Source organism: Mixophyes fleayi, chromosome 2 (assembly GCF_038048845.1).
Source record: "Mixophyes fleayi isolate aMixFle1 chromosome 2, aMixFle1.hap1, whole genome shotgun sequence".
In the NCBI taxonomy this organism is placed as follows: domain Eukaryota; kingdom Metazoa; phylum Chordata; class Amphibia; order Anura; family Limnodynastidae; genus Mixophyes; species Mixophyes fleayi.
Window position 1 is genome coordinate 2,450,598 of NC_134403.1, and position 72,089 is coordinate 2,522,686.

A 72,089-nucleotide genomic window follows, 5' to 3' on the forward strand; every position below is an offset into this window, starting at 1 on the left:
TCTCCTTCCATATTTTAGTGAACTGAAGTAAAGTATTATCAGCAGCAGGTACAATGACAGAACGAACGGGCTGGAACTCAGGTATTCTAGGATGAAGACCATATACCATGAAAAGGGTGTAGACCCAGAGGAGGTGTGGTACTAATCATTGTAGGAGAATTCTGCACAGGGTAAAAGTTTGTTCCAGTTGTCTTGTGAAGATGAGACAAACAAGCAAAGAAAACTTTCTAAGTCCTGATTCACCCTTTGGTTTGTTTGGGGGTGATACACAGACAAGAACTTAAGCTTAGTTTGGAGAACTAAACACAAACACCTCCAGAATTTGGCCATGAACTGAATCCTCCAATCGGAGATTATTTCTGAAGGCAAGTCATGGAGTCTGAAAATCTCCAGAATAAGCAATTGAGCCAGTTTTGGAGCAGAGTGTAGACCAGTGAGCGGAATAAAATGGGCCATCTTGGGGAATCTGTCAATGCAACCAAGATGATGTTGAACCCTTTAGAAACTGGTAGATCAGTAATGAAGTCAATAGATAGATGAACCCAAGGATGGTGAGGAATAGACAATGGTTGAAGTCGGTCGGCAGGTGTCTGAGGAGATATTTTATGCTGGGTACACTTGGAACAGGAAACTATGAATTCTTGGATGACCTGCTTGAGAGTAGGCCACCAATTGGATATTTAAACAAATTTTCAACTCCAGTATGTCTGGAGAATCGGGAAGCTCCCATTGAAGTAATTTCTTGTGAATTGCTGGGGCTTAAAAAAAATTTCCATGGAAAAGGAGTAGGATCAATATTGGTGTTAGAAAAGGACAGAGGATGAATGATCAGACTTTTTTTAGCGAGGCAAAGATCCTCATCATGAACAATAGAACAAGAAAAGGGAATCAACCTTAGAATTCTGTGATCCTGGCTGGTAGGTTACCTTGAAGTCAAGCCTGGAAAATAACAAGGCCCATCTAGCTTGCCTTGGATTGAGACACTGAGTTGACTTTAGATACAGAAGGTATTTATGACTTGTGATGACAGAGATGGGATGTTTGGCGCCTTCCAACAAATGTCTGCATACCTCCAAAGCCAACTTAATAGCTAATAATTCTTGATCCCCTATAGAGTCGTTTTTCTCTGCCTGCAGAAATTTGCGAGAAAATTAGCCACAGGGATGAAGATATCCATCTTCAAAATTCTGAGATAAAACAGCACTTACACATACTGCAGAGGCATAAACTTCCAAGATAAAAGGTCGGGACATATCAGACTGGTGCAGAACTGGAGCAGAAATAAAAAGGTGTTTGATGAAATAGAATCCTGCTTTTTTGGACCAATTGAAGGAATAAGAGCCCTTCTTGGTAAGGGCTGTGAAGGGAGTCACATGAGGGGAAAAATTTGTAATGAATTTCCTGTCATTGTTTGCAAAGCCCAGAAAGCACTGAAACACCTTGAGATTGGTTGGAAGAGGCCAGTTGAGAATCGCCTTGAGCTTCTCAGGGTCCATTTAAAAGCCAGTAGAATATGAAATTATGGGAATGATGAGAAATTCTAGCAATTCTGAGGGCAGAGCCTCCACACTAATTATGAAAGGGTCAGCCTGGTGGGTGATAATACTATCGGAGTTGTGACTTCCATCTGCTGCCAGGTTGTAGAGCGGTCAGGGTAATGGCTTCATGGGTAGCCACAAATCTTGAACCTCTGTGGCAGTAATGAAGTTTCCAGCGGCACCAGAATCAAGAAGAGCTGATAAGTTTTTAGTTCTCTGAGCATATTCAAGAGTGATTGGAAGAACATGATCAATTTTTTGTGGAGAGGTATGAACTACTTCTAATCTGGCTTCTCCTTTACAGATTAGAATCCAGTATTTTTGATACTGAATGAGGTATTGGCCCATGGGACAAGAATTTTGACGAAGGAGTAGAATTTCTAAGGATGCTAAATTAGTTCTGCTACCTCAACGAAGATCTGACAGAAAGCCCCTTATATTATAAATAGAGCTTGCAGCTCTGTTATTCTCATTTGCGTCATGTTCCTTGTGTTATACACAAGCATAGTAACGTCATCTGTATACTGGGTTTATTTTTTTACTCAAGCAAGTTCCAGATGGATCTACAAAATAGAGTATTTTTGACCAGAAGAACAGAAGACATTTTCAAGCATGGACTTTGTTGAATTACAACTTATTTTTGGACATCTTCATAGACCTTATTTGGAATTACAATTTATTTGGACATGGGTTACAAGACGATTTGGATTGCAAGCAGTAGAAACAAGAACAGCTCAAAATTACATGAATGTATCCATTGTTCACAATTTTGATTAAATCCAGATCCAAAACCAAAACACATGAAGAATTTTGATGAGACCAAAACATGAAGATGGTTTTAGAACCAAAACCAAAACATGGGGGTCTGCGCACAACTCTAGTGTAAATGAAGCTAGATATTCAACTATACACACAGGTTTGCAGACATTTGGCACATGGGGGTTCGGATGGCCAAAACGTCCCATTGCCTGGCACAAATTTTTGCATCTCCTGCGCCATCTTGGACAGAAAACTCATGTGCTTTGGTGAAAAATTAGCTGCACTTGCATAAATCGAGACATCTGATGCCACAAAAGAGAATTTAGACACCAGTCTGCATGTAATAAATGACCTTCAATATCAATGAGGCTTCAAATACCTGATATAATAATTAAAAAGGTTATTAGACAAAATGGCATCTCTGCAACTGGTGAGGAGAAACATATTAAGCAAAAAGAAAATAAAATAAAAAACATAAATAAACTCAAACATTTAAATACATATTTTAGTTGGTCTACACATTTATATACCAAACTTGTTTTAAGACACACGTACATGGCATGTCTATGCTTTTTAAAAACTGCTAAATAATTTAAACTGTAATTTTAGTGGATAAAACCAATGCCAGATGCACCAAGGCAGGTACAACACATACAATGCAGGAAACAGTAAGAAAAGTGCCAGTCCCAACACCAGCAACAACAAAATATGCAATAATGCAGGAATTAAACTAAATTAAATTCCTATGATTGCTGGATTTTAATCACATACATCCATTCAAATTAGCTTTTTTTAATTTGGGATGGGGGCTGACACTCAATAACTCCTTAATAATATTTTTTATACTTTAATATTTCCTATCACTCACGATAAGTCCAACATTTCTTTCTTTGATATCACCCTACAAGTATATGATGGTCAAATAAGGACTGAAACATTCTGTAACGTCCTCCATCACAGAAGTAACCATAACCGTGCTTGGGTTAATATCATTCAAGAAGACCGATTATACAGACTTAGGAGAAACTGTTCTGTAAAATAAATGATTGCTAGACAAGCTAAATCTCTCAGATGCACTCAAGGAAAGAGAATATCTGGAGTAAAGACTTAATTTCACCTACATAGAATCCGAGCAACAAGAGAGAGAAGAATTACTCAAAAAGTGTCTGCAATGTGACACCAGCCGTTATATAAACCTATAGAACTGAAGTTCCAGCCTTCACCTATAGCAGCCTCTATTTTCCATAGATATGTTCACTGTTTCTCAGTTGCCCCTTGTCTTATGCAATAGAAGGAAATAGAGAAAACTAAACCCAGATAATATCAAGCAGTAGACTAGAAACTGTAATACAGTATCGGCAGGAAGAGCTGTAGCGATCTGAAGTCACAGCAAGTGCCATCATTTCTGTAACAAGCTGAATTCAGTGATAATAACATGCAAGAATAACTTTAACAATCTGAAATCAGTGCAAATGGCAAACCAGAAAACAAACTAAAGTCAGTGAGAACAACAGGTAAGAATAACACAGCCAATTAGTCTTGATCTCACATAGTAATAAATGTCCAGTCGGTGGGTGTCAAGGAAACAGTCTACCACTGTTCCTGCTGCACTTTCTGTCCACAATCCTGTCAGCAACGATAAACTGGAAGGAAATTTAATGGAGAGAAATCTCATTTATCTAAAAATATTTCAGTTCCTCACATAAGACCAAACAACTAATTAAGAAAACATATTAGATACTAATGTTAGACCCATTATTGAAACAGATGATTACTAATCAACTTTTTATTATTTTTAGGAAATCAATAAACTTTCAGAATTTACAGCCAATCTCAAGCAAAATCAGTTAGTGAGTGCTTGGGAAACCCTGAACAATCATCTAGAATATCAGGACGCTTAGTTACAATTTCACTAAAGTTGTGTATAAAATGAGGTCATTGATTAATTGGTAAATTATGTAAGAGATGATGGCACAGACATGGGAAGGACAGAAAGGCTGGCACAGATGGGGGGAAGGGCAGAGACAATGGCACAGACATGGGAAGGACAGAAAGGCTGGCACAGATGGGGGGAAGTGCAGAGACAATGGCATAGACATGGGAAGGACAGAAAGGCTGGCACAGATGGGGGAAGGGCAGAGACGATGGCACAGACATGGCAAGGACAGAAAGGCTGGCACAGATGGGGGGAAGGGCAGAGACAATAGCACACACATGGGAAGGACAGAAAGGCTGGCACAGATAGGGGGAAGGGCAGAGACAATGGCACAGACATGGGAAGGACAGAAAGGCTGGCACAGATGGGGGGAAGGGCAGAGACAATGGCACAGACATGGGAAGGGCAGAAAGGCTGGCACAGACGGGGGAAGGGCAGAGACAATGGCACAGACATGGGAAGGGCAGAAAGGCTGGCACAGACGGGGGAAGGGCAGAGACAATGGCACAGATATGGGAAGGGCAGAAAGGCTGGCACAGATGGGGGGAAGGGCAGAGATGAGGGCACAGACATGGGAAGGACAGAAAGACTGGTACAAACAGGGGAAGGGCAGAGATGATGGCACAGACATGGGGAGGGCAGAGAGGCTGATATAGACAGGGGAAGGCAGAAAGTCTGGCACAAAGATTGGAAGGGCAGGATGGTTGGCACAGACATGGGATGGACAGAGAGGCTGTCACAGACAGGGGAAGGGCAGAATTAATGGCATAGACAGGAGAAAAGGTAACAAAGATTGAAGATACAGGAGAGTATGATATTCAATAGAAAAGTGAAATATGTGTTTATCTAGACATCTTTTTGTTTCTTTTTTATTTTATACTTGAGCCATCATTGGGTATGGGCCCTGGGCCCTCAGGGAGGGGGGCCCACATGGGATTTCCCCGGGATCCTGGTAGACAAGGCCGGCCCTTAATGTCACTTCAGATTTAATTTTGTAAGAGTTTATTTTAAAAATTATAAGGGTGATCTATCTCATTTATGTGTGGTGTAAATATTAATAGCCATTATAACACCTTTTCCACCATACAATATCTTGATCAGTGGAGGGGTGTTTGCCACATTTAAAATATTGCCATGTATATTTATATATCATATTTAGCTTCTTTTAGCTTAAGAAAATTTAACCAGGAAAAAACTATAAAAGAGGGTTAAAGACATATATAATTAAAGCCCCCACACAAAATGTTAAATAAAATACAGAAGTTTTCTTACCTGAATAATTCTATTCTAGAGACTCTACATGTCCTTCTGAATGTTCCAAAGGATCCAGCAATTGGTATCTCTCTGATACTAAGATGCGGGGTACAAAAATCTTTACTAAGGGTTGTAGTTGAAATGGCGAGATTCAGAATGACACACTCAGCATTTGTTTTTTTGTTGTTTCTTTCCAAGTATGGATTGTTGGATGTCGGGTTACAGACGAAGACCCTGGATATAACTAAGAAGTCAATAGGGTGAATAAGGGATATTTTATGAAAGTAAAGTAATCTTTACGTGTCTGTGTGTGTTTTATTTACATTTTGTCTTGGTGCACTACAGGTACCAGCGGGCCATGGGTGTCAGAGCATGCTGGAACTTGTGGTTCCCCAAGTGCCAGCATGCCCTGGTAGCTATGGGTATGCTGGTGCTTGTAGTCAGGGCCGCCAAGAGGGGGGGGGGGGCGGGTACTAATTACCTGAGCCCGGGCCCTCATTCTGGATTTTTATTTTTTTTTTTACTTTTTTTTTTCTAATGTGTTCCCCCCCCCCCCCCCGAAAGTGGGAGGAGGGAGCACATCATGTGTGTATAGAAATATTCACATGATCGCGGCGCCGGCGTCCCACTTCCCTGTTTGCAATGAATGTCGGGAGTGATGTCATCACGCCACGCCCGACATTCAGTGAAGATCCGAGCACAGAAGAAGACAGAAGACAGAAGAGAGAGGAAAAGAAAAGAAAATGAAGATGAAAGAAAGCAATACAGAGGTAAGTGAAAGAGGAGAAATGCAGAGAGGCACAGGGGGTTAAAGAAAGGGGGACAAAGGCAGCATAGCACAGGGGGTTAAAGAAAAGAGGGACAAAGTCAGCATGGCACAGGGGGTTAAAGAAAGGGGGACAAATGCAGCATAGCACAGGGGGTTAAAGAAAAGAGGGACAAAGTCATCATGGCACAGGGGGTTAAAGAAAAGAGGGACAAAGTCAGCATGGCACAGGGGGTTAAAGAAAGGGGGACATATGCAGCATAGCACAGGGGGTTAAAGAAAGGGGGACAAATGCATCATAGCACACGGGGATAAAGAAAAGTGGGACAAAGGCAGCATGGCACAGGGGGATAAAGAAAAGAGGGACAAAGGCAGCATGGCACAGAGGGATGAAGAAAAGAGGGACATAGGAAGCAAGGAACAGGGAGATGAAAAAAAGAGGGACAAAAGACAGCATGGCACAGGGGGTGATGAAAGGAGGGGGCAAAGGCAGCATAGCACAGGGGGATGAAGAAAGGGGCAAAGGCAGCATGGAGGGCACAGTGTGATCATAAGGGGGCATAGTGTGGTGATGATAAAGGGGCACAGTAATGTGTGTGTGATGGCACAGAGCTTTTGGCAATGTAGTGTGTGTGAGGTAGATGGTGGCTAATTAATGGTTGCTATTTTGTTTGCGGGGTAATAGGAATACTATTTTAATGTTGGGGCTGGAAGAAGGCCTAATTATTAATCATGGGTGCTATTGATTTAACGGCAGGGCTGGCTGTAATTTTCTAAATGTAGCCATTTTTTTTCCAAATAGGTCCTCCAACATTCCAGGATCCGGACAAGCCGCAACTAAAGAAAGCAGCAGCCACAGGTGGTGAAAGTGAGAAGAACAGGTAGGAGAGAGCAGCGTAGTGTGTGAAATGTTGTGATTCTAGTAGGGACAATGCCAATGTTTGGTGAGTGTTTGGTGAGCCCAATGTAAGGCGCAGGCCAAGACTGAACTCTTCTGTACACACTGCATTCTTTCTATACTACACAGTCAGTGGTGCACGCAGGGGGGGTTTCTGAGTCTCTAGAAACCCCCCCCTGCGCTAACTAAGTGGCCACTGTCCTATACAGCAGCCGCGGCGCTGTCAAAGAAGCGTCCGCGGCGGTGCTGTATTGTATACAGCACCGCCGCAGATGCTTCTTAGACAGCGCCGTGGCTGCTGTATAGGACAGTGCTGGTGAAACGGAGCGGGCGCATGCGCAGCAGCTCTCTCTCTCGTGGTTTTTTTTTTTTCGGTCGGCGGGGAGAAACCCCCCCAGACAATCCTCCGTGCGCCCCTGACAGTGGTGCTAGATGTCCTGAAAGTAAGGAGTGCTTGGACAAATGTCATGCTCCAATGAAATCAGGACCTAGTGATTTTGATGTGCTAGCCACGGCCCAATGGCGCATTGCCACGCCCCCAATCCTGTGACCACACCCCTGAAAAATTTTGCTTACTCAACTATATGGGGGGCCCATGAATTTGTTGTACGGGGCCCTGAATTCTTCTTGGCAGCCCTGCTTGTAGTACCAGAATCACCAGCATGTCAAGACTGTTGATGGCAGCCTGGGCTTGCTGGGATTTGTATAGCACCAGGGACAAAATGATTTATTATTACTGTTAGTTTAATTAATTATGGTCCCACACTCCATGCCCCAGGGCCTGACCTGTCTAAGGAAATCCTGCCCCATGCTAACCAACCTGTGCTGGTTTATCATTATGGCAGGGTGTCACGGGCACTAGGAGTTGCTACCCGAGTTTCACCAGATGGAACTCTGCTAGAGAGGCGGGGTTATGGCACGCACCTCAAAGCAGGCAGGTGTTATGTACTTGCCCTTAGTTTTGCCCTCATTCAAGATGGCCGTGATTGCATCATGAAGTTTCCATCTTGAATCTCTGTTATGAACTTGCCCTTACAATAACCCTTATCCAAGATGGCCGGGACTGTCTCATGAAGATTCCATCTTGGATCCCATTTCCTGTTTGGGCCTAAAAAAAGGCACTTCCTGTTATGAAGCCTTTGCACGAGTATTGTGTTTGTATCTGAACCAGATGCTTCCACAGAACCTTGCCTCCTTGTGATTTGGACTACAAGTACTTGATACTTCCACCAGACCTTTATACTCTTGTTACTTTGGACTTTATTTGTTGGACACTGGAGATTTATTTGTATACCAAAATAAATCCTTTTGAATTCAGAAATACCTGGCTATTGGGTTCGTTTGTGATACCAGAAGTGTTGCACAGGTGAATGATTGGAGCGACACAACAGCAGGAGAGTAGAGATAGTCTGAGGAAGTCAGCGACTTGCAGCTATGGTTAGAGGAAAGTCAGCGACTTGGAGCAGTAAACTGGAGGCTGAAGATAATGTAGACACGAGGAGTGGACGTGGGTAGGTGATGGTAAGTAGAGGAGGAGTCAGTGGTCTGCGTACAGCAAGTTGTACCACTGCAGTGATGGGAAGAATAGTACTGGTGCAGGTAGGAAGCAGGGTAGTCGGTGGTCTGCGTTCAGCAAGTTGTACCACCGCTATGGTGAGGAGTCTGGTCCAGGTGTAGGTAGGTAATAGGAGAGTCAGTGGTCTGCGTATAGCAAGTTGTACCACCGCTGTGATAGGAGGACATGTCCAGGTGCGGGTAGGTAGCAGGGAAGTCAGTGGTCTGCGTGCAGCAAGTTGTACCACTGCTGTGAGAAGGAATGAGGACTTGTCCAGGTGCAGGAGAGTGAAGTTGAAAGGCAAACTGTGGCTGTATGGAAACAGCGCGAGTAGAGCAATGTCTTGTGAGGCAGAGATGGAAGGCACAATGAATAGTCTGTATGGAGTAGATGCCTTGCAGTGAGGAGAAGCTGGTCACAGCAGATATGCACAATAACGCTAAGTAGTAACCTGAGGAGATATCGTAGCTTGAGTGAAAGCTTGTCCTAAATGAAGAAATGCCGTAACACAGTCTATATGGGTACTTGTACCCTGTGCAGCAAACAACAATGGATACAACTGGTATGCGAGCAATAGGCAATAGTCAATAGTCAGTAGAGCATACCCAGTTGTGTAGATCCGGAATCAGCTGAGAAGTGAAGCGTTGTAGCGGTATAGGAACCGCCACTGAGTTGAGCAGGGAGCAGCGTGGAAGCTGAAGCACGAGTAGAGCTGGAAGCAGTTTAGAAACTGTACACACGAGTAGAGCTGGAAGCAGTTTGGAAACTGCACACAGGAGTAGAGCTGGAAGCAGTTTGGAAACTGCACACAGGAGTAGAGCTGGAAGCAGTTTGGAAACTGCACACAGGAGTAGAGCTGGAAGCAGTTTGGAAACTGTACACACGAGTAGAGCTGGAAGCAGTTTGGAAACTGCACACAGGAGTAGAGCTGGAAGCAGTTTGGAAACTGCACACAGGAGTAGAGCTGGAAGCAGTTTGGAAACTGCACACAGGAGTAGAGCTGGAAGCAGTTTGGAAACTGCACACACCTATAGAAGTTCACTGGGAGTGAGACTTCAAGATCAGGCCACTACCTAAGGCTGCAGGTGCCTGAAGTAGGGAGGGGTGATTGATCCATCAATCACATTAGTGGTCAGGTGTAGTTGTTAAAGGGACCTGCGCATGCGCAGTGCGACAGGATGGCGGACGGCCGCGGTTCCACACAGGTGTGAGCGGGAAAGATGGAGAACCACGTACCAGAGTGGAGGCACTCACACTCCGGTGAGTGACACAGGGGTTCTCCACACTGCGGGTTCCCCTGCTAATGTGTCACAAGCCACCAATGACATATCCTAGTGTTGATACTAGTCAAAACGGGGAACCCCACGCTTTTTTCCACCCTATTTTGCTAGGCTGGCAGCACTAGGGTTAAGCTGTTTGGGGAAGGGGAGATGCACATTTGTCTCTTTTAACATTGTGTTCCACTGTATTGTTTTTTTTCACTGTCTATTGCCGCATTAAATCTACAGCACCATGTATTAATATTGTGACAGTCGACATTTTAACCCTAAAGAAATAAAAGGGCTGCGCTCCTTAACTGTAGCGCAAGAGCAGCAGTTTACTTAGGGAATCCTTCCCTTACAATTGGTTCAAACATAGAAGTGAAGCATTGACTTCAGGATTGTATTGTGTAATAATTGCCTGATGTCGAGATCAAATCAAACAAGTCTTGTGCTCACCATGATCCTATCAAGATGGAATAGGATTGAATAAAAATAGTATTAGAAACTAGGGATGTGCACCGGCGACTTTTGGTGTCTCGTGTTTTGTGTTTTGGATTCGGATTTGCTTGAGGTTTTGGGTTCGGATTTGTTTCGCAAAACATCTGCCGAAAGGTTTTGGTTCGGATTTAAGGTTTTGGATTCGGATTTTTTTTGAAAAGGCATAAAAAGTTCAAAAATCGGGGGGCGTGGCCTGTGAGCTCATGATGGCGGACGTACCTTAGAGCTGCTCTGACTATCACTCGCTCAAGCTACCTGAATCTGTGGGTATTTTACACTCAAAACACTCTGAGAATACCCATTGAGGTTTCTGAGTCACTGGTGCCCCTCTTCTCGGAACTCGGAAGAAGCTTCCGCTCCCTGCGGCGCCACAATTGAGGTGAGGCCTACATCTCCTCCCTCAGCCCCGTGGCCTTAAATAAAACTTGGCTGGCTCCCCTAATCTAGCCGCCGTTCTAGGGTCCCATCTGATTTTTGATCCCTGCTGGCCCCGAGATACCGGTCTGACCGACAAAGAGATATACAGGCGTCCTGTTGCCCCGACTGGCTCCCTTGGGGGGTCCTTGTGTGCTCTCCCTGGTGGCTGTACTCCGAATCGAGAGATGGGTGGGAGCGCTTGCCTGGGCCGCGTGGTGTGCCCGCTCCATGTCCCCTGGTTCGACAGGGCAGCTGAGGCATCCCTGCCTGCACCCGGCGGACCCATCTACTACCCCCCCACCGGCGCGTGGCGCGGTGCATCTGACCGGGACTGTAGCTGTGAGTGCCCCACGGAAGCCTGCCGGAAGACTGCCGGCCAGAAAATTCAAGGCGCGGAGCGCTGAACCAGAGCCCTCTCTAACGGCTGCCTCTCCACCACTCCCTGGCACAAATCTCATCTCGAGCCTCGGACACGCTGCGCGGCTCCTACCTGCACCCCCTCAGTGATCCTTCATCCAGCTGAGCAGCTAGCGGGCTCTTGGCCTGAGGTCTCGGTGTCCTGCGTCTAAGGTAGCTGGCTGTGTCTATCTACGAGCCTTCCACAGTGAGTACTAAAATCTGGCTCCACGCCAACATACCCAGCCTGCACAACACAAGCATATCTGCACAATCTTATTGCACCGATCTATGTTGTGATCTATGGTGTGGTCTCACTGTATGCTGTTTGGCTGCCATCTAGTGGTCGTTTGATATTACTACAGGACACCAATATATCAACTCTTTCAACTTGGGCCAACTGCTCCCAAGAGTCGAGTTAACCTCACACAAAAAGTAGAAATAAAAGTTTTTTTGTTTTTGTTTTTTTGATAAAAAAATAAATAAAAAAAAGAGAAAAAACAAAAGAAAAAAAACATAAAAAAAAAGAAAAAGGAGCTGGGACGCAACCAACCCTCACTGAACTGGGACTCCCTCCCATGCAGAAATTGACACAGATATATCCCACCTGACCAGAGATACCCTGATCTCCTGCATCTGACAGCGAAAAAGAGAAATCAGATGTAAACCCTCGATGGGTTTTGGAGCCAGAGGGGTCAATATGATGCTTTAACCATTTCTTCATATATGACCAGAGCCCCCCCCCCCCTTTTTTCTACCCCTGCACCCCCCCCCCCTTTTTTTTTTTTTTTTTTTCACCGCCCGATAGGAGAGGTCTGGGAGGAACAAGACATATATAATAGCTAAACAACAGATCCCGCAATACGGGAAAAGAATTTACACTCAAAATGACCTCTAAAAACAGGAAACACGCTGGAGGAAATACAGTTTCTATATTCACACCCGCCTCTAAGAAAGTTTCAGCATCTTCGCCGCCGTCTGATCAATCGCATTCTTCAAGTCCTATCTCTCAGCTGGATAAGGGTATGGACCCCACTGTCCAGGCAGCAATCACTAACCTAGTGCAAGACATTAAACTTACTTTCCAGCAAGAACTAAAGAAAGTGATTGTTGAGTTTAAATCAGAAATTGCAGCTCTCGGCACAAGAACTGATACTCTTGAATCAAAAACGGACGAAATATGCCAGGCTCAAACGTCCTATGAGCGAGAACTAGCATTGCTTCGCTCCGATATGGACGCCATGAAGGAGAAGCAAGAAGACCAAGAGAATAGATCTCGGCGGAATAACCTGAGGATCCGTCATGTGCCAGAGTCGATTGCCAACATTGCCTTACCAGATTTCCTATCCAGCTTTTTCAAACATCTACTTCCTGATCTGCTAGACGGAGATATTCTGATGGACCGTGCACACCGAGCCCTCAGAGCTAAACCAACAACTGATCAAAGGCCGCGAGACATCATTGTTCGCCTGCATTATTATCAAACGAAAGAAAAAATTCTCAATGCAGTTAGATCCAAAGACACGATCGACTTCCAAGATAAGCAACTGCAGATATTCCAAGATCTAGCTCCTTCTACTATCCAAAAACGCAGAGATTTACAACCAGTAACGCAAATTCTCCGTCAACATAACTTTCAATATAGATGGGGATTTCCATTCCAGCTACAAGTATTTGCAGGAAATTCAATTCTATATGCCAAATCCCTACCTCAAGGGCAAGAAATCCTTGCTAAACTCAAGATCCTTCCAGACTCCACCATCTCTACAGCACGAAGCTGCCCCCCAAGATCTAATCCAGCACCTCCTCCTGAATGGACAACGGTGGAACGACGGGCTGCGAGATCCCCTGCGGCACCAGACTGATCGTGTACATCTGAAAACCTCTATCGGGATCCATCCCTGTTCTTTAGGGAGTCAGGCTGTCGCAAGTTGATTACCCAGTGTCCTCCTAGGTTACAAGAACTTTGTTGTTTCTTCTTGTTTTTCCGTTTAGTCAATATAAACAGCACCTAACATTCGAGTTAATTCATGTTATTTGTAACAGGTGTTCTGCAGTTTATAGTTCATATACCCTTAACTCAGACTCAGAATGTGGTGGCATAACAGTGATACTGGTGCCCCGGCTTGATGTTATCAGTTAGCAATGTTGTTACTGTTGTGACAGACTTGATATTGTAACATGGGTTGTGATGCTTGTTTTTTTTCCCCCCTCCCCTCCCTCCCTCCTTTTTGTTTTTGTTTCTGTTTCTCCACTTCCCTCCCACTCACCCCCTATAATTTCCTAACCCCCCCCATTCCTCCATTTTAATTTTATCACCACCCCCCCCCTCTGGTCAATTACCCATTCCAACAATGTACTAGCTATGCCAGCCATTGGAGCTGGACAGTCTCTAATGGCCCCTCGTACGGCCAACCAATACCTCACTAAATCCAACACCCCCCACAAGCACCCTTACTAGTTTTGCAATGTATTTTTTGTATTGTGTTATTTCTTTGATAGCCCTATTAGGGGCTCTCCTCTCTGAGGGTTACGGCCTATTTAGGCCTTCTGCTCACCTTTCCTCTTCTCTCCTTCTTACCTGTGGCTTCCTTCCCTGCCCCCCCCCCCCTCTCCCGAAATACCAAGTGGACGGATGCCTTTTTCTGCTCTCAAATTATTCATGTAAAATGTTTTTTCTTGCTGATATTATATAGGATTCAGACTATCTACAACACCCATGGCGCTCAAGGTGCTCTCGGTTAATGTCAATGGCCTGAATTCACCTACTAAGCGTGCGGTGGTCTTGGGAGCCTGCAGGAGAGAGAAAGCCGATATAGTCTTCCTTCAGGAGACCCATCTTACGGGACAGCACACTCGTCTCCAAAGTAAGCTATATACTCAAACGTTTTTCGCCTCTGCAAAAAACGTGGGGTAGCTATTCTAATACACAACAGAGTTACCTTCCTCCTAACCAAGTCACACTTTGACCCAGAGGGCAGCTACTTGATTCTGATAGGCACACTCCGTTCTGAGCAAGTCACACTTATCTCTCTCTATGCACCGAATCAGGGTCAAAGCTCCTTTTTCTCAGATGTGTTTAATCGTATTGGGCGCCTTGCACAGGGTCATATAATTCTGGCTGGAGATTTTAATACTATTTTAAATCCAATATTAGATAGGTCCTCTGGAGTTTCTAGCCAAAAATCTCCCTCCTCTTCTTTGAAAGACTCTCAGGGCTAGATTTACTAAGCTGCGAGTTTGAAAAAGTGGGGATGTTGCCTATGGCAACCAATCAGATTCTAGCTGTCATTTTGTAGAAGGTACTAAATAAATGAAAGCTAGAATCTGATAGGTTGCTATAGGCAACATCCCCACTTTTTCAAACCCGCAGCTTAGTAAATCTAGCCCTCAGTCCCTATCAGCTGGCATACACAATTTAGAGCTACATGGCACCTGGCGCTTGAAAAACGCTGATGCCAAAGACTTCACACATTACTCTGCCCCACACGGTAGTTACTCCCGTATAGACATGATCTTTGTCTCTCATTCCCTCATTCAAACAATATTAGATGCAGGAATCTCCCCGCTTACCTGGACAGACCACGCCGAAGTTTACATCACTCTTGATTTAATAAAGTTAGTGTTGGCGCCTTGACGACTCCCTTTTGTTAGTACAAATGGTCCAACAAGAAATTAAAGATGCAATCAAAGAATATTTTGACCTAAACACTTCAGAGGATATCACCCCGGGCATTTTATGGGAAGCCCATAAGGCTACCATTCGAGGCAGACTTATTAGCAAATCCTCCACAGCCAGAAAATTAGCATCCCAAGAAATTATTTCCCTTGAGACCAAGTTAACCTCCCTCCTTGCCCAGCACAAAGCTCATCCTTCCTCAACATTACACACACAAATTTCTGCAGTAAGAGGCCAGCTAAATGCAATTCTCTCTCGTAGAGCAGCTAACACTCTCAAAAAACTAAATCAACAATACTACGAAAAGGCTGACAAAGCCGACTCTATGCTCGCCAACAAACTTTGGCAGAAAAAATCTCGAGGACAGATTACGAAACTTAAAAAGTCTCCTAACTCGCAGCCTATGTATTACCTGGTGCAAATTGCTCAAGAATTTCATGATTATTACAAAGCACTATACAATCTCCCCGAGACTTCATCCTCTGTTGAATCTCTTGACTCAGAAATTACATCTTTTCTATCTTCACTCACTCTACCACATCTTTCGGACGCTGATGCCATCTTCTTGAATGTAGAAGAACCCAAATAGAAACGATCTCAGCAATAAAAGCAATGAAATCGTCATCGGCTCCTGGCCCGGACAGATTCACAGCGCAATATTATAAAAAATTTGCTAGAGACCTTGCCCCACATATGACAGACTTTTTTAACAACATCTTAAAAGGTTCACCTTTTAACGAGGCGACGACCTTGGCCACTATCATTGTTATACCAAAACCAGATAAGGATCCGACCTCCTGTTCCAGTTATAGACCTATCTCTTTATTAAACATGGACCTTAAAATATATGCCAAAATTTTAGCTACCCGCTTGAACACCCTTCTTCCCTCCCTGATCCATCCAGATCAGGTTGGATTTATACCAGGCCGACAAGCTATAGATAACACCAGACGGGCTATTGACCTCATACATTCTATTCATTCTGGTAAATCACCATCACTAATAATGGCACTTGATGCAGAAAAAGTGTTTGACCGCATCTCTTGGACCTTTATGTCTAGGGTTCTGGGGTCGATGGGTTTTTCTGGTCAGTTTTTAGACGGCCTATTAGCTTTGTATCAGTCCCCTAGAGCAACGGTAGTGGCCAACGGAGTCGCTTCCCCCCATTTTCAATTCTAATGGGACGCGGCAGGGATGCCCACTCTCGCCTTTAATCTTTGCCCTGTTAATTGAACCTTTAGCGGCAAAGATCCGATCTAATGCGGCGATGCATGGAGTTAAAACAGGGAAATCCGAACACAAAATATCATTATACGCCGACGACGTGCTTTTGACTCTCTCGGATCCCACTATTTCTCTCCCTCCCCTTCTCGCAGACATCAATACCTACAGTTACATTTCGGGATACAAAATCAATCCACAAAAAACAGAAACCCTTGATTTCTATCTCACAGATAGTATGAGATCTTCTCTTTCTTAAAAATTGCCCTTTAAATGGCACCAAAAAAAGATAAAATACTTGGGTATTCATATAACTAAACAATACAATCAGCTTTTCCAAGCTAACTACCAAAAACTATTATCCCAAATCAAATCTGACTTAGAGACCTGGAGTAAGAATCTCATTTCCTGGATTGGACGTATCAATTCAGTCAAAATGAACATTTTACCCAGGTTACTAAATCTTTTTCAAGCCCTTCCCATACGCATCCCCCCATATGTATTCAAATTCTTACAACACTACACTTCACAATTTATTTGGGGTATGAAACGCCCAAGAGTCCAGCTTCTTGTTCTACAAAGGTCGACACGGGATAGTGGCTTGGGAGTCCCCAACTTTAGAAACTATTTTCTGGCAGCGCAACTTGCCCAATGTATTTTGTGGAATTCCTCAGGCTCTTCCAGAGTCTGGGGGCTAGATTTACTAAGCTGCGGGTTTGAAAAAGTGGGGATGTTGCCTATAGCAACCAATCAGATTCTAGCTTTCATTTATTTAATACCTTCTACAAAATGACAGCTAGAATCTGATTGATTTAAAAACCCGCAGCTTAGTAAATCTAGCCCTGGGTCTCGATTGAGGCTGAGACCCTGGGTATTTCCTCCGCCTCCTCTCTCCTGTGGCTCCCTCGCACTAAACGTCCTCGGTCCGTTACTTACCACCCAATTGTATCGCATTCGCTTTCAATCTGGGACCGAGCAAACACAAAGTTTAATCTCGCCCCGGCTCCTAGTCCAATCATCCCTCTCTTTGACAACCCAGATTTTCCACAAGGTCGTATAGCTTCATCCTTTGAATTTTGGAAAAGGAATGATGTTTATTATCTTAATGATATCACTAAAGAAGCTTCTTTTCCCTCATTCGCAGACATAAAATCCATATTTAATATTCCCAACACCTTCTTTTTTCAATACCTACAACTAAGACATTTTCACTCCACCACTAAATTAACTTTAAAAATCAGGCCGTTGACCTTATTCGTGTCACTTTTTCTCCAGCGATCCTCTACAAATGGCCTTATATCGCGATTATACTGGGAACTGAAAGTCCCCAACTTAGACATCCAAGATTCCCATGAGCGAGCCTGGGAGGAGGATTTGGGAGGCCCCTTGGATAGAGAAGACTGGGATGAAATAAAGTCTAACACGGCCTCTAGCTCAATCTGTGTGAAGCTGAAAGAAAACGCCTATAAGCTTCTTTATCGATGGTACCTGGTCCCAACCAAATTACAAAAAATCTTTCCGGACACATCCAGCTCATGTTGGAGAGGTTGTTCGTCAGAAGGGTCCTTCCTCCATATCTGGTGGCAGTGCCCCATGCTTGCCCCATTCTGGCTAGAGCTAAGGGACTTAGCGTCTCAGATTCTGCAGATTGACATCCCATTCTCACCCAGATTTTTCCTTCTCCCACTTGGAATTCCTTCCGCCACTACACATCAAACAAAAATGTTCTGCCATATAGTTTCTGCAGCACTGTGTCAAATTGCCACTAATTGGAAACAGTCTACCATGCCTACTCTGCAGGCAATTATCAATAGAGTCTGGCACTCATACAAAATGGAGTTTATGACATGCATACTGCGTAATACTTCTAAATCATTTCACAAAATTTGGGCACCGTGGATGTCATTTTTTCAAGTTCAAACTCCTTTTGCCATATGACTCCCCTACAACACTCCACTTGATATCCTTCCTCGACCCTTTACCGCCTTCCCTCCCTTGCCTTCCCCTTTTTTTTTTTTTTTTTTTCTTTCTTTCTTCTCTTCTCCTTTCCCCCGCTTTGCCCCGCTTTTTCTTCTATTGGCGGTTTAGCCACACCGCCCCCCTAGTCTATTTGGTTTTTCTCACTCTGACCAACTTCTCTTCTCTCTGTCTCCTTTCTCTTCTCTCCCTACAATTAAAATTTGGTCAATATCATGTTTTTGTTCTGTTTGATATACACTGAATGTATAGGCCCGTGAATTTGTTTGATTTGATTGTTATGGATACTATCTTGGACTGATGTTTACTATTGATCTCTCAAAAATAAAACTTTTAAAAAATAAAAAAAAAGTTCAAAAATCAATTTTTTGGGCTTATTTTCACTCTTACGCTATTATTAACCTCAATAACATTCAATAACAATCATTTCCACTAATTTACAGTGTATTCTGAACACCTCACAATATTGTTGTTAGTCCAAAACGTTGCAACGAGGTATCTTTCTGGACTGCGTAGTGGAGTGGTCACCACAATTTAATAAGAAAACCATCAACTGGTATTAATTACACCAAAAATTGTATATGGACTGCATAGAGGAGTGGTCACCACAAAATAATAGGAAAACCATCAACTGCTCTTAATTACACCAAAAATTGTACCTGGACTGCGTAGAGGAGTGGTCACCACAATATAATTTAAAAACCCTCAAATGGTCTGAATCCCACCAAAAATTATACCTGGACTGCGTAGAGGAGTGGTCACCAAAATATAATTTAAAAACCCTCAAATGGTCTGAATCCCACCAAAAATTGTACCTGGACTGCGTAGAGGAGTGGTCCCCACAATATAATAAGAAAACCGGCATCAACTGGTCTTAATTACACCAAAAATTGTACCTGGACTGCGTAGAGGAGTGGTCACCACAATATAATAAGAAAACCATCAACTGCTCTTAATTACACCAAAAATTGTACCTGGACTGCGTAGAGGAGTGGTCACCACAATATAATTTAAAAACCCTCAAATGGTCTGAATCCCACCAAAAATTGTACCTGGACTGCGTAGAGGAGTGGTAACCACAATATAATTTAAAAACCTTCAAATGGTCTGAATCCCACCAAAAATTGTACCTGGACTGCGTAGAGGAGTGGTAACCACAATATAATTTAAAAACCCTCAAATGGTGTGAATCCCACCAAAAATTGTATCTGGACTGCGTAAAGGAGTGGTTTCTACAATATAATAAGAAAACCATCAACTGGTCTTACTTACACCAAAAATTGTACCTGGACTGTGTAGAGGAGTGGTCACCACAATATAATAAGAAAACCATCAACTGCTCTTAATTACACAAAAAAATTGTACCTGGACTGCGTAGAGGAGTGGTCACCACAATATAATTTAAAAACCCTCAAATGGTCTGAATCCCACCAAAAATTCTACCTGGACTGCGTAGAGGAGTGGTCACCACAATATAATAAGAAAACCATCAACTGCTCTTAATTAAACCAAAAATTGTACCTGGACTGCGTAGAGGAGTGGTAACCACAATACATTTTAAAAACCCTCAAATGGTCTGAATCCCACCAAAAATTGTACCTGGACTGCGTAGAGGAGTGGTCACCACAATATAATTTAAAAACCCTCAAATGGTCTGAATCCCACCAAAAATTGTACCTGGACTGCGTAGAGGAGTGGTCACCACAATATAATAAGAAAACCATCAACTGCTCTTAATTACACCAAAAATTGTACCTGGACTGCGTAGAGGAGTGGTTACCACAATATAATTTAAAAACCCTCAAATGGTCTGAATCCCACCAAAAATTTTACCTGGACTGCTTAGAGGAGTGGTCCCCGCAATATAATAAGAAAACCGGCATCAACTGGTCTTAATTACACCAAAAATTGTATCTGGACTGCGTAGAGGAGTGGTCACCACAATATAATAAGAAAACCATCAACTGGTCTTAATTACACCAAAAATTGTACCTGGACTGCGTAGAGGAGTGGTCACCACAATATAATAAGAAAACCATCAACTGGTCTTAATTACACCAAAAATTGTATCTGGACTGCGTAGAGGAGTGGTCCCTACAATATAATAAGAAAACCATTAACTGGTCTTAAGTACACCAAAAATAGTACCTGGACTGCGTAGAGGAGTGGTCACCACAATATAATAAGAAAACCATCAACTGCTCTTAATTACATCAAAAATTGTACCTGGACTGCGTAGAGGAGTGGTTACCACAATATAATTAAAAAACCCTCAAAGGGTCTGAATCCCACCAAAAATTGTACCTGGACTCCGTAGAGGAGTGGTCACTACAATATAATTTAAAAATCCTCAAATTGTCTGAATCCCACCAAAAATTGTACCTGGACTGCGTAGAGGAGTGGTTCCCACAATATAATAAGAATACCGGCATCAACTGGTCTTAATTACACCAAAAATTGTATCTGGACTGCGCAGAGGAGTGGTTCCTACAATATAATAAGAAAACCATCAACTGGTCTTACTTACACCAAAAATTGTACCTGGACTGCGTAGAGGAGTGGTCCCCACAATATAATAAGAAAACCGGTATCAACTGGTCCTAATTACACCAAAAATTGTATATGGACTGCGTAGAGGAGTGGTCACCACAATATAATAAGAAAACCATCAACTGCTCTTAATTACACCAAAAATTGTACCTGAACTGCGTAGAGGAGTGGTCACCACAATATAATTTAAAAACCCTCAAATGGTCTGAATCCCACCAAAAATTGTACCTGGACTGCGTAGAGGAGTGGTCACCACAATATAATTTAAAAACCCTCAAATGGTCTGAATCCCACCAAAAATTGTACCTGGACTGCGTAGAGGAGTGGTCCCCACAATATAATAAGAAAACCATCAACTGGTCTTAATTACACCAAAAATTGTATCTGGACTGCGTAGAGGAGTTGTCCCTACAATATAATAAGAAAACCATCAACTGCTCTTAATTACACCAAAAATTGTATCTGGACTGCGTAGAGGAGTGGTTCCTACAATATAATAAGAAAACAATCAACTGGTCTTACTTACACCAAAAATTGTACCTGGACTGCGTAGAGGAGTGGTCCCCACAATATAATAAGAAAACCGGTATCAACTGGTCCTAATTACACCAAAATTTGAATATGGACTGCGTAGAGGAGTGGTCACCACAATATAATAAGAAAACCATCAACTGGTCTTACTTACACCAAAAATTGTACCTGGACTGCGTAGAGGAGTGGTCCCCACAATATAATAAGAAAGGCGGTATCAACTGGTCTTAATTACACCAAAAATTGTTTCTGGACTGCGTAGAGGAGTGGTTCCTACAATATAATAAGAAAACCATCAACTGGTCTTACTTACACCAAAAATTGTACCTGGACTGCATAGAGGAGTGGTCCCCACAATATAATAAGAAAACCATTAACTGGTCTTAAGTACACCAAAAATTGTACCTGGACTGCGTAGAGGAGTGGTCACCACAATATAATAAGAAACCACCAACTGCTCTTAATTACATCAAAAATTGTACCTGGACTGCGTAGAGGAGTGGTTACCACAATATAATTAAAAAACCCTCAAAGGGTCTGAATCCCACCAAAAATTGTACCTGGACTCCGTAGAGGAGTGGTCACTACAATATAATTTAAAAATCCTCAAATTGTCTGAATCCCACCAAAAATTGTACCTGGACTGCGTAGAGGAGTGGTCCCCACAATATAAAAAGAATACCGGCATCAACTGGTCTTAATTACACCAAAAATTGTATCTGGACTGCGTAGAGGAGTGGTTCCTACAATATAATAAGAAAACCATCAACTGGTCTTACTTACACCAAAAATTGTACCTGGACTGCGTAGAGGAGTGGTCCCCACAATATAATAAGAAAACCGGTATCAACTGGTCCTAATTACACCAAAAATTGTATATGGACTGCGTAGAGGAGTGGTCACCACAATATAATAAGAAAACCATCAACTGGTCTTACATACACCAAAAATTGTACCTGGACTGCGTAGAGGAGTGGTCCCCACAATATAATAAGAAAACCGGTATCAACTGGTCCTAATTACACCAAAATTTGAATATGGACTGCGTAGAGGAGTGGTCACCACAATATAATAAGAAAACCATCAACTGGTCTTACTTACACCAAAAATTGTACCTGGACTGCGTAGAGGAGTGGTCCCCACAATATAATAAGAAAACCGGTATCAACTGGTCCTAATTACACCAAAATTTGAATATGGACTGCGTAGAGGAGTGGTCACCACAATATAATAAGAAAACCATCAACTGGTCTTACTTACACCAAAAATTGTACCTGGACTGCATAGAGGAGTGGTCCCCACAATATAATAAGAAAACCGGTATCAACTGGTCCTAATTACACCAAAAATTGTACCTGAACTGCGTAGAGGAGTGGTCACCACAATATAATTTAAAAACCCTCAAATGGTCTGAATCCCACCAAAAATTGTACCTGGACTGCGTAGAGGAGTGGTCCCCACAATATAATAAGAAAACCATCAACTGGTCTTAATTACACCAAAAATTGTACCTGGACTGCGTAGAGGAGTGGTTACCACAATATAATTTAAAAACCCTCAAATGGTCTGAATCCCACCAAAAATTTTACCTGGACTGCTTAGAGGAGTAGTCCCCACAATATAATAAGAAAACCGGTATCAACTGGTCCTAATTACACCAAAAATTGTATATGGACTGCGTAGAGGAGTGGTCACCACAATATAATAAGAAAACCATCAACTGGTCTTACATACACCAAAAATTGTACCTGGACTGCGTAGAGGAGTGGTCCCCACAATATAATAAGAAAACCGGTATCAACTCGTCCTAATTACACCAAAATTTGAATATGGACTGCGTAGAGGAGTGGTCACCACAATATAATAAGAAAACCATCAACTGGTCTTACTTACACCAAAAATTGTACCTGGACTGCATAGAGGAGTGGTCTTCACAATATAATAAGAAAACCGGTATCAACTGGTCTTAATTACACCAAAAATTGTATCTGGACTGCGTAGAGGAGTGGTTCCTACAATATAATAAGAAAACCATCAACTGGTCTTACTTACACCAAAAATTGTACCTGGACTGCGTAGAGGAGTGGTCCCCACAATATAATAAGAAAACCGGTATCAACTGGTCCTAATTACACCAAAAATTGTACCTGAACTGCGTAGAGGAGTGGTCACCACAATATAATTTAAAAACCCTCAAATGGTCTGAATCCCACCAAAAATTGTACCTGGACTGCGTAGAGGAGTGGTCCCCACAATATAATAAGAAAACCATCAACTGGTCTTAATTACACCAAAAATTGTACCTGGACTGCGTAGAGGAGTGGTCACCACAATATAATAAGAAAACCGGCATCAACTGGTCTTAATTAAACCAAAAAATGTATCTGGACTGCGTAGAGGAGTGGTCCCTACAATATAATAAGAAAACCATCAACTGGTCTTAATTACACCAAAAATTGTATCTGTAATGCGTAGAGGAGTGGTCCCTACAATATAATAAGAAAACCATCAACTGGTCTTAATTAAACCAAAAAATGTATCTGGACTGCGTAGAGGAGTGGTCACCACAATATAATAAGAAAACCATCAACTGGTCTTAATTACACCAAAAATTGTACCTGGACTGCGTAGAGGAGTGGTCACCACAATATAATAAGAAAACCATCAACTGGTCTAAATTACACCAAAAATTGTACCTGGACTGCGTAGAGGAGTGGTCACCACAATATAATAAGAAAACCATCAACTGGTCTTAATTACACCAAAAATTGTATCTGGACTGCGTAGAGGAGTGGTCCCTACAATATAATAAGAAAACCATCAACTGGTCTTAATTACACCAAAAATTGTATCTGGACTGCGTAGAGGAGTGGTCCCTACAATATAATAAGAAAACCATCAACTGCTCTTAATTACATCAAAAATTGTATCTGGACTGCGTAGAGGAGTGGTCACCACAATATAATAAGAAAACCATCAACTGGTCTTAATTACACCAAAAATTGTATCTGGAATGCGTAGGAGTGGTCCCCACAATATAATAAGAAAACCATCAACTGCTCTTAATTACACCAAAAATTGTATATGGACTGCCTAGAGGAGTGGTCCCTTCAATATAATAAGAAAACCATCAAATGCTCTTAATTGCACCAAAAATTGTATCTGGACTGCGTAGAGGAGTGGTCCCTACAATATAATAAGAAAATCCTCAACTGGTCTGAATTCCACTAAACAAGTATCTGGACTGCGTAGTAGAGTGGCCCCAGTACCCAATTTGATACCGGGGCCACAATATAATAAAAAACCCCTCAACTGGTCTCAATTCTACCAAACAAGTATCTGGACTGCGTAGTGGAGTGGTCCCCACAATATAATAAAAAAAAACTCAACTGGTCTGAATTCCACCAAACAAGTATCTGGACTGCGTAGTGGAGTGTCCCCGGTACCCAATTTGATACCGGGGCCACAATATAATAAAAAAAACTCAACTGGTCTCAATTCCAGGGAACAGATGGCGGACACCGGATGGACGTCTAAAACCAACATAGCAGTTAAGGGCGCAGTTCCTCTTTTCTGTGACTGCACAAACAATTAACGTAGTAATAGAAATGACAGGTTTTTTTTTTGTTTTAAATATAGAAAGAAAGAAAGTAGTACTAGAAATGGCAGGTTTTTTTTGTTTTAAATATAGAAAGAAAGAAGGTATCAATAGAAATGACAGTTCCTCTTTTTTGAAACTGCACAAACAGTGATGAAAATGAAGGTGGAGCTGGTGGCATGTCACGGTCCTCTTCAGAGGACAATCTCCTGACCAGCAGGTCTTTGCACCGCTGTAGACTTGTGTCCGCCAGAAACAGAGACACAACATACGCTTTAAACCGAGGATCGAGAACGGTGGACAGAATGTATTCCTCTGACTTTAAAAGACTGACCACCCTCGGATCCTGGCAAAGCATACGAAGGGCTTCATCCACAAGAGTTACATGCTTGGTGGAATCGCAATGGTGTACCAGCTCCTCCCTCACTTTCTCCAGCTGCTTCTACAAAAGCCTGATCAGGGGAATCACCTGACTCAAGCTGGCAGTGTCGGAACTGACTTCTCGTGTGGCAAGTTCAAATGGCTGCACAACCTTGCACAACACGGAAATCATTCTCCAGTGCGCTTGACTCAGGCGCATCCCCACTCCTTTTCCTATGTCGTAGGTGGCTGTGTAGGCTTGAATGGCCTTTTGATGCTCCTCCATCCTCTGCAGCATATAGAGGGTGGAGTTCTAGCACGTCACTACCTCTTGATAATTTAGATGGCAAGGCTTGTAAATACTTTGAAGATAAAAAATCAGGCTGCACAGACTGTGGAGCTAGAAAGTGAAATTAAATGGACCACGTTACTTTAGTGGCTATCTATGCCCCCCCCCAGCCCTACACTTGTAGTTGAATATAAAAAAAGCAGCCTGCATAGACTGTAGAACTAGAAATTCAAATATACAAAGAAATGGACAAAGGCTGTTTGGTATCTGTCTGCATCAGATCCCCTCTCCACTAAGAGTAAAATAGAAAACTATTCAGCCGTTATATAATCTTGAATATAAATAGAAATTGAGAACGGCAATTTGGTATATGTCTGCATCATAATCATCAACATCCTCCTCAGCGCCAGCTACATCAATATCCTCCTCCCGTTGTACAACATTCACACCTTCATTAGCCAAATCTGTAACTGGACTGTGGGTGATCCTTCCAGCATATGCAGAGGGCGTGCTGCAAATGCTGTATGGAGTCACCTCTTCCCGTACAGTGATGGGAAGGTCAGGCTTCACAACCACCAACACCCTTGGACTCGCCTTGGGGATTTGTAATGTCATCTGTTTAGAAGGCAAAGTTCTTTGCTGTTTTGTTGTTGTTGCTGACAGCATAACTCTCTTAAATTTTTGTAGGGGGGGAGGAGGAGGGCTTAGATCCTTGGGTGAAGCTGAACCACTAGTCATGAACACGGGCCAGGGCCTAAGCCGTTCCTTGCCACTACGTGTCGTAAATGGCATATTGCCAACTTTACGTTTCTCCTCAGATGATTTTAAGTTTCTCTTTTTGCTATTTTTTGAGAACTTGGGCTTTTTGGATTTTACATGCCCTGTACTAGGAGATTGGGCATCGGGCTTGCCAGACGACGTTGATGGCATTTCATTGTCTATGTCATGACTAGTGGCAGCAGCTTCAGCATTAGGAGGAAGTGGGTCTTGATCTTTCCCTACTTTATCCTCCAAATTTTGGTTTTCCATTATATGTAGCACAAGAGAGCGTACCCCTAAGCCACACACACTCGGCAAAGCCTTTAAAAATTATATGCGGCACAGGAGAGTACCACTGGACTTATACTGCTGAATCAGTGAACTTTGTATATCAGTACCACTGGACTTATACTGCTGAATCAGTGAACTTTGTAATAGCAGTACCACTGGACTTACACTGCTGAATCAGTGAACTTTGTAATATATCAGTACCACTGGACTTATACTGCTGAATTAGTGAACTTTGTAATAGCAGTACCACTGGACTTATACTGCTGAATCGGTGAACTTTGTAATTTTTCAGTACCACTGGACTTATACTGCTAAATCAGTGAACTTTGTAATATATCAGTACCACTGGACTTATACTGCTGAATCAGTGAACTTTGTAATATATCAGTACCACTGGACTTATACTGCTGAATCAGTGAACTTTGTAATATATCAGTACCACTGGACTTATACTGCTGAATCAGTGAACTTTGTAATATAGCAATACCACGGGACTTATACTGCAGAATCAGTGAACTTTGTAATATAGCAGTATACCAATGGACTTATACTGCAGTATTGTTTTGGGATATTTTTTTTTTATATATAATTTCTTTTTTTGTAATTTTTTTATAACTTTTTTTGAATTTTTTTATAATTTGGGAATAATGGGGAAATAACAATGCCCTTAGAAGGACAGAGCACAGGACACAGCACCACTGGACTGAACAGGACACAGCACAGCACAGCACAGAACTGAACAGCACAGCAGAGCACAGCACGAGATATAGCAGGACAGAGGACCACCTAACACAACCTCCCTCTACCCTGATCAATGCCCGAGTGAAGATGGCGGCGACTAGCGGGGAATTTATAGGATCCGAGTATCGCGAGATCCGACAGCGGGATTATGACTCAGAGCCTCGGTTTTAGTTTTGCAATTGGCGGGAATACCCGGATCTGTCTCGGATCCGGCTTGGATCAGCAACGTTCGGGTGGGCTCGGATTTAAGATATCCGAGCCCGCTCATCTCTATTAGAAACTGATATTTCAAAGACAATGAGTGTAATGCATTGATTGCATATATATCATAAGTAGAACTGAAACCAGAATCTGGGATATGCAGATTATCTCAACAACCAACAATTTTATTAGAGTAAAAACTGCAGCGCCGTACAGACTACAAAGATAGACAATACAAGGTATGACAGCAGAGAACAATAAACAAAAAAAAGTACCACTAAAACTTCAAAAACTCCAAGCAAAGCTAGTATCAGAGTATCTGGAGCAGAAGCAGTAGGTAGTGAGACATGAGGGAAGAGGGCCCTGCTCCTAAGAGCACACAAACTAAATGAGGGCAATCAGTCAGCAGACACAAGTGAGTCAGTGGAGGGGATCAGAGCAAGAGGAGCACAGTGAGGAAGGGAAGATGAGAGAGGGTGAAGTAATCAAGCATAGGGGGGTGGTTAGGTGGATGGCTGGTGGGTTTTTCAGAATAGGTGAGTTTTCAGAGCCTGTTTGAAGCTGCTCAGAGTAGGGAAGAGTTGGATAAAGCGAGGGAGGTCATTTCATCGGATGGGGTCAGTCCTGGAGAAATCTTTGATTCAGGAGTGGTACGTGGTGTTTAGAGGGGAGGAGAGGCGACAGTCATTGGCCGAATGCAGAGGATGGAAGGGAGTGTGTATGGAGAGGAAGTTGAATATGGAACCGTGTAGGGGAAGAAAACCTTGCAGGTGAGTGTGAGGATTTTGAAGAGGATTCTGTAAAAGAAGGGGAGCCAGTGTAGGGCATGGCAGAGAGTGGAGGCAGAGGAAGAATGGTGTAAAAGAATGATAAGTCTAGCAACCGCATAGTATAGAGCAAAGCAGAGCAAGATGGGAGCGGGGGAGGGCAATGAGGAGAAGGTTACAGTAATCAAGACAGGGGCAAAAGCAGGATTTGTAGAGTTGGTTTCCAAACCATGCCACCAATGGGGGCGTTGCTATAATTTTAGACAGTGCTTGGCTGCTCTCCAACCCTTCCTATCCCCATAATATACATGGGCAATGCTGTGTGCACCACTGTTAGATGCACGCAGCTCTCCCTTTTCAAGCAGAGCCGTGTGAAGCGGGGGCAGGGTCCAGCCACCTCAAATATACAGTGTCCCAGGCTTGGAGGGGCAATACTTGGATGATAGCTTTGGTGGCATTCAGGGATAGGAAAGGCCAGATGAGAGCAATGTTACATAGTTGGAAGTGGCAGGATTGGGAAATGGATTGAATGTGGGGGGCAAAAGAGTCAAGAGTGACACCCAGGCAGCAGAGTTGGGGAATAAATATTATTATTATTTATGGGAGCTTGTAACATATTCACTGTTAAGAGTAGGTTTTACGTTTACTGACAGTTACTGTTATTAAAATATCTCTGGAAATTTAGCAGTTGAGGGCTCTTCCCAGCACTATGTGCTGCAGGGTCAGGGGTCTGGGGTAAATGTAACCATAGCCCCCTGGGTGGAAAAACAGGAACTCTCAAGAGGAGACATAGTTACCACCTTTGGTGAGGAACCCTCTCGTATCCCCAGTCATTGTTGTTACCAGGAAAGCTCCTGCCATTGTCAGTGCCGGAGTTAGTTGCATTTAGTAGAGAGGAGGAACAAGCTTATATTTATTTGCTTCTCTGACCATAACATTTGATTGTTTGGGTAATATAATTAGAGAGGACACTGTGATAAAAGTTTCCCAGAACTGAATTTTGTAGGTGTTGCTCTTTAATGGTATGGGGTTGATGGCTCTACCACTTTTATGTGTGTTTTAAAGACACCTTTTCCAGTTAACCAATACGTTGATGGTGGGGTCATTGACAGATTTACAATATTGCTTTTTACATTTTTATTTCATGCATATGTAGTTTAATTACATATAAACTCAATGACAGAATGGGATGAAACAGATTAAAAGCAGATTTAAATAAAAACTCCATATAAAATGTAAAGTTTCGTTTTGGGTGGAGATAAAATACAGAATTCTATTTAGCAGAAATTTGCTCCTCCGCAGATCCAACAGGTTCTCCTGAGGTCTCCAAAGGATCCAGCAATTTCTCTCTGTTACTAAAATGTCAGTTGCAAAAATCAGCTGAGTCAGACAAATCAAGACTATCTTTGATGACGAGATGGTGACTTCCTTAAAGTGATCTTCTCTGAAATAAGGTTCGGTAATTTTGTAATTGATCTTATACCCGTGGGCTGGGAATATGTTTTCACCAAGAACATCTAGTACTTTGTCTGATTGTCATTTCTAGAAACAGAAAAACAGATTGCGCATAAGATGTCCTTGATATAGAGAGATACAGTATGATAATAAGACCAAAATAATGATGGATATAAATTAATATTTATTAAGTATACAGATGGTTAAAACAATTTAATACATGTACCAATATAACACATGATCCAGTGCACAGGCTCAATGACCCTTTAGAAAAAAAACCCACAAAATGTGTTTTATATTCCACAGAACTTCCAATGTTTCCAAGAAATGTCCTAGAACAATTAGATAAAAAATGTTGGACAAAAGATGTATACAAAGGCTCCGTAATGTCAAATCCCAACATAGCTTCAGATGACAACTTGCCACATACTGAATAAAGCGATGGGGGTGATTAATTATACACCTCTTTAGTGTTGGTTATTTCGCATTCATATGGCAGCGGTAAATTGCAAGTATAAAAAGTGTATCCGTCTTGCATATCTTAATGTAGCCAAAATAGAATGAATCCAGCCATAGATAAAGGAGTCAAGCTTACCCGCCTCGACAGTCCAGATTGAAAATGTAAGTCCGCCGTCTGAGCGGCTAGGCGGTCCAAAATGACACTTGAATATTGGTGCGCACCAGTGAATCCGTCCGGACAACCACAGACTTAAGTGGAAGGTTCCTTGAAAGAGCTTTGTAAATGTAAAGAACGCCTCTGGAGACAATGTAACAAGAGTCTTCACAATAAATGAGGCCAGAGAGAAAGAGTATAATTACTCCGTGGAGCCAGCAAAACCTTGCGACGCGTTTCGTCTGTCAAAGCAGACTTTTTCAAGCAATAAGCTGACTCTCTCTTCACTTGGTATTTATTGGGTAAGAAAAGGGGGAGGAAATACCTCATCAAGTTAATAGCGACCACATGTAGATGTTTTAAGACAATATGTTCACTCATTGATAAGGCTCACATCCTTATGTCATTGTAGCCAAATGCATTCATAGTAATATAGACACATAAGGATATTGTGTCAAAAAATATAAAAATAGTTTAAAAATGAACATAAATTCACCTGCATAGGTCTATTAATGAGCCTGTGCACAAAAACATCCATGTACATTTAGGATACAAAATTTCTTCTAAAAAAGGTCAGTTATGAAACCTGTGCACATACAGAACAACAAGATTATAATAATATATATACATAATGGAAAACCATTACTATCTTATCATCATTTTTGTCATCCTAGAATACAAATACAAATTAAAAAATTTATAAATTATTAAATAAAATAAAAATAAATAAATATAAATAAAAATAAATATAAATAAAAATAAATATAAAAATAAACAAAAGATATATGTTTTTATATGCGCATAATTGTATATATGCAGATATATAAAAAAAGATATATATCGTAAACTCTAAAAATACATTTAATAGGAAAACATGTTTAGGATATCGTATATTATCTAATAGTATCAGAGTCCAGCATAAAAATAAATATAAAAACACAAATAGGACCTGGAATAAAGGTAAATGTAGCTGATTACTGAATATGTCACTAACCAAAGATTCTATGTCTAGCATTATGGTCTTAAGACAGAACAAAACTATAAATACCAATCATTGAATTCCATGGTTTCATTTAGGCCATCTGGAAACATGGTTTGCAGTTTGAACATCCATGAGACTTCGCTTTTACAAAGTCTCTTAAATCTATCTCCTCCTCTTTGTGTATAATCAATTTTCTCAACCCCAGTAACTAATAAGTCCTGAGGATTGTTATTGTGGTTCTCATAGAAATGTCTGGACACACTATGATTTTGTATGCCCTTAAGGATGTTTAATCTATGTTCTCTGAACCGGCATTTCAGAGAGCGAGTAGTTCTACCTACGTACTGGAGCCCACATGGGCACTCCAGCACGTAGATGACGTAGGTAGTGTCACAATTGATGAACTGAGAGATAGAATGTACAGACCCATTACTATTAGACTTAATACTAGAAGAACCTTTACTGACAAAATCACAGGTGAGACATATCTTCTTCCTACATTTAAAACAACCCAAGGGTTTCGATGGTAACCAGGATGGATCTTCAATTTTTCTCTTTTTAGTATTCAGGACACTAGGGGCCAATAGGTTCTGTAAATTACTATTTTTCTTGTATACAATTCTAGGAGTCTGTTCAAGAACATCATTTAAAATAGTATCTTGTTGCAAAATCTTATAGTTATTCTTAATGATCTTACTGATCATATGGGATTTGTTATTGAATTTAGAGATATAAATTAAGGAATTATTTGGATTGTTATCTTTCCTTTTATTCCTACTTTCATTTCCACTTCCATTTCTGTTCTTGTTGCTATCATTATTATAAACCTTATTTACATTTTTAGATGCTTCGCCAGACTCGTTTTTATTATTATGTGGGGTCAACAAATCTTGTCTATCTTTCTTAAGTGCAAAATTTCGTGCCTCATTAACCAAATCTTGGGGATATCCTCTTGCTACAAAGTTGTTAGTCATCTCCTGTGATTGTGTAATAAAATCTTCGTCTTTCGTACAATTACGTCTCACTCTGCATAATTGCCCTTTGGGGATATTCTTTATCCATGGTTTATGATGTGCACTTTTATAGTGTAGATATGTATTTGCATCTACTAGTTTGTTGTAATTTGTACAAACAATTTTGTTATTAGTCTCATCAGCTGAGAGTGTGATATCTAGGAAATTAACAGATGAATAACTAAATTGATGCGTAAAGGATAAATTATATTCATTTGTATTTAAAAATGCAACAAAATCCACCGCTAATTGTGCACCCCCTTCCCAAATAATAAACAAATCATCTATATAGCGGCCATAGAGCACCAGGCTTGTCCCGAAGGGGCCTCCCCAAATAAGCTCCTCCTCAAGTGCCCCCATATAGATGTTAGCAAAGCTCGGGGCATTTCTGACAGATGTGTGCAAGGGTCACAGCTGTTGTTTAATCCACTCTGGCTCAACTTTTATTTTCCGCAAATGCTGAATGATTTTTATTTTCAGGGCATGTGTCCGAATCCCATATATCAAGGGGTTAAAGAGTGGTGGGGCAACTAATGAGGTAATAGTAAGTAGGATGTGAACAGTTATGGGGAGGGTGATACTTCCCAGTCTGTACTTGATTATGACAAAGAAAACTCCTATTAAAAAGACAGAAAAGTTGAGTAAATGGGTCACCAAGGTGTGGACGGCTTTCTGACGTGATTCCTTTGAGATTCTCATACAGACATTTAATATCCGCAGGTAGGAAAAAACAGTGACTGAAATGGTGACAATTAAGTAGATAGCTGACGCAATAACTGAATAGATATTACTGAGAGATGACCCTGAACAGGACAGAATAATAAGCGAGATATTATCACAAACAATATTGGTTATTTTATTCTCACAAAGGGGAAGTCTCCAAGTGAGCAGAATAGCAATAAGGATAACTAAGAAGGATGTTACACAAGATCCAATGATGAGATTTATAACCTTCTTGTTTGTCATCAAGGTGACATAGTGCAGAGGGTGACAGACGGCCAGATATCGGTCATAGGCCATGATGGTAAAAGTGCTCATTTCAAAAAAAGCAAAAACTGAAACAAACAAGGTTTGAGTGATACAACTACCATAAGAGATGGTCTTAGTTGAGGTGATCAGATCAACTATCAGCTTCGGGAATAATGTAGAAATACCAAAAATTCCATTGAGGACGAGTTTACTTATGAGAATGTACATAGGTTCATGTAGACTTTGATCCGTCAAAACCACAAATAAAATAATAATACTCAAAAATATAATAAATAAATATGTAATGATAGAAAGGGCACAATATAAATGTTTTAATTTTTCCATCTCTACAAGTCCCAGGAAAACCAATCTGGTGCTGACATTGACCACATTTTCCATCTTTGTCTTGAAATTTGGGATATTCCTGAGATTAAACAGAGGATCCTTTGTGATAAAAAAAAGCATAAATCAAACATTTAATTTTTCCCATAGACTTCTCAGCTCTATTTGGTGATCTGTAACAGCAGTTTTTTCATCATCATACAGACTTATATCCAATATGACTAACATCAATTTCTGGCATAAACAAAAGAAGCAGAGTCCATGAATATGGATCTATCATAGAAAACTAATTGAAATTTCCCAGTTTGCTTTTTTTATGTATGGATCTTATTCTGGATCTAGGCCTTTGGTTGTGATATCTGGAACCCCCAGTATAAGCTGTTTCTCCTTCTATGTGTCCTTTAGTGCTGCATGTAGAACTGTGGGCTGTACCTGCTGCCCCAGCTGTATCTCCATTCCATTGGTCAGTGTCCCACTGGTTTCCTCTACGGATGTAACTACAGGGACCCTGCCCTTGCTATTTGCTGGATGACTTTATTATGAAATTGAAATCAGAATGTGTATGAACATGGAGCCTGAGCTACTGTAAATAATTTGTCCTTTATGTCCTATAAATGAATACATTGAGGACGTGACCATAGGATAGTGACAGGACCTTTACATATTTGGGGCCCTGGTCATCAAGTGTTGCAGTCTTGGGGAATATAAATTGGGTGCCAGGTCATGTCAGGTGGAGCTGACCCAATCTTCCTTTGGTTTACTTTGGTGCTCACCTGAGTCTATTGGTTAGTATGATCGAATGCATCCCCTTGCTGGTTAATCTTCTATATGAACAACATTATTCCATTAGTGTCCCTTCTGCTCACTCCTTACCTTATATTGTATCTCCCTTTTGTATCATAGAGACAAGGGGATTACAGACCGGCACCTCTTTTCTATGATGAAATATATTGCTGGGTACACACTACAGGTCCTTCACCCAGTTATCGGACCAATCACATGACAACAGACTGTTCGACATTAGTGTTATACGGTCCAACAATCCATGATTATCGTTCTATAACACATTGTATCATTTGATTTGATTTTATAAACAGACTAAAAATCTCTATAAATGATTGTTGTTGGTCCGATCCTGCAGAGTGTATTCACTCACAACCAGCAGTGTAGGCTGATCTCTATAGAGTTTACAGAGTCGTGATCATTTCAGCTGATGGTTATAACAGATGAAGAGCACAGATTTGAGGGTAAATAGTGTAAAAGATGTATAGTGTGTACACATGAGTCGTCTGCTCATCGGGACTTTCATTCGTTGGTAAAATCGATACCAATATTGCTTCGAGATAAATTTTCTGTAGTGTGTACCCAGCCTTAATTACACATCAGTTTACTTTAATCAAACATCTCTATTTATATTGCTCTCAGCCTTCACCTCTTACACTGATATGTAGATATTATCAAATTCATTGCACACTTTTCAAGATTTGCTGTAGTTTGTAGATTTTGGTTTCCTGAGTTGGCAGATTCCGAGCTCATTTTTGATAGATTTATATAATGAAAAGGCACCAATGTTGTTATTTACAAAGCTGATACTTAAAATTATAAATTTTAATGAGTTACTGTCTAGTAAATAACCGTAACAATACATATTGTAATGGTGAACCGTGTTGAGTGAACAGTCAGCAATACTGTAGAAATGTGCAAATAATGATTATATCCCAGTTAAGTTGCTCCAACTCCTAACAATGAGAAGTGGATGAAATTGGAAGTAGCCTACAGCCCTTCCAAGGAAACCATTAAGGAAAAAGTAAAACCGGACCACAATAAAAAAAGATAATATACTTTATTGGGTTAGAAATACAGAATTATAATGGGAAATGTGATTCCTGGAATTATTGTGAACTCAAAATGCATGGGCTTGTTATTGGCTTTAATTAATATAAAGAGAGTTATATATTTACATTATATAGGAGATTCACAAAGCGCAAGATATATATATATATATATATATATATATATATATATATATATATATATATATCTATCATGCAATGAATAGGGCATATGGAGGGAGTAGTATACGGAGAAAACCCTATTATTAACTAGCACAGCATTCACCTTCCTTAAGCTACCTGTCATTTACAGAAATGTTATTAAAACTGCTCCAGCAAATCCTAATATTCAGATATAAAGACTGTTGGAGTCACTGAGTTGCATTTGCTGTAGGAATATAGTACAGATTGTCTCCTCTCCTGTATTATAATTCCTGGACCAGTTTAATATCCAGACTGGGAGAAAAATTGAGAGCGAGTTCTGTGCAATGTTTGCTGTGAGAGGGAATATAACAGAGAGGATAAATCTAACAGCATAGAGAACAAATATAAAAGAAATATAACAATCTGAGAATTACAACTTTTGCTATATAGAAAACTGCACATTAGAATTAAAGAAATGATACAGAGAACCTACTATTATCTGATGGTTCTATAGATTAGATACTACTCCCTAATCCCTGCCTGGAAATATCAGTATCACTACAATCCATTCACCCTCTTACAGCATTCCTATATCACTGACATAGTCTAACACAATTGTATTAGTAGCAGAAGAATAGATGTCTCTCATCTTTTTTTAGCAAATCTTTTTTTAAACTATATACAAAGCAAAATAACCCCTCCCAATAGAACATATTTAATGTTGTGGGAATTTTCATTATGCTTAAAATATAGGGTAATAAATAGTGACACTGAATGTACCTGAGCTGCTCTGACAGAACCTCTGCTGACACCACATATAATGACTTCCATACTGTACCTGACATGCAGAAGGAGCGTTCAGTCATATATAGGCTCCATATATTTATACTCACAGTGAGAAGACTCAGCCAAACCCCAGAGGAGGTAAATTCCCTACAGACAGATGTAGAGATAGCAGTAATTACTCCAGAGATGTTCTGGAGTTTCTGGACTTTTCTATGGACGATATATTGTTCTGGAAATGATTCACATATTTCTCTAATTATGTTCCATATACCCCTGAGACCTGCACATACAGTCAGTGCTGTCATCAGAAATTGTGGTGATAGATTGTAGGTTTACATGCAGCGACTTCTTACTTTGTTGTCTGTTTTACCCTGTATTGTTTATTACTGTTTGTCCACAATTGTAAAGCGCTACAGAATTTGTTGGAGCTAAATAAATAAATGTTGATGATGGTGTCCACTACAAATCAAACAGACAGGGTCTGCCTTGTCTCTGAGCCCCGAGGCCTGGTGGATGCAGAGATGTAGCATGGAGGAGGATACTACAGCAACCCCCCTGAGTGTGCCTCATGCCCCTCAGACCTCCACTCATGCCCCTCAGACCTCCACTCATGCCCCTCAGACCTCCACTCATGCCCCTCAGATCTCCACTCATGCCCCTCAGACCTCCTCTCATGCCCCTCAGACCTCCACTCATGCCTCTCAGACCTCCACTCATGCCCCTCAGACCTCCACTCGTGCCCCGCAGACCTCCACTCATGCCCCTCAGACCTCCACTCATGCCCCTCAGACCTCCACTCGTGCCCCGCAGACCTCCACTCATGCCCCTCAGACCTCCACTCATGCCCCTCAGACCTCCACTCATGCCCCTCAGACCACTCCACATGTTATAATTTCCCTTACATGCTCCTCAGAGCCCCCACATGGTCCTTACCTAACCATCAGACCTCTCCACATGCCCTGTACATGTCTATCACACTACTGAACAGTCACTTACAGATTCTGGAGACAATGCTCTCTCCTTCAGTGAATGTGCAGTGGCTCCTCTGTCACTAGTGAGGGTGGGGCTGAGGTTTGTAGAGGGCCCCATGCTAGGAACACAGTGATGCACAGCGCTAGACTGCAAACATATAAAAGCAGTGACAATGTAGCACCGAGAAGACATGAAATGAGAGCCCTGTATCAGCCATATAACCCATTGTTCCACCATTTTAGCTTTGTGATCATGAACATTGAAACTTTACTTGGATTGTTAGTATTGCTCTCCCTGTAAAGGGAAAAACAGCTACAGATTTATAGTCTTAATTTGTGCAAATACAGCTATATTTTTGTTAGGGCGGTCAAGGTATGGAATCACTGCCAGGGAAGGTTGTGATGGCAGATTCAATAGATATGTTTAAGAAAGGGTTAGACAAATTTTTAGCGGAAAAGTGTATCCAGAGATACGACCGTTAATTAAAATGAAGGATAGTAGTGGATACAGTAGGGTACAAATAGGACCGCAATATTGGGTCTGGGGGAATTTTCCCAATTGAAACAGATTGGCGGTTGCTTACTCTGGATCAATTTCAAATATAAGTGCAGGATCGCAGCAGATCCAAAATAGGTTGAACTTGATGGACTGGTGTCTTTTTTTAACCTCACCAACTATGTTACTATGGGGCATATTTAACAAGTAATGATAGTGCACTTACCGTGAAAATCAGGTCCCTCTGTGTCCTCCACATATTTATGAAAGGTGCATCGCAGCAGATATCGTGGATATCTGCTGCTTTGCACTCCTCTTCGTTTTTGGGAGCAGTCACCATTCAACAGTATGGCCGTAATCTAACAAGTTCTGAAAAAAAAAAATTTCCGGTAACTTGTCATGTTAATGTACCAGCTGAAGCTGGCGTACATTATCATAATTGAAAGTTTTCAGCGCTGTCAGCTCTGCTCCAAAGAGAGCTGGACAGCGCATGTGTGGAGGGATCACATGATCCCTCCCTGTCACTCACCGCTCGCTCTCTGCAAAGACAGAGCGGAGAGGTCTGTGCACAGGCGCATTTCCAGTGTGAAGACAAATGAAGAGGACCTGGAGGACATCGCGTTCCGAAGAGGGGGGTAAGTGTGATTTTTTTTATCACAGAAACAGCAGTTTTTCAGAACTGCTGTTTCTTTGATCCGTTTTTCATAAATTTGAGAAATAGTTCAATCCTTATCAATGCGAGAAGGATTGATAACTATTTTTTATTTTTGCCGATGATTGATAAATGTGCCCCTTCGTTAGTTCAAAATCACTGCTTTGGAGTGAAGCTGTTGCCAATGTAGAGCTATGGTTTATCAAAACTTAGCAAGAAATACTCACCCTCCGGCCATCAAATCTCTGTTGTAATTACTAAAAAGGATAATAATGCAACTGGCAAAAATGAAAATTTGAAGCAAAAACATTTAAATAAAGAACATAAAAAACACATTGCTATATAGATCTTATTTTGGCCCACACTAATATATCCCAAACATGATTTAAAACACACTTACATTGTATATCTGTGAGTTTAAAAAAATACTAAATAATTTAAGATTTGAGGCAGGAAGCGATAAGAAAAAGTGTCAATTCCAACACTTGCATCAGTAAGTGCATCACATTACAAAGGACAAATATACAATTATACAGTTACAAAGCATACTAAAATCCCTATGATTGCTGTTTTTTACTCACTAACATCCATTCATAAAATCTATTTTCAATTTGGGATGGGGTAAGCACTTGATGAGTCACTTTGATACACACCTTAATAATAATTGGTATAATATAACATTCATGAGCACTAACCAAAAGACCAACATTTCTTTCTTGGGATATTTCCAGGTCTGAAGTGTAGACTCCTCTAGCACCGATATTCCCACGATGCACCCCCTGAAGAAGTTACATGTTTAGTAACGAGATGCCCACTGAACGCCCATTCATGATCCTGCCACTGAAATTAAACTCCTTTATATGGACAAAGAATTAGCATAGAATCGGATGCCCAGCATAGGGAAGGAAAAGAAAGTAGCTAAAGACTTAACTAATGCTGAATCATGTATTAATTCATGCTAGTTTGCTGCTAAAATGCATTGATATTAAAATACCTAAAATGTACTTTACTATTTCTTGGTCCTCTCATTTGCACACGTTACCAGAGAGGAAACCAAAAAAGAGATGTAATGATGATCAGGGGAAAAGGACATCTGACTTATTCGAAGGCCTGACTTTGAGCCACTAAATGTGGGTGCATTTTACATTTTAACACCACGATTTTAGAAGATACATCACTATTTATGCTCCATCTCTTTTTTTCCATCATTCTCTCCACATAATCCATGGACACTGAGCAACACATGAAACTGCAACACACATTAAGTATAATACGTAAATCCAGGACCATTGTCAACATTCTTGGATCGTTCATCATCAACATTTACTTATAACGTGCCAGCAAATTCCATAGCGCTTTACAACTGGGAGCAAACACATTAATACAACAATACTGGGTAATACAGACAGAGTGGTAAGAGGGCCTTGCTCGCAAGCTTACAATCTATGGGACCATTGTCTCATAAACTAATCATAAATATAGTACAAAGTGTTTCATTACACATTTAACGCCCAACATCAGGCATGTTTTAAAATTGGACTCTTCAGCATCCATGTAAAATGCAATTGCTTTATAGTCACATCAGTATTTTTGTAATCTTTACTACTCTACCACTTACACCATTTAATTATTGAAGTGACAGCAGTGCTTAAATATGTCTGTCTTACTAAGGTTCATATACTGTATGAATAGATATATTGTAGAACTTCTGACACCATCATGTGGTTCATTCACAAACAACTTCTTGCTTCAAATCAAACAATGCTTTATTGTTTGCATGACAGCATGCATGCAGTCTTGTCGGGATGACACCACTAAGCAAAACCGAGTTGCCTACAACTCCTGGTGAACCTAATGCTGACTATTACAGAAACCAGGTTTCTACCCACCAGCCAGCTCTTCTAGCATTGATCACAAACATAAGTGACCAACACAGTTTTTTATTCCTCACTCAAACACTGCAAACCAATCAATAATACACATAATACACCTGTGTGCTTGTGTGCATTGGAAAAGCCTGTGTGGGAATTACCCCTGTCTGAACTGTCTGCAGTATATACCTACAGACTCTTGGGATCTCTGCTGTTCCTATGCAGAGGCCTATTTGTGTGACAAATAGGCCTCTTTGCCACATATCCTTCCCCTGGGCATCACCAACACCACATGTCTATAAAAGAGAACCCACATGTCTATAAAAGAAAACCTCCTTTATGATCCACCGTGTCATCTCTACCTCGCCTACCAACATATGAATGGGGAATTTGTTTTCAAAAGGAAGCTTATGCCAGCGATATTTCTTGAATGGTCAGTGATCAAATAAGGTGTATCAATACGGCCGGAGAGACAAATGAACACTTGCAAGTGGGGTGTTGCATAAGCTGTGATTTATCAAAACAAATCAACATCTATATATAGTGCTTTTGTCAAGTAGACATATTAGCACTGTGCAAGCATAATCATGAAGTCCTTCATCAGCAAATATTAAACAAAAGCATATACACATCTTGTGGAACAGGACATAACTCTGTGACAGGAAGGACCGTCTATGCCACTCTGTCTGTTGTTGCTGGGAACCGTCTGGGCTTACTTTTCCACCATTCCCTTTCGTTATCCCAAATGCATCCTCTAACCGGTCTAGGAGGGGCTTACAAATGCTGCCACCACTGGACTCCTTACCGGCATCCAGAACCGGGTTTCTTCTGGGTAACTGACGCTGCTAGTGTACCCCGTTACTGGTGTACCTGGTGTACCTGGACTGGTACCCCTGAACTCTTCCTATGGATCAGGGTTGCTATGGATGGATCTCCCCTGGCCTATCACACTGGCCAGAGATGCTGGGTAGTGGGCAGAGCGCTGGTACCTGAAAGCTGGGTCCAAATCTCAGAATAGCCGGGAACGGATTAGAGTTGGGTCTAATCTATAGGGATAGCCAAGTTTTCAAGCAGGTCTTTGAAGCAAGTGATGTTTATTTGCTCACCCTGGTTGAAGGTACCAGTGAGCAGGTCAGATGAATCAAGAAAAACAATTTTCAATACAAAACAGTGCTTTTATACAGTTTTGGACACAGCCTCACAGGGTAAATCAGCCCCCTGAGGTCTGAGATATTTTTAGAATCAGGATGCAATTTGTTTACCCACCCATGGATTTACATGCAGTGCAAAGCTAACAATATTTAGACTTATGAGATTAACATGGATCCTTCCTTCAGACAGTTGCAGAATACACATTATCAAGGAAAAGTTACAAAACCCTAAACAAGTCATTTCCCTATCAAAATACACAAACAACTTCCTCAACAAAGGCTTATTGCATCAGGTATATACCTCAGAAATAATTAATTTCCTCTAGCAATGTTAAAACAAAAAACGAATTACTTCCCCTGGTCTGAGAAATAAAGATATTTTTCCTTTACCAAAATACACACAATATCAAAAATAAGTACATTTGCAATTTATATACATTTATACCATAGTTATTTAAAAGTGATCCAGTCACATGTTAGAAATCATAATTGCAGTTCATGCATGTCCCTGAAACTTGTAAAAAATAAAGCATATTGTGACAAAGTTGTAAGGCTAAACAATATTCTTTTGAACAATCTGAACTCTTTCACTTATAAGCTCTTTCCACTTGTGACTGTATTGTGCCAATGTAATGGGTTTTCTGACAACCTGCACAAGCCCTACAGAACCTTTGAATAGCTAATGCATTTGGTCTGGACTAAATTTTTCTATTTGCGTTAGATTTTAACATGTGACAAATTGTTTTCTAGCCAGAAACTGCATTGCATTAGTCTTTTTAAGTACCGCCCTCCACGGCGATCCAGCGCCATTTCACAGAGGGACACAGAAGGGGTAGCACAGTTCTTGGCAGTCTCTAGTGCAGTTGGGCAGCGTCATAGGTAGAAAATAAAGAGGAGAGGTAGCAGTGTTCTTCAAAGTCTCCAGTGACATTTAGGAGAGCTCCATTGCTCCATTGTTAAGTGTCATTGCTGAAATAGAAATAATAGGGGTGGCAGGCTTGGTCTTCTAAACCTGCAGTCACATTGTACTGTGTTATATAGGTAAAACACAAAGAGGAGAGCTCCATTGCTCCATTGCTAATTGTCATTGCTGAAATAGAAATAATAGGGCTGGCAGGCTTGGTCTTCTAAACCTGCAGTCACATTGTACTGTGTTTTATAGGTAAAACACAAAGAGGAGAGCTGCATTGCTCCATTGTTAATTGTCATTGCTGAATAGAAATAATAAGGCTGGCAGTCTTGGTCTTTTAAATCTGCAGTCACATTGTACTGTGTTATTTTTAGGCTGCCGGTCTCATAATAAACTTACAAAACTGATGGAAGAGGTCTTCGCTTATAGCAGTCGCCTTTCCCGTAGAGCTTTATGTGCTCACAGGTACTCGGATGCCCCCAGGACTTTACTCTTAATGTAGGGTAAGATTATTAACAACACCACAGCGGTGCGGCCAGAGGAGGCTGTATAGATGGTAACGGATGGTCAGATGTAAACCGAAGTCAGGAGTCAGAAGCAAGCAGAGTAGTTAAATAACACGCCAAAGGGTCAGGGTTTCCAGCACGAGAGCAGAATCCAGAAACAGAGCAATAGGATCACAACAGGAGGTCCACAAGTAAACGGGCAGAGTATCCACAGGAACACTAGGGCAAGACAGGAACAGGACAGGAGCAGGTCAGCAACAGACAGAATCCACGCTATAACCGGCAGGGAGGCTAAGCCCTGCCAGCCTTAAATAGTCAAGACAGCCAATCAGGGACAGGCAAGGAAATGGTATAATGAGCCCCCAGGTGTGGCCTAATAAATGTAATTAACATTAACAGCCCGCAGGCTTAGTGGTGCACGCGCCCGGCTGCCCTGTGTTCGCCAGGGCGCGAAAAACTGACAGCTCGGCTGTTGTCCTAGCAGAAGCAGAAGTGATATCCTGGTTGTCATAGGGACGGGACGCCAAGAACAGAAGGGAGTGAGTAGCTGCGGAGTCCGCTGCCGCTGTGGCTCATAACAGTAACCCCCCCTTGACACTCTGGTTTCCTGGGAAATTGTTTAAAAAACTTCCTGATGAGTCTGTTAGCCTGAAGATGTCTCCGTGGAACCCAGGACCATTCCTCCAAACCACGATTCTTCCATTGAACCAGAAATGGACCAGACCTTGGACTTTTTTAGAATCGAGAACTTTTTCGATTACCAATCTCTGACATTAATCCAAATCAGATGACCGAGTATTTGAGGGCTGACTTGAGTAGAACACCGATTTGAGAAGGGAGCAATGAAAAGTGTTTGGAATTCTCAAGGAGCAAGGAAGTTTTAACTTGAAGGCTACAGGGTTCACATGTTTGATGATAGTGAATGGTCCAATAAACTTAGGCCCAAGTTTTTTGCAGGGTTGTCTGAGTTTGATGTTGCGAGTAGAGAGCCAGACCCTCTGACCTACTTTAAATGGACAAGTCATACGATGACGGTCAGCAATCTTTTTAGACTGAAATGAGGCCCGCCTCAAAGAAGACTGAACTTTTTTCCAAATAATCTTGAGATTAGCAGCTGTGGAACGTATTTCCGGGAGGCCAGAAGAACTAAGCGAATAAAAGAATTGGACTTAAGGTGAAACCCAAAATTACAATAGAATGGAGAAGTATCGGTGGAAGAATGACATGAGTTTTCATATGCAAATTCTGCTCATGTTAATAGAAAAGACCAATTGTCGTGGAATTCTGAGATGTACAAACGTAAGAACTGTTCCAGGGATTGATTAACCCTCTCCATCTGCCCATTAGATTGAGGGTGGTATGCGGATCCCGAGGAGAGTATAAAAGGATTTCCAAAACTGCGCAACAAATTGGGAGCCACGCTCAGAGACAATATCTGTAGGGAGACCATGGAGCCGAAACACATGTTGAGGAAAATGTGCAGCTAGACCTCATACACTGGGAAGTCTAGTTAACGGTATGAAATGAGACATTTTACTTAACAGGTCAACAGCCACCCATATAGTGTTATGCCCTGCAGAAGATGGAAGATCTACAATAACATCCATTGATAAATGCGTCCAAGGTATCAAAGGAATAGACAACGAAACAAGCCGGCCTGAAGGACAGTTCCTGGGAATCTTATTCCTTGCACAATTTTCACAAGACAAAATGAAGTTCCTGACATCTGAGGATAATGAGGGCCACCACACAGAACGTGCAAGGTGTCTCCACTGTCTTAGAGATACCAGGATGCCCGGCGGTTTTGCTGTCATGAGCTTCAGAAAGGACCATTTTTCTTAAGTGGACATTAACAAACAAATGGAGTTTCTGCGGGTGCTATCTTTTGAAATCTGCGGTGAGTGATACCCAAGTTTTTAGTTAATCCAGCATGAATGATAGATGATGGAATAATAGTGTCACACGCCGCTCGCCCTCGGCTGCCACCCAGTATCCTGACCATCTATTCATTCATCACTCCCCGCTTTTCTCTCCGGCTATCAGGCCGGCAAATGGTTCTGTGTATGCGCGGGTCATCATCTCACCTGTGCTCACCTGCTCTGCTCATCCATTGGTTGCCTCTCATTTATAAGGCTCCTCCCAGCACCTCAGTGCTGGTTCTTCTCGTCAGACTCCCGGCCTGGAAGCAGCTCATGCACTCTGCTGCAAATCACCTATTACCTGCTCCACTCGTTAGTGGTAACTACTGCAGATTATTGCTACCATCTCTCCAAGTGCGCTGCTGCAAATCACCTAGTACCTGCTCCACTCGCTAGTAGTAACTACTGGAGATCTCCGATGTCTTCTCTCTAAGTGTGCTACCGCCGACTATCGCTGATTGGCTCTACTTAGTAGTAACTCCTGCAGACCACCTCTCCTATCTCTCTATGGACTATGTCTTGGCATCGCTCAGCACTCCTACTCATTAGTGGCTACTGTGCCTACCTTCTTCTCTGTACCCGGTTCTCTATTACTGCTCACTGGGAACTCCCCTAGAGGGCCGCGACCTGCAGGGTGGAAGCTGCAAAGCCCAAATTCCCTTGTGGGAACCTCTGGTGAAAACCTTCCGCCTTGTTAGATTCTGCACCTCTGGGTGAAGTACCACCAATCTCAGTAGAGCAGTATGATTCCACTCATCCTAGTGAATCCTGCCAAATAGGCAGTGGCTCAGAAACAGGCACAGGATGCGACATGAAGCTCCTTGATAACGCATCCGCCCTGATATTTTTGGAGCCGGGTCTGTAGGTAATAATGAACTTAAAACAGGTAAAGAAGAGCGCCCAGCGGGCCTGTCTGGGGTTCAACCTTTTGGCAGACTTGATGTACTGAAGATTCTTGTGATCGATTATCACGGTTATTACATGAATGGCTCCTTCCAGCTAATGACGCCATTCTTCAAAGGCCCATTTGATAGCCAAAAGCTCCTGATTACCTACTGTACATCATAGTTAGTTTCAGCGACAGAAAATTTACGTGAGAAATATGCACAAGGATGTAAACAGTGAGTATGACGGTCTTTCTAGGAGAGAATGGCGCCAGCTCCTACATCAGAGGCATCAACCTCAAGTACAAAGGGTTTATCCGGATTAGGGTGTCTGAGAACCGAAGCAGAAATAAATGCCTTCTTGAGGGCTTCAAATGTGGTTACTGCTTGAAGGGGCCAATTAGTGGAATCCATTTGATTACGGGTAAGGACGATAATAGCGGCTACCAGATCTGAGAATCCGCGGATGAATCCTCTATAATAATATGTAAAGCCCAGTAATCTCTGGATAGCTTTAAGATTATTGGGTTGTATCCAATCCAGAATGGCTTGGACTTTAGTTGGGTCCATAGAAAAACCAGCAGAGGAAATTATGTACCCCAGGAATGACACCATCTGTACCTCAAATTCGCATTTCTCCAGCTTGGCGAAAAGATGGTGTTCACAAAGGTTTTGGAGGACCTGCTTGACATGGAACTAACGTAGGGACAAAGACTGTGAATATATCAGGATGTCATCCAAATACACGGCAATGAATTGGCCGAGAAATTCATGGAGCACCTCATTAATTAAATCTTGAAACACAGCAGGCGCGTTACAAAGACCGAATGGCATGACCAGGTACTCATAGTGGCCAGAATGTGTGTTGAATGCCATTTTCCATTCATCTCCCTCTCTGATGCGGATAAGGTTATATGCTCCGCGGCGATCAATCTTGGTGAAGATGGAAGCAGACTATAGTTGAACGAATAGATGAGGGGAAGCGTGTAGGTGTTTTTGATAGTGATTTGATTTAGACCCCGATAGTCGATGCAAGGCCATAACCCACCATCTGTTTTTTTATACAAAGAAACACCCAGCTTCTACTTTGGGTTTAGAAGGCCTAATGAAACCTTTTCTAAGTTTTCCTCTACGTATTCCTGCATGGCCTTGGTCTCTGGACCAGAGAGAGAGTCACATCCAGGAACTAATTGTATTGAGGTAGAATGACAGGGCTTCTAAGTGATTAGCACCCACAGTTAACTGCAGCAGAGGAGCTTCATAAAGAATTTTGCCACCAGGCGATGGACTACCATCCAGGCAACAAACAGTGAAAGCAGAATCAAGCTTCACAGAAGGAATCCCGGAGTAATGAGTAATGTCCAGAAAGTTGCCAGCGGCACCACTGTCTACAAAGGCCGAAACGGCCACAGAACAAGCATCGTGAGTGATGCGTGCAGGAACTAAGACTGAATTTTTGGAGGAGATGAATTGCAGACCTAGGCGAACCTCCCCCTCATTCCCTAGGCATGTTCTTGATGCCACAGTAGAGACAGAGGCCTTAAGTCCATCTTCTATTATTTTCCTCAGAAGAAAAACGGTATGCTCCTAATTGCATGGGCTCTTCAGTGTTCGTAGATGTTGGAACAAAAGCAGATGAGAAAAATGGTGGCTCCTTTTCCGCCTTCCTCTCCTTGATCCTTCTGTCAATTTTGATGGCGAGCTGCATGAGGGTCTCCAGAGATGTTGGAGAAGGGTACTGTACAAGAGTGTCCTTGATCTGCTCTGACAACCCTAGGCGAAACTGACTGCGTAACGCTGGGTCATTCCATTCACTGTCAGTATACCATTGTCTTAATTCAGCACAATACTCCTCAGCAAAGCGCCGGACTTTGCTTCAAGGCCCTCAGATGAGCCTCAGCGGAGGCCACTCGATCCGGATAATCATAGAGCACACCCAAGGCATTGAAGAAGGCATCCACGGACTGCATTATTGGACTTATTGCAGCCAGACTAAAAGTCCACGACTGACCATCACCCTGGAGAAGGGAGATGATGATACCGACCCTTTGTTGTTCTTGACCGGAAGACCGATGTCTCGAGCGGAAATAGAGCTTGCAGCTCTCCTTAAAATTCCAGAACAAAACTCTGTCCCCAGAAAACCGGTTTGGCAAATTTAATTTGGGTTCTCCCGCAGGTGCCAAAGCGACTTGTGAAGTACTAGAGGCTTCCTCAGCCGATGTGATAATCCCTGAACCATCTGAGATAGGGTCTGAATTTGACCAGCCAGATCCTGGGCTGGAGTTGGGTTGGTTCCGTTTCATCCATTTCAAGGAGTTCCTCCTAGAAATTAGGGCCGGTTATAATGTTAGGTTGTCGGTCTGATAATAAACTTACAGAACTGATAGACGAGGTCTTCTCCTATAGCAGCCACCTTTCCCGCAGAGCTTTATGTGCTCACAGGTACTCGGATGCCCCCAGGACTTTACTCTTAATGTAGAGCAAGTTTATTAACAACACTGCAGCGGTGCGGCCGGAGGAGGCTGTATAGATGGTAATGGATGGTCTGACGTAAGCCGAGGTCAGGGGTCAGAAACAAGCAAAATAGTCAAATTACACTCCAAAGGGTCAGGGTCTCCAGCACGAGAGCAGAATCCAGAAACAGAGCAATAGGGTTACAACAGGAGGTCCAATAGTAAACGGTCAGAGTAGAGTATCCACAGGAACACTAGGGCAAGACAGGAACAGGACAGGAGCAGGTCAGCAAAATACAGAATCCACGGTATAAACGGCAGGGAGGCTAAGCCCTCCTTGCCTTAAATAGTCAAGACAGCCGATCAGGGACAGGCAAGGAAATAGTATAATGAGCCCCTCAGGTGTGGCCTAATAAGTGTAATTATCGTTAACTGCCCACAGGCTTAGTGGCGCACAGGCCTGGCTGCCCTGTGCTTGCTGGGGCGCGAAAAACTGATAGATTGGCGTCCGACTGTTGTCCTAGCAACTGTTGGGTTGAGAAGCGGAAGTGACGTCCCGATTGTCATAGGGACGGCCGGGATGCCAGGAACAGAATGGAGTGAGTCGCGGCGGTGTCCGCGGCCACCGCGGCTCGTAACAGTTATATAGGTAAAACACAAAGAGGAGAGCTCCATTACTAATTATCATTGCTTAATTAGAAATAATAGGGCTGGCAGTGTTGTTCTTAATCTGCAATCACATTGCACTGTGTTATCAAAATGATTTCACAGCAGTACACAGAAGACCAGGAGCACTAAGCAGCTGCTGGCACCAGTCATGATAGTAATCCATCTACGTCATCTGCTAAAGCCTATGTTAAAATGCATAGTGTTTTTAAGTCAGGGAAACAAAAAACACCTTTTACCTTGGTCAACAAAAAAAGACTTGTAATCCAGACAAAGTTATCTGCAGAAAAAAATAAAATTTCCAACATGCTATTCTACACACGTAGTGGCAAGGATGAATGAATGAGGCCTTCACCTTTCTCTATGAGTGCTAATTCTGCAACTGTCACTGAGGCATTATCTTGTAAGGTCAGTCGTGACCAAGCAAAACCTTGTCATTCGGACTCCAAAAGTGGTGCCCAAATACTTTTACATGTAAAAGCCGAGCTGGAAGAAAACAGTAAGACATTAGAGGAAAATGTATTTTCAGATTCAGAAATTACACAAATCCCCGATGAGAGTCTATCCACGAGTGTTATGTGTAATCGTGACCATTCTTATAGTGTACCCATAAATAAGGCTCCTTTCAGCATTTCTGAAGATGTGTGCCTGAACAGCCCTAGTGTAGCCAGTGATACGCAAATTGAGGATGCCACTTTGGAATTGCAACAGGATGAGGGGGAGATTTATGTAGCTGCAAATGAGGATGTTGATGAGGATGATGTTGTTTTTGTAATTCCTGCCCCAGTGGAAGCAGTTCTTGAAAGTGATTAGAAGAAGGCCATTGTCATGCCTGGGCATAAGACCAAAAATCCACCTCTTATGTGTGGAATTATTTTTACCCAAATTACCATAGTTCTCCAAGGAACGGGAGGAGCGATCAACCATAACTGATTACATGATCCAAAGACAATTCCATCTTGCACCACTTTTCTTTGCTGACACTGCAGTTTGGCAATGTTTCCTAGATGTGCTAGGAACTGCCATGTGTTTGAGTCATTGCTCTGTCGCTTAGCATCCAGCCAGGTCGCTGCAGTCATTGCTTGCAAGTGTATGAAAATAATATTGTGACCTGTGAGACGGTCCAAATTGACTTAAAATGACTTGAAATTAGTATTATTAAGGTTAATAATAATGTAGGGAAAAAAATAAATAAAAAATTACGTGATTTTAGCAAAAAAATAGAGATTTTAGAATCAAATAGGGATCCAAAACTAAAACCAAAACAAAAACACGCAAGGGCTTCTGGAATACAAAAGCCTGCTTGTTCCAGTAGCCTTTTCCAGATCCTCTGTTGCCATTACCTGTGTTCTATCCTGATTGATCTCCTAGTATTGACCTCTGCTCATCCCTCCATTTTTGCACCTCTTCCTGTGACCCCTGACTTGGCTTGTCTGTGACTCTGTACCTACTTGCAGCTCTCCAGTGTTTCAGCTTTATCCTGCTGCAGAGTATTACCACCAATACCTATTTTCAGCTCTCCAGTGTTACAGAGGACTAACCTGTTGCAGATTGTTATTCGCAGTCTCCACTACCTTGTGGTAAATTCCTGCAGACCATCACATCCTGTGTCTGATACCATCAGTGCATTGCTCTGCAGACCGTCGCACCTTGTGTGTCATCTCCACTACTTCCTGGTAAAGTCCTGCAGACCATCACATCCTGTGTCTGATACCATCAGTGCCTTGCTCTGCAGACCGTCGCACCTTGTGTGTCATCTCCACTACTTTGTGGTAAAGTCCTGCAGACCATCGCATTCTGCATGTGTTGTCTACTGAGATCTTCAGCTATTTTTGGCATACCCTACTGTACTGCATCCTGAAACCTGTGTAACCGGTGTTTAATAAAAACCACTTTGTTCACTACGCTCTCTGTGGTCTTATATTGGGAATCTTGACACTTGGTACATTAATACTAAGAAAAAGGATAGTGATATATTTAATTGAAAGAAAGATGGTGAGCTTTACCTATAACACAATGATGTATATACCAGTGGATAATGTAAATAATATGAAACCTAGCCTGTTTTATTGATTTTTATTGATACTATATAGCTTACAACACTTGTGATATAAATGAAATTACTTAACCAAAATACAATATAGAAATGGGTTATAATGACATTATGGTAAAAATCACTTTAATACAGAAATCCTGTACTAAATTAATTAAAATATGAGACATGATTATAATATTCAACAGATCTGACAGTACCACATCTTAGCAAAATACTAGCAACACCCTTTGATGAAGTGGCTTCAGTAACTCTTCATTCTCAGCATTAATCACGATTTCAACTGTGGCTAAATAAGAATTCTACCTTCACAAACTGTATCACAAAACAGAACAATCGCAAAACTATTGTACTTCTAAAGATTTCCTCAACTATACTGCTTATCTAGCACTTCTACTGAAATGTTTAGAGCACTGCCAATCAAACATACTTTCAATGTATCATCCCCATTTAGGTTTCTAACCTAGATTTTCTTCAATACATTTAAATCTCTTCTCAAGCCTCCAAAAATCCTGCAAAAAAACCCATCGAACCACCATCAATGGCCAAGATCTTGCTTCATACTTCAAGGACAAGATTGACAAGATCCAACATGAAATTTTATGCTCGTCAGTAACAAACTGTTTTTTATATTTTTCCTATACACTCTGGCACCTTCTCTTCATTTGATTCCACAATCAAAGATGAAGTTTCTATTCCCACAATTCTACTACCTGTCCTGTTGACTCCATACTTTCCCAAATCAGTTGATCACTGTCTCCTGTACTCATCCTGGCCTTAACTAAAATCTGCAATCTCTCTCCCCATCATCATCAACATTTATTTATTTACATAGCGCCACTAATTCCGCAGCACTCAACAGAGAATCTTTGTTATTCACATCAGTCCTTGCCCCATTGGAGCTTACAGTCTATATTCTTTACTCTTATAATTTACTCTTTTTGGAGTCTAAATTCTATAACACATACACACAGACTAGTGTTGATTTTGTCAGCAATCCCACTGGTAACTTTCCATCTTTATCATGCATGCAGCTTTTACTCCTAAAAAAAAATAATTATACCCAACCTTTCTCTCACATTACCGTCCCCCTCACTCAATTACCATAACATTCCAAACTTCTTGAGAGGCTACAATGGCCTCACATATTTTCTTTCCTCACACAACCTATATGACCATCTTCAATCTTGCTTTCATTCTCAACATTTCACAGAGAATGCACTGACTAAGGTGGTCAATAATTCGATCACTGCTAAATCTGAAGGAAACTATCAGTTCCTATTTCTCCTGGATTTCTCTGCTGTGTTTGACACTGTTGAGTGCTAACATTATGTTCGCTAGGTCTTTAGGATATATACACTATATATATATATATATATATATATATATATATATATATATATATATATATATATGTTTATATATATATATGTTTGTATTTTAAGATACTTATAAATTATATTGACGTATTTATGATTTTTGTGCAATGTTTGGAAATTGGGGGGTTCTGGGAAGAAATCCTCCCATAAGTGGCTTTATGAATGCACTTTTTAAATTTCCCAGTGCTCATAGAAACATAGAATTTGACGGCAGATAGGAACCATGTGGCCCATCTAGTCTGCCCATTTATTAACCTATGGTAACTTCAAACCTCATTTGATCCTTTAATCTTGATGAGGACATTCTTATTTCTATACAAGCATGTTTAAATTGCTCTAATGTATTAGCCTCCAACACCTCTGATAGGAGTCTATTCCACTTATCCACTACCCTTTCTGTGAAGTAGTTTTTCCTCAGATTTCCTCTGAACCTACCTCCCTCCAGTCTCGGTGCATGTCCTCATGTTCTAGTACTTCTCCTCCTGTACCTTGTTTAAACCCTTGATATATTTGAAAGTTTCTATCATGTCCCCCCTTTCCCTTCTCTGCTCCAAACTATACATATTAAGATCTTGTTGTCTTTCCAGGTAAGATTTGTGCTGTAGGCCGTGTACCATTTTAGTTGCCCTTCTTTGTGCAGTCTCTAATGTATTTATATCCTTCTGGAGATATGGCCTCCAGAGTTGAACACAGCATCCTACATGAGGCCGTACCAATGACCTATACACTGGTATTATTACTTCTTTCTGCTACTGATTCCTCTCCTATGCAACCAAGCATCTGACTTGCCTTCCTCATTGCTTTGTTACTTTGATTACCGGCCTTTGAATCACCTGAAATAATGATCCCTTTTCCTCCTCAGTAGTTTTAATTATAGTGCCATTAATACTATATTTATCCCTTGGGTTTTTTAGACCCAAGTGCATGATTTCCAACTTTTTTACATTAGACTGTAGTTTCCATGCTCTTGACCAGTCTACTTGCATCATTGATCATTTGTTTTACCCCTCATTTTGTGTCTACCCTGTTGCATATCTTTGTGACATCTGCAAAAATTTCCCTTCAATACCATTTGCAATGTCTCCAGTAAAGATATTAAAAAGTACTGGTCCAAGTACAGATCCTTGGAGTCCTCCACTGGTGACCTTTCCTTCCTGTGAATGTTCTCCATTTACTATAACTCTGTTTTCTATCCTGCAACCAAGATCTTATCCATTCAATCATCTTAGAATCCAATCCCAAACTATCGAGATTATTTAGCAGTCTACAATGTTGGACAGTGCCAAAAGCCTCACTAAAGTCTAGACAAGCTACAGCTAGGCCCCATCCCTTGATCTACTATTTTAGTCATCCAGTCAAAAAAGTCAATAAAATTAGTTTGACATGATCTCCCCCTAGTAAGTCCATGCTGTTTGGGATCCTGTAAGTAACTGGATTTTAGATATTTTACAACTTTTTCTTTTAGGAATGTTTCCATCAATCTCCTACTACTGATGTGAGGCTCAGTGGTCGGTAGTTGCTCGGCTATTCCTTGCTTCCACTTTGTGCAGTGTGACGACATTCTCTCTTTTCCAGTCCTCTGGAATTACTCCTGTAGCGAGTGACTGATTGAATCATTCTGTTAATGGTCTTATCAGTATCCCTTTAAGCTCTTTTAGTATCCTTGATTGTATCCCATCTGGTCCCATTAATTGATCTACTTTCAGTTTTGAGAGCTCTGTTAGGACCTTCTGCTCTGTTGAAATCCCCTCACTCAGCTTTTAGTTTTCAGAGAAGTGCCGAACTGGCTCCGTACTTTTGCGCATTTTCGGAATCGAAAACGAGGCAAAACGTCATTGCTACCTTGGGGATCTCGGATCTCGCATGTTTTGAAATTTATAAATACCGCCCTGGACAGCGATCTAGCACCATTTGAAAGAGCGACACAGAAGGGGTAGCACAGTGTGTAGAGCAGCTGGGCAGCAACATAGATATAATTGAAAGAGGAGGGGGTAGCAGTGTTCAACAAAGTCTACAGTGACATTCAGGGGAGCGTCATTGCTAATTCTCATTGCTGAAAAATACAAATACTAGTGCTGGCAGGCTTGGTGTAATTCTGCAGTCACATTCTACTGTGTTATATAGGTAACACACAAAGAGGAGAGCTCCACTGCTAATTCTTATTGCAGAAAAATACAAATACTAGTGCTGGCAGGCTTGGTATAATTCTGCAGTCACATTCTACTCTGTTATATAGGTTACACACAAAGAGAAGAGCTCCATTGCTAATTGTCATTGCTGAAATACAAATACTAGGCCTGGAAGGCTTTTCTTCTGACTTTGCAGTCAAATTGTACGGTGTTATACAGGTTACACACATAGAGAGGAGCTCCATTGCTAATTGTCATTGCTGAAATACAAATAATAGGCCTAGCAGGCTTTTCTTCTGACTTTGCAGTCAAATTGTACGGTGTTATTTTGGTACACACAAAGAGAAGAGCACCATTGCTCCATTGCTAATTGTCATTGCTGAAATACAAATACTAGGCTTGGCAGGCTTTTCTTCTGAATTTGCAGTCAAAGTGTACGGTGTTATCAAAATGGATTCACAGCTGTACACAGAAAGGCAGGAGCATCAAGCAGCTGCTTCGCCTTTCTCTATGAGTGCGAGATCTGCAACTGTTACTGAGGCATCTTCTTGTAAGGTCAATCATGACCAACCAAGACCTTGTCATTCGGAATCCAGAACTGGTGCCCAAATACTTTTACATGTAAAAGCAGAGCTGGAGGAAAACAGTAAGACATTAGAGGATAATGTATGCTCAAATTCAGAAATGACACAAATCCCTGAGGAGAGTCCATCCACAAGTGCTATGTGTAATTGTGACTATTCTGATAGTGTACCCATAAAGAAGGCCCCTTTCAGCATTTCTGCTGATGTGTGCCTGAACAGCCCGAGTGTAGCCGGTGATTCACCAATTGAGGATGCCACATTGGAATTGCAACAGAATGAGGGGGATATTTGTGTAGCTGACGAGGGCGCTAATGAGGATGTTGATGAGGATGATGTTGTTTGTGTAATTCCTGCACCAGTGGAAGCAGTTCTTGCACGTGAAATGAAGGCCTGGACCTAAGACCAAAATATCCACCTCTTATTTGTGGAATTATTTTTGCCCAAATCCTGACAACAGTTCTCTAGCCATTTGTAGCGTATGTAAAGCCACAGTCAGTAGAGGTAGGGAACTTAACCATCTAGGTACCTCATTCATGTTACGCCATTTGACGTGAGTTCATGGCAAAGTGTTGGGAAAATCAGAAAGTTATGCTGAAAAAAAAAACAAGCAGTCCATCATCAGTTAGGACCCTTCTCTCACCTACATCCCGACTCCTTCAATCTACACCCACAACACCTTCCTCATCAATATCCTCTGTAGCGATCGGAGTTAGTCCTGCATCCAAGTTGCTAAGGCTAGATGTCTCCTCCACTATCCTGGATTCCACGGAAGAATTCTTGAGCGTTAGTCCCACTGCTGCTGCTAGTGGGGGTGAATTTTCATCCCAGTAGCAGAACAAGCAGAAGACTACTAGTAGTTTACAACAATTGACAGTTAAACAATCCTTTGCAAGAGGAAGCAAGTATGACAGCTGTCACCCAGTCACAAAGCAGATCACAGACACCATGGCGACTATTCTAGCATTAGATCTGCGTCCAATATCCTCTATTAATGCAGCTGGTTTTAGACAGTTACTTGAGGTCTTCTGTCCCCACTACTAAATTCCATCACAACACCATTTCACTAGAAAAGCTATTCCTCATCTCTATCAGAAGGTTCGCAAAAATGTAATTAATGGTCTACAAAATACTACCCACTGTACACTTAACCACAGATATGTGGACAAGTGGACCTGGGCAAACTAAAGATTATTTGACTGACAGCCCACTAGGTTGGTGATTCTTCTTCAACAGCAGCAGCATGTACCCAAGGACGTCACATTTGTCAGAGGCAGGCTACTCTGTGTATCACTGGCTTCACTAAGAGGCATACAGCTGACAATATGTTACACAAACTAAGGAATGTCATTGCAACATGGCTTATCCTGCTTGGACTCTGCTCAGGATATGTAATTTCTGAAAACGCCACCAATATTGTGAGAGCATTAGAGCTGGGTGAATTCCATCACATTCCCTGTTTTGCTCACACAATAAACTTGGTGGTGCAGAGCTTTTTTAAAAATGACAGGGACGTGCAGGAGATGCTGTCTGTGGCCCGTAAAATATCTGGACATTTCCTACATTCGGCAAAAGTGTGTAGGAGATTGCAGCAGCTGCAAGAGCAATTTAATTTGACTTGTCACCAACTGAAGCAAGAGGTGTTGACAAGGTGGAATTCCACCCTGTATATCCTTCTGTGGATGGAGGAACAGTGAAAAGCCATCAACGATTACTCCACAAGTCATGACATTGGGAAAGGAGGGGGGATGTATTTTAGTCAAGCGCAGTGGAGAATAATTTCCGTGTTGTGCAAGGTGCTGAAACACTGTTCAGACACTGCTAACTTGAGTCAAGTGATACCCTTAATTAGACTTTTGAAAAGCAGCTTGAGAAACTGAAGAAGGAGATTAAACAAATCAATTACGCTAAGTATATCGGACTTGTAGATCAAGTACTTTATTCGCTTTGCCAGGACCCAAGAGTTATCAAAATCTTGTAATCGGATCACTACATTTTGGCGACTGTGCTTGATCCTCAGTTTAAGAGCTATGTCCTCTCTTTGTTTCCAACTGACCCAGATCTGAAGAGATGCAAGGAGCTCCTGGTGAGCAAGGTGACAGCTCAAGTGTTATGTGACAGGATGGCGTCTCCTCCTTCAGTTTCTCACTCAACTGCTGTAGGAAAAAACTTAGCTTTTGTAGGAGACCCAGGACTCAGCACCACATTTTGACATCTGGTCTGGTCTAAAAGAATTTACTAAAAACTTGACACCTCTGCCGTAACTCCACCTGTTTCTACTATCAACATCCAAAGGATGGTGGATGATTATTTTCACGACAGCATAGAAATAGACACATCAGACAGTCCCTTTACATACTGGGAGGAAAAAAAGGGAATTTGGAGACCCATGTACCAACTCGCTTTGCACTGCCTAAGCTGCCCACCCTCCAGTGTGTACTCGGAAAGAGTTTTCAGCACAACCGGGAACCTTGTCAGCGATCGACATAGGAGGCTACTTCCTCAAAATGTGGAAAAGATGATGTTCATAAAAATGAACTTCAAGTTCCACGAGGAAGACCTCTCCCGTCAATTACATCAAAATACTTAGACTTCTGTAACGGTGGATTCCAGCGGTGATGCATTAATAATGTGTGATGATGATTTACACACTGATTAGGGTGAGGATGAGGCTGAGGATGATGATAACAACATCTTGCCACAGTAGAGTTCATTAACAGCACTGTTACCTTAGGTGGCTTAAGGCCATTGTTACCTTGTTTTGTGGGGGCCCAAACAAACCAAACACATCAGCCACAAGGATGGTACTTTTGTGGCTGAAGTTATTGGTTTGTTAAAGTGTGCATGTCCTTTTTAAGATCCAACATAAGGGTGGGTGGAAGGGCCCAAGGACAATTCCATCTCTCACCATTTTTTCTTTTAGCTAACTCTGTGTGCCAATGTTACCTACATGTGCTATATACTTTGTGTGCTTAGCAAAAATCTTAGACACCCATTGATGATGCAGATGACTCAGCACAACATTTTGACATCTGGTCTTGTCTACTGTAAAAGAATTGACCAGAATTAGTGACACCTCTGCTGTAACTCCACCTGATCCTACTATCAGCTATCAACATCCAAAGAATTGTGGAGGATTATTTCAAAAATTTTTGAACTGTATAAAGACAACAGTTTTATTAACAAAGAACAACGTTGCTTGCAGAAGTAATGTAAGCCTGGATGTCTAAATAGACGTGTATATGTATTACCATCCACTGCTGCTGTTTCTTCAAGTGTTTGTGACCTGCACTTTACATCAAGGTACCTAACTAGATTATAATTTAGTGGGAATTCGGACTGATTCGAAGCTCGCTGATGAACTCGCTTTTTGCTGTTAACTACAATGGCTCTTTTTAGTGCATTGTCTGGCACCCTGGACTGGTGTGTGTCTGATAAAAGTACGCATCCTGGGGGAGTCAGCGCTCGTTGCCATGTATTAGCTGTAGAATTACCTCAGTTATCCAAGAAACAGGTGGAGCGATCAAATGAACCATAACTGGTTTCATGATCCAAGGACAATTCCATCTTGAACCACTTTTCTTTTCTGCCACTGCTGTGTGCCAATGTGTCCTAGATGTGTTAGGAACTGCCGTGTGTTTGAATCATTGCTCTGTCACTCCGTCCAGCCAGGTCGCTGCAGTATTTGTCCGAAAGTGTATGAAAATAATAATGTGACCTGTGAGGTGGTCCAAATTGACTGCAAATGATGTGAAATTTGTGGTATTAAGGTTAATAATAATAGTGTAGGATCAAAAAAAGAGCAAAATTATGTGATTTTAGCATATTTTAGCAATTTTTCTAAAAAAAAAATACAGATCCAAACCAAAACACAAAGCTAATCCAAGTCAGTGAGCATCTCTAATTTTAATATATAATATATTAAATAAAAAAATTCAAAATGTTAATATAAAATGTCATGAAATTCCTGAACTTTCAGTCTAGTTAAATTAACCCAGAGGACATTACCATTATTATTATTATCCATTATTAAAACATTTTTCATTTCAGTAATTAAAATAAACAGTATTTGCAAGTGAAATACAGTAAAATCCAGAGTAATCTCTTCTATTCACTAGATACTAGATAAGTGTCACTAATAAGCTTATTAGTTGTAACATTATTTGTGTCCCACTGGGCAGGAATTCATGTGTTTGCCCTACGCTCATCTCACTTGTCGCGTAGCTGTTGTGTTTCTATGGAGAATAAATCCCACTCAAGGATACACTGAAAGGAAAAGCTATAAAAAGTCAACAAAAAAGGAATAGACAGAGTCAGAGAAATGAAATCAGTTGCAGATATTAATTCTATATGTTTTTTATTCTGATAAGACCTGTCCAAAATAATATTAATACATAATGCACTGCGCATATCTCTGAGAGGATTCCTAAGGTCCATATCCAAATTACAGATTAGGGAGATGACAAATTTGTCCAGAATAAGTATAACTTTGAATCTACTCGGTGTTGTAGAGATGGAAAAGTTGAAATATTTATATTCTTTCCTCGCTATTGCATTATATGTCATCATTATGTTCATCTGTCTAATGATTGTCTACGTCAGCTGGACAGAAGAATCCCTGTATGAACCCATGTACATCTTCATATGTAATCTGGCCACCAATATGATGCTTGGGAGCTCAGCGTTCTTCCCCAAGTTGGTCATCGACTTGCTGTCTGGTATTTCCACCATCTCACTTTCTGGATGTCTCACCCAGGCATTCTGTATCCAGTGCTTTTCATCAGTTGAAGTGAGTACTTTTTCAATCATGGCGTATGACCGATATTTGGCTGTTGGTCACCCACTGAGATACCACAGTCTGATGACTAACAGAATGGCTCTGAAATTCATCGTTGCATTATGGATTTTGGTCTTTGTAATTGAAGCTGTTTTCATGACACTAACAACAAGACTGACCTTGTGCGGGGTGGACATCAGCAATGCCTTCTGTGAGACCATGTCTCTGCTTCACCTGGCGTGTGGGGATATAACAGCTGCCAATGTCTTTGGGACAGTGTGGGCATTGTTCTTGATAATTGGCACTATATTAGTTTCAGTCTACTGCTACGTAGGAACATTTATCATCTGCCTTAATATTTCACTAGAAGCATATCAGAAAGCCATCCACACATTGATGACACATATAGTTGCATTTTCTTTCACTATGTCTGCAGGAGTATTTGTCATATTTAGGTACAGGTTAAACAGTGGATCTATCTCTTCTGTTGCACATGTTGCAATCTCTGTAACTGGGCTGACGTCAGCACTCACACTAAACCCTCTGATATATGGGATACGAACTGAAGCTTTAAGAATAAAAATTATTCAGACTCTGCGTAACAGCTGTTTGCATGTGAGAGAACAAATGAAAAATGTTCCAAGCTTTTAGTTTTTCCTTAATTCCTTAAATAAACAATAAAGCTACACATTTCCCCTCTTCAATTGCCAATTGTATAAAACGAGAGACCACATTTATGCCAGTGCTTTTGATGGAAACTGCTGTAAAAATGTTTTGTTCAAAAGATATAGAAACTAATATTGAAATGGAAAAAGAAAGGAACAAAGACAAAAAGAAAGAAAAGGAAAAATAGTCTCCATTCTGCATATTCTAGTTTTTTATCATTTAATCTTGTTTCATATGTTGTCAATTTGTATGAGATGAGTGTAAGCTCTGTTGATGGTTAATTATGCTCTGTGTGAAGATGTTTCTGATGGGCAGATGCTGCCCCCTTGTGGTGTAAAAAGAAACTTGTATTAATGTCACCCACGTAAAGGATAAAACAGTGGGTTATTTGATGTCAAGTTATAATGACATTAGCCATTAAGTCATACAGTGTTTGCCTTGAATTTTGTAGAAGGCTTGAAAATTATTGTGAAATTCACCTTCATAAAGAACTGTTTTCAGCATAAATATCCTACTCTAGAAGCAAAATTATTTTAAATTTGTTCTAGATGATATAAATTTAAGCAGAGTGAAATAATGTAGCAAAATGTAATAGATAATAAATAGCACAGTTCAACGCTTTGGTAGATGAATTACCTTTATCAATACAAGACATACATAAGCGCACCTGTGTCTGTACAAGCAAACATCATTTATATAAATAATAAATAAATATGTATTTAGATATGAAATGTTTTACTGTTCATTGGATTTTCTATAAGTTCTCAGTACACAGCGTTTATATCCATGAGCACAATCTTATCTTATACAATACTGTGTGTGTACTACAGGTGCGAGCTCCAGGCTAGTACGGTGACCCTGGGGTTATCTGTGGGGTTTCCTAGACACCTAGGAGCCGATTCAATTCTAGGTGATGTGCGGCCGATCATCACAGCGATGTTTGGCTGTGCACATTTCCAGGTACTATAGTAACCAACATCGCAGGTTTTTCTGCACAGCCCTATTGGGTGCAAAGCAAACTCCATGATATTACATCGCCATGGAGTGCCCCGTGACCATTCTGGCGGCGCTCCGGGGTACAATTGTATCGTCCTCAAAGTGTTATTTACAAAGCTGTGGATGCTGACAGCGAATGCTGTTTCTTCCCCTTTTTACGCTGTTGTAGAGGCAGAATTGTCTTCCTTCTAAAGGAGCAAGCTGGATATGACAGGGCTTGACGTGCAGAATGTGGAATAAGTGCAGCGAGCAACTTCATTCTGCTCCCACATACAAAGATTTCATATGGCAGAATGAGTTATTTTACTACGCTTTGTTCAGGGCAGTGCTTCCAGATTAGTTGATGGACAAAGAACAATTTTAATCTGTGAACTAAAGAAAATCACCTAGGCACAGAAAGGTTAAAGGTACATTAGGTACAAGTCTTAGACAAAACTGTTCTTCAGGTGAAATTCCATGATAGGCCACAAGGGGGTAACTTAGCTATGTCCACATTAGGGGGTAAATGTATTAATGTCCGGATTCTTCAACTCCGGCGTGTTCAGCGTCTTCGGCGATTAAATTTAAAGCGGCGCTGCATTGTAAAGGGAAACTTCCTTTTACAATGCAGCGCCGCTTTAAATTTAATCGCCGAAGACGCTGAACACGCCGGAGTTGAAGAATCCGGACATTAATACATTTACCCTTAGGTGTGATGGGCAAATAAGCAACCGATCTATCCTCATAACTTACAAGATAAAGGTAACACGGTGGACAGCAATATGGAACAATAAGAAAAAACAAAAAAATGTTCCCTTTATGTAGCAAGTCATAAGTAAGAGAGAATTAACAATCTGATATATATATATATATATTTCACAATGCAGATGCATACTTCAGGCATAAAGACCATATCTATCTTCAGTAATATAAACTCTATAATATAACATGAGGGGTCGGATTTATTAAGAAATATAAGTCAGTTTACGCTGTGTATTTTGAGTTTTTCACTTTGTGCATGCGTGAAACCGAAACATACGCCTAGGAAGGCAATTCATATACTTACGTATATAGGACTTCTGACTGCCATGATTTGACGGGAGGAACGGGGAGGAGAATGCACATTGTCAGTGTGCAGTAAGGGCGTGCCAAGTGTGAGCGCACGGAGTGACATCTGATTCAAGCTCTGGGCATCTCTCAGGAACGTGTTTTTCAGTCGTATAACTTTCACCAGTTACAGGTTGGGTGTAAGTGCCGACTGATAGTGATGACGGCTGTGTGTGCCGGGTAGAACATGTGTTTATCATCAAGAACAACTGTAAAATTGTATTTTATGTCAGTAGACATTAATAACATCCTAATAAATGTATTTCATGGAGAGAGAAAAAAATGGAAAAAAATAAAACTTTTTTGTAAAATGTTTTTTCATTAATGACTATTTTATCAGTAGGTGACAATAATTGAATCCTTGCTTTTTGCTATGCGTTCTGTAGGTCTTTATATTGCCCTTGTATTGTTCATAACCTGCTGTGTGTTGTGTCTGTCTCAATACGGCAAGTGGCGTACCCGCAGAGCGTACTTACATTCGGATTCAAGACGAGTTGCTTCTTCAGATCCACTTGTAGGTGAACACAGATGTGCGTATGCCTGAAATAAGTGGGTTTTTTTTAAATAAAAGCACTCACTAGGTTTGTTTTGCATGTTTAATAAATCAGGTTCATAGTGCACATTTTGGTCAAACTGTGGATGTCCATCTACTACCCCAAGGTGACCTCAGATGGGTACCTAGACTAGCAATATGGGGCTTATCTCATTTAGTGCGTCTAAACTACAATAAGTATTGGTAGGAGCCAGATTGCTCTGATATGGATAGATGGGTGGAGTGCTGGGACAAAAAGATGAAATTTGACAATAATTTTGCTTCATATTACACCAACTACAACACACAACAGAAAAATTGTTTATCATTATCTCAGTTGTAGTCACAGGGCCTTGAATTAGGAGCAAAACAAAGAAAGGGAGCACATTTGCACCTGGACAAACCATGTTACATACAAGGGGTATAAACTGACTTATTTTTTGCACATAAGTTAAATTCTGGCTGTTTTTCATGTAGCACACAAATACTTGATAGCTTTATTTTTACACTGAAATTAAATTTGATCTAGGACATGCCATATTCCAACTATAAATCTGTCCTCACATTTTATATTTACCTCCCCCTTCAATGCAACATGGTTTTGCCAAAGTGCAAATTTGCTACTTTTCTTTGCTTTGCTCCTAATTCAAAATCAGGCCCATAGTCTATAAAATATGTAACATACACATTTACACATACTGTGGGGGTTGGTCTTCATGGAATGCTGACGCAGAGATGAAACTTGAAGATTATATTTCCGGAACTTTCCACTGCTGTGGAATAATCTATTCCACAGTGAAAATCTATTTGAAATTGTGCAGTATTTCATTCATCACATGTGCTTAGAAACTATACATAAAAAACACAAAATACTTAGTCGCATTACAAATGTATATCATATTATTATTTTATATTATATCATTTTATATTATTAACATTTTTATATTATTGAATACTTTTACAAAATGTTAAAAATACAAAATAAATTGTTATGTTTTTCCTTGCAAAATATAATTGCAGGGAATAAATCACACATTTATGCAGAAAAAGTGATGTCTATGTCCATCAAATGTAATTAAAGTGTAGAAATGTGAAACATGAAGGAAATACCCAATGTCCCCTTACACTCACGACTGATTAATAAATGAAGCTCCGATGAGTAGTATAAGGACAATCAAGTGAAAGTTGTAATTAATTAAGGGAGTAGTTCTAAAGTGAAATGTCACCTATCCAGCATGAAATTTCCAACCTCCTCTATGCTGACCCTCATATAGAACCATGATTAAAATATTCCCAGTGCAGAATGAAGTAATAAGGGGGTTAACTACTAGAAGTGGTCAGACAGCCCATCAAACGAAACAAATGCACAGGAAACACAGTCATTGAAGATGCCACTTATGGAATTAGAGCAACTACAGACTCAAACTAGACCACAGCGGTGGTCCCAGTATAATGGGGACAGGGTTAGGATTAGGGTTGTTGTTTACCGCTTTTCCTGTTGAATACATAGCACAAAGGTATATAACTGGTATACTTATTACCAATATCCACAGCCACATAATGCAGCCCAATCACACCACACAACAACCTCATACGTCTATAAACAGAAATTGTGAATTGTATGTACACATAGAAGGATAACTATGACCAGGGTCTTACTTATAGTTACGCTGGATTGTTTTGCTCCTATCTCTAGATATTAATGGTAATTATGTCAGCAATGTATAATGTTTCCAATCACTGACGCATTTCTCTGCTGGGTAGAATTACCCTTTCTTCAGAGGGGTGTAAAAAGATTATTCACAACAAAAAAGCACTATCTGACTTACATATGAGTAATACATAGCCAGTGATAATCATAAGAACCGCTGGGAATCATATGCTAAAGTCTGATGATGTTAATGATAAGCTGAATGGACGTCTGTGTTCCACAATCTTCCCAGAGGACGGGTACTATTTGTATACATCAGTATGTTGTTAATGGCATTAGTCAGGCATGTCATGATTTTACTTTCAGGTGGATTAAAACTATCCCCAATTGATTACAATGAGAAAGAAGAAAGACAAATTATAATAAAGACGAGGAGGGGGGTTTTCTGTGTATGTTTTTATAACTTATTTATTCTGTATTTGAATAATGGAAGACAAGTCTTAGCTATCCTGGGATGGACAAATTAATAACCCAAGGTCACCTTTTTTCTTATTACCCCAGTAACCACAGCCCAGGGTGCTGGGAAGAGAGACGCAGGTTTTCAGTGTGGGGCAGTTTATTAGCCCATAGAGGCTCCAGTGCCGCCAGCACCACACTGGACAGGGAGATGCCGTTTCCTACTATACTGCAGTACCTCAAGGTGCCGTGCTGGGGCCACTCCTCTTTAATATACTTATTAATGACCTTGTTGATGGTTTAGAGAGCAAAGTTTACATTTTGCAGATGACACTAAACTCTGTAAGGTAATAAAATCAGAGCAAGATGTAGCTTCTCTACAGAGGGACTTAAATAAACTGGAGGATTGGGCTGCCAAATGGAAAATGAAGTTTAACACAGATAAATGTAAGGTTATGCATTCAGGGATCAAAAACAAGCACACAATGTATAAATTAAATGGAACAAATTTAGGGGAATCTAAAATGGAAAAGGATTTGGGAGTGTTCATAGACGTACCCATAGGAGTCACTGTAAAAATCCAACCTCACAATGAACCTATACAGGAGAACATACGATTGATCTTTCATTTGTTACATATGCACCGAAACATCCTATTTCTATTTACATCGGAGCCTCAGGGTCAAAAATAAAGTATTCCAATGTGGTTTAAAAAAATGTAAGCTCACATATAAAATTTAATTATGTGTAAAACTGAATACATGACAATATGGCAAAAACAGTTGTTATCTAGCAAATATATTGCAAGAAAGAAGAATTCTTTGCTGCAAGATTATCATTGATAAATAGCAACTATTGAAAGCACAAACCAGTAGTGAGAAAAATGCAGAAGCATAAATGTCTTTCAAATGTTAGTGATGTACAACTGAAAAACGTAGGGGCCTCTCTGATGCATGGAACGGCCGCTGCTGTATGACCAAGCTGCCACCCTCTAAGTCATTTCTACCTCGGACTTGATTTTCCTCTGTTAGGCCCCCTGCTGGTCTGTTCTGTGATAGACCTACTGCTTATACGTCATTCTCATTTCAGATCATCATCATCTTTTATTTATATAGCGCTGTACAGAGAACTCACTCACATCAGTCCCTGCCCCATTGGAGCTTACAGTCTAAATTCCCTAACATACACACACACACACACACACACACACACACACACACACACACACACACACACACATACACAGACACACACACACACACACACACATACACATACACACACACACACACACAGACAGAGACAGAGACACACACACACAGACACACACACACACACACATACACACACACACACAGACACACAGACACACACAGACAGAGACAGAGACACACACACACACACACACACACACACACACAGACAGACAGAGACAGAGACACGCACACACACAGACACACACAGACACACACAGACACACACAGACACACACACACATACACACACACACACACACACACAGACACATACACACACAGACAGAGACAGAGACACACACACACACAGACACACACAGACACACACACACAGACAGAGACAGAGACACACACACACACACACACACACACACACACAGACACACACAGACACACACACACACACACACACACAGACAGAGACAGAGACACACAGACTAGGGTCAATTTGTTAGCAGCCATTTAACCTACTAGTATGTTTTTGGAGTGTGGGAGGAAACCGGAGCACCCGGAGGAAGCACAAACTTGGGAACTTCAGCTAGAGGCACGGAGTCTAACCAGTGAAAGGTCTTCACCAGGGATTCCCGCAAGGGAATATAGACTTTGCGGCTTCCACTTGCAGGTTGCGACCCCCTAGAGAAGCTCCCAACGAACCACAAGAGAACTAAACTGCAGTAATTACAAAATTATATCAGAACATTTCATTTTATTGTAGAAATCAGTCAAGTAACAGAGACACAAGAAATTAACCCCCACAGATCCCTCACAGTCCCAGTCGGTTAACTATCATATTAACAAAGATATCTCACTTTTCACCCATCTCAGCATGCTCCAGCAGCTGTGGAATTATACTCCCAGCATACCAGGCATGCTAGGGTTTGTACTTCTACACAAACTAGAGGGTAACATGCTCCCTCACCAAGTGCAATTACAAAATCCTTCATCTACCTCTATCCACAGCCAACTGCTAATACTGCACTGTTGAGGGTCAGATACAGATAGCTGCTCAATGAGCTCACTGTGAGTCACATATTCTCAGTCATGCCAGGCTGATGGCCAAAGGACTGATTGATAGAGGTCAGCCTGTAACAACAGAGGGCATGTTAATTTATGAATATGCATGGTGTGTAATTTACTGTAAAGTATTGCCTTTGGCAGGTGTATATCCTGAGCAATGACTGAACACTCTAGGTCTCCCTTCCCTTAACCAGCCCTGACATTAAAGCTTTAGCAACCACATTTAATAAGCATTCCTACACCCCCCAACCAGCCTTTAAATTAATAGCATTTACTTTTAATAAACATACTTAACCACTCCAACCAGACCAACATTAAATTAATAGCATTTACACTTATTACATAGACCTATTTCCCCAAAAAGCTCCAACTTTAAATTAATAGAAGATCCAGATTTAATAGAGATCCCACATTACATTAATAGACCCTATAATATATTAATAGCACCAGCAACCCCTGGTTACATTATATGTTCCAATATTAAATAAAGAGCTCCCACATAACATAAATATCCTTCACAGCACCCACAATGGATACTTCTGTCTGCCTCCTATGGGTTCCCTACTTCAGCCCCACATGTGTGGAGAGAGGCGAAGGGTGGGGATATGAGAGGAGGGAAGGCATGGATCACTGTGAATCGCATAGGTGGCTGGTCGCATGGAGAAATCAATCACCAAAAACTCAAATATGGTGGAGCCAATCCTCTTTAGCCAAGGACCGGCTTAATAAACTCAAGCTGCCCACACTAGTGCCATAAGTTATAAATAAATAGATTTGAAATATTAAACATATAGGAATCATTGGGAATCTTTTCTCACTCTCCCCTTGCGTCTCTCCCACTCTGGGGTCTCCCTGTTCAGCTCTCCAGTTGTCTTGCTGCAGAGGACTCCCTCAGGATGTCTGTCTCCCTGAGTCCCCATCAGAATTTCAACCGCTATTTCAACTGCCACTTTACAAGCACCCCCCCCCCCCCCCACCGCTGCATCCTGGGAGATGTTGTTTTCTGCTGAAGGGATGGTATCCAAAGCGCATGTGCAGCCTGCTCAGGTCACTAGTGCTACAAATACATTATCTACACGTCAATGTGTGGCAATAAGAATTACATTTAGACAGTGGCCGCAACATATGTGGGGTGAAGGGAGAAACGATAACACTTTTAATTTAGCACTTGTATATGCATTTCCATAGCTGCCCACAATCACACAATTAGTTGTATGAAAAACAGAATAGGGATCTGTATCTACCTATGCTACTATAATCAAATGAAAAAGAAAGTTCTGTGTCTTCCATTATATTTGTTTTTACTTATTCTGTGTTCCTAGATTCCTGTCTTCCCTCCTATCCATCTCCTATCTTAATATATGTCATTTATCGCAAAATATTTTTGCCTATTTTAAATATACCCAAAAAATATTTGCAATTTATTTTATTTTGTCCATGATGGAGAGATTGCAATCTTCTCATTTCCTCCTGTAGTAGGCTCTGAACTGAAGGAAAACATGGGTGGAGGAGCATCATAATTAGGGCTGACTTTGGCTGCAAAAAAGAGAAGGATTAATTTAGTGGGCTGGGTCTGTATAATAATTTATGGGGGAGCAGATAACTCAGGATGCCCTTTGTCGAAGTAATAATTAACAAAAACCCTATATTACCAATTAGTTCAGTAGAATGAACTAATGAACTTGAATTTTATGTGTCTGTGCTTTTAAGAGAACGGAAAAACACATATTGCACAATACAGAGAACAACAAGTTATATAAGGGTCACATATTCTTCATTTCTCAATAGCAGGCCAAAGGAAATATTTGCTCCAAATAAGGTCAAGAAGACCCTTATAAAAAAAACCCTCCAAGAACATGTCACTTTAATGAAGATTAATGATAGAGTGTCAGCAGTAGAGATGAGTGGGCTCGTATTTTGCTAATCCGAGCCCACCCGAACAGTGTGGATCCGACGGGATCTGAGCACTGTTCGGGAACTTCCGGGCGCCAAATGAAGCCAAACCGAGGCTATGACATCCAAGTCTCGCGTCGTATCTCGCGAGACTCGGATCTCATAAATGCCCCGCTCGCGGCCGCCATCTTGATTCTCCCTGTGGTTACTGAAGAGGGAGGTTGATGTGCTCCTGATAACTTTTCTAAAGTGGTGCTTTGTCCTGCTGAGTGCATTAGTACTTTGTCCAGTACTCTGTCCTGCTGATTCCAGTGGTGCTTTGGCCAGTGTCTGTGCTGCTGAGTCCAGTGGTGCTTTTGTACTGTATTTGTTTCTGATAAGTCCATAGCAATTTGTTAAGCAGCCAAAAATCTTTTAAAAAAAAAAAAATCTCTAAAAAATATTTTAAAAAAAGATTAAAAAAATATAAAAAAATAATTGAAAAAAGAATAAAAAATATTATAGAGCAATATATTCTTGCAGTCCAAAAAAAGAGGACCTGCCATTTCTATTACTACGTTCTTTGTTTCTGTAGTTCCAAAAAAGAGGAACTGCCATTTCTATTACTATGTTCTTTGTTTTTAAAGTTCCAAAAAAGAGGAACTGCCATTTCTATTACTATGTTCCTTGTTTCTGTAGTTCCAAAAAAGAGGAACTGCCATTTCTATTACTACGTTCTTTGTTTCTGTAGTTCCAAAAAAGAGGAACTGCCATTTCTATTACTATGTTCTTTGTTTTTATAGTTCCAAAAAAGAGGAACTGCCATTTCTATTACTACGTTCTTTGTTTCTGTAGTTCCAAAAAAGAGGAACTGCCATTTCTATTACTATGTTCTTTGTTTCTGTAGTTCCAAAAAAGAGGAACTGCCATTTCTATTACTATGTTCTTTGTTTCTGTAGTTCCAAAAAAGAGGAACTGCCATTTCTATTACTATGTTCTTTGTTTTTATAGTTCCAAAAAAGAGGAACTGCCATTTCTATTACTACGTTAATTTTTTTGTGCAGTCCCAAAAAATAGGAACTGCGGCCTTAACAGCTATGTTGGTGTTAGACGTCCATCCGGTGTCCGCCATCTGTGCAGTGGAATTTAGACCAGTTGGAGGAGGTATTGTGACCCCGGTACCAAATTGGGTACTGGGGCCACTCCACTACGCAGTCCAGAAAGCTACCTCGGTGCAACGTTTTGAACTAAAAACAATATTGTGAGGTGTGAGGTGTTCAGAATAGATTGGAAATTAGTGGAAATGATTGTTATTGAATGTTATTGAGGTTAATAATAACGTAGGAGTGTAAAAAAAAACCAAAAACTGGATTTTAGTGCTTTTTATGCTTTTTTAAAAATAAATCAGAACCCAAAACCCTAAATCAGAACCAAAACCTTTCGTCAGGTGTTTTAGCAAAACAAATCAGAACCCAAAACCTCAAGCTAATCAGAACCCAAAACCCAAAACACTAAAAGTGGCTGGTGCACACCCCTAGTGAGCAGTGATCTAAGCTGTGAAGGTGTGTTTTAAATAGAGATGGTCACTGACCTCCGTGTTTGGTTTTGTATTCGGTTTTGTATTTGGAATACCGTCGTGTTTTGGTTTTGGAAAACCGCCATTGCGTGTTTTGGTTTTGGTTTTGGTTTTGTTTGGTTTTGTTTTGCTATTTTGTTGGAAAATCAATGTTTTTGGGCATAAAATAACCAAATTTAGTGCTCCACCTGTTTCTTGGATATGTAATGTAATTGTACAGCTAATAAATTATCAAAAAAACAGTTTAATTCCTGGTAGATAGGCCTTCATTAATTCTACACACAAACCAGATTGTCTTCCTCTCCATCTATGCATATTGGCAATGCAGCCATCTTCTTTGGGTGTATATTACACCCTACATTTATAGTTAAATATTATTATTATTATTATTATTATTATCATTTATTTGTTAGGCGCCACAAGGTGTCTGCAGCGCCGTACATAGTACAAACAGTAAACCATACAGGGTTAAACAGTACATAACAGTAAACACAAAGTACCAGTGCTTCAGAAACTCTGGGACAGACAATTGGAGTAAGGACGGAGCAGAAGAACAGGTGTGGAGACACGAGGGAAGAAGTGCCCTGCTCAAACGAGCTTACATCCTAAGGGAGGGTGGACGAAACAGACACAAGAGGGAGCGGTGATACCAGGGGAGAGAGGGAAGAGCGAGCAGAGTAGGTGAGGGGTTAGGTGGATGATTGGTAGGCTTTAAGGAACAGGTGAGTTTTAAGTGCTCGTTTGAAGGAGCACAGCTTGGGAGCGAGACGGATGGAGCGAGGGAGGTCATTCCAGTGTAGGGGGGCAGCTCGGGAGAAGTCTTGGATTCTGGAGTGGGAAGTGGTAATGAGAGTGGAAGAGAGGCGACGGTCAGTGGCAGAGCGCAGGGATCGGGCAGGAGTGTGAATGATGGTGAGGAGGTCGGAGATGTAGGGGCAGTAGACTGGGAGAGAGCTTTGTAAGTGGTGGTAAGGAGTTTGAAGAGGATTCTGTAGGGGATGGGGAGCCAGTGTAGGGTGAGGCAGAGAGGGGAAGCAGAGGAGGAGCGGCGTGAGAGAAAGATGAGTCGAGCAGCCGCATTGAGTACAGAGCGGAGGGGGGCGAGATGAGAGAGGGGGAGGCCAGTGAGGAGAAGGTTGCAGTAGTCGAGGCGGGAGATGGTGAGTGCATGGATGATGGTTTTGGTGGCGTCTTGTGAGAGAAA

At 41.2% G+C, this 72,089-nt stretch overlaps 1 protein-coding gene across 1 annotated transcript; it reads right to left on the reverse strand.

Annotated features, from left to right (window-relative positions):
• Window positions 1-32,714: 32,714 nt before the first annotated feature.
• On the reverse strand, window positions 32,715-33,674 carry LOC142141626 (olfactory receptor 6K3-like). Its single transcript, XM_075200304.1, has one exon. The coding sequence runs from the start codon at window positions 33,672-33,674 to the stop codon at window positions 32,715-32,717; it is 960 nt and encodes a 319-aa protein (XP_075056405.1).
• Between the last annotated feature and the right edge of the window lie 38,415 nt (window positions 33,675-72,089).

What these genes read in the sequence shown, in the direction of transcription:
- LOC142141626 (XM_075200304.1), bottom strand. Translation starts at nt 33,674, where the DNA reads ATGGAAAATGTGGTCAATGTCAGCACCAGATTGGTTTTCCTGGGACTT.